This window comes from Solea senegalensis, linkage group LG3 (genome assembly GCF_019176455.1).
Source record: "Solea senegalensis isolate Sse05_10M linkage group LG3, IFAPA_SoseM_1, whole genome shotgun sequence".
NCBI lineage: Eukaryota > Metazoa > Chordata > Actinopteri > Pleuronectiformes > Soleidae > Solea > Solea senegalensis.
In genome coordinates, this window is record NC_058023.1 from 17,332,236 (window position 1) to 17,404,324 (window position 72,089).

Genomic DNA, 72,089 nt, shown 5'->3' on the forward strand with positions numbered 1-72,089 from the left:
AGGAAGTCTGGAGTGGCAGAGAAGTATGTTAGACTGGTGCAGGACATGTATGCCAACTGTGAGACAGCAGTGAGGTGTGCTGTAGGTGTGACAGAGAGGTTCAAGGTGGAGGTGGGACTACATCAAGGTTCGGCTCTGAGTCCCTTTTTGTTTGAGGTGGTGATGGACAGACTGACAGAAGAGGTTAGACAGGAATCTTCATGGATTATGATGTTTGCAGATGACATTGTGATCTGTGGTGAGAGCAGAGACCAGGTGGAGGAAATGCTCGAGAGGTGGAGATATGCTCTAAAAAGGAGAGGAATGAAGGTTAGTCGCAGCAAGACAGAATATATGTGTGGGAATGAGAGGAACCCAAGTGGAACCATGAGGCTACAGGGAGTGGAGATAAAGAAGGTGGAGGATTTTAAGTATTTAGGGTCAACAGTCCAGAGCAGTGGAGATTGTGGAACAGAGGTGAACAAACGTGTTCAAGCTGGTTGGAATGGGTGGAGAAAAGTGTCAGGGGGTAATGTGTGATAAAAGAGTATCAGCCAGAATGAAAGGAAAGATATACAAGACAGTGGTGAGACCAGCGATGCTGTATGGTCTAGAGACAGTGGCACTGAGGAAAAGACAGGAAGGATGCTGGGGTTGGAAGGGCCAGGCAGGAGGTCTAGGGGAAGACTAAAGAGAAGGTTTATGGATGTAGTGAAAGAGGACATGAAGTTAGTTTGTGTGAGAGAGGGGGATACAGAGAACAGGGTTAGATGGAGGAGGTAGATTCGCTGTGGCGACCCCTGAAGGGAGCAGCCGAAAGGAAAAGAAGAAGAAGAAGATGAACACCACGCAAACCTGATGTGGTAAAAGCTTTTTTTTAAAGACAACTTTATTTATTAACAACAGAACATACAGATTATTTTTAATTTGAAACAAATTACAGACCTTAAAAATTGATGAGCCGATACGATAACTCAGTATGACTATTGGTCCAATAGTGGTCAAAATCACTGGATCAGATATCACACAGATAAAGATGTAAATTCCAATACAATCCAAAAATCCTATGTATTACATGCTTCACTATGCACAGACTGTAAAAATGTAAATAAAAACCAGCAATAGTATTTTAGCTGAGTCATAGTTTGGTATCAGATACAAAAAAGTGGTATCGTGCCATCCCTACTTAGAATAAATTAATAAATTATGCAACAATTTATTCTCAGTAGAGCTTAAATTTTTGGAGGCAGCAGTTTCTCAGTGTGATAGATGTGGCTGGGATTATAGGGACATCCTAGTTAATGCTGTCAATCATACTCTGAAACTGTTGATATAGATATTGACATATCCAAACCTATTTCACTTGAGTCTGGTTTTGGTTCTCCATATCCTTGATCAATTTGAATTTTACAAGTTGAATAACGGAACAAGTTAACACTTGTGTTTGTCTTCAGGTGATGGAAAAACAATGCAGGCAAATGTATTTTAGCATAGCACTAGATTTTGAATATACAACATGATCAACTGCAAGTGAAATATACTTAATGGATGGACCAATAATTAGTTATTATTTAATTATTACTTTTGAATGCCTTTGTGTAAACTTACCAATTATTCATGATGATTTAATAATGATTTCACTGGACACTAATAGTGCAATCTGGTCAACTATTAAAATCTAATCTTGATTGAATGGTTGCTTTTGTGAAAAATGGTGACCTTCATGCTGTGAGGCAACAATGCTAGCCACTATCCCACCGTGTGATCCAAAACCCCAAACACTTAACCCAAAAATGTTTTGTTCTTCTTGTGGTCTTCTCTGGTGGTCTTGTACTGTGGCATGCTGTTATAGTGCTGATCTGGTGAAATATCGATTCTTCTAACATTCAGCTCTGCTGCAAATCCTCTGGCCTTCTGGTAAAAGAAGAGGGACAGCTCTCGGTCTATGAGGAAATTGTGGTAGATGGTGGCGAGGCGTGTGCACAGCTGAAGCTGAGAGCGTTTGTTGCCCAGATCCATGGCTGCAGCAAGAGCCAGATGGTAGTAGCCTGCTGCATCAAATGGGTCCTGCAGAGACACCAACATTTGGACACTATTAAATATGTAATTATTAACCCCTATATTTTGAAGTTTTATGTAATAATATTTAATCATGTAGTACACATGAGGTTGATCATACACATTTCAATAAATAATACAAAAGCCAACAACAAGCAACTTTTATTGGCTTTTCAGTGCCACTGTAATCCCATTTTAAAATGAATTTCCAGATGGGAAGGTAACATCTTACTGTCATTTGTCAGCATCTTAAAATAATCTTTGTTTTCAAGTCACCAGTTAACATGCAACAAGCTCCCAACACGCTTGACCATGACAGTTCATGTGTGGTGAGTTTGATGTTGTTTGATAAGAAACCAAAAGATATTGGTATATAAATGTGACAGATGTATCAGTAAAAAAGCCTCTCCAGAACTCCAGAACAGCCTCTCCATCATTATTTGTCACTACCAACCAATCACTACAACCAATACCAATACCGATATATATACAGGCTTTTTCCTCACAAAACAAATTTTAGGTCACGTCACGTATCTCCTATTGGCGCTAAGTGCTTAAGCCTAATTACCGCCACCTACAGAGTATTGATAAATGAAAATACTTTTAATACATGCATATATATTTATTGTTATTATTATTTTCACATTTTAAATGTTAACTTAATTTATTAATTTCCTTTTTATTAAAATGTGAATATTTAGAATATCTGACTGTTAAATGCAGGCCCATTTATCTCCCAAGGGAATTCACTGTGATCTTGATAACGGCTGTTTACATTTCACCGGATGCTAATTCCAGCTCAGCTATCGGACTTTTGCATGCTAGCACTGCCAATACACATGGCACGTATCCTGACGCCATGAATTATCATAGCATTCCACCAGCATATTAAGTGTGCGACAAGGGGAGATAAAACCTTGGACAAGGTATACTCGAACATCAAACAGGGCTACAAGTCTGACCACTTTTATCTCCGCATATGCCCCCCTCACGGAAACTGCTCCCGCCATCACAAAGACTGTTGCCACATAGCTAGAGGGTGCCTCCCAGCAGCCACAGGACTGCTCTGAAAGGAACAACTGGGGGGTCTGTGAACATCAGGATCTGAAAGTGTTCACAGATAGTGTTCTGTGCTACATTAAGAACTGCATAGACACTGTCACAGTCGGCAAACACATCTGGGTCTACCCCATCCAGAACTCTGGATGACACGGAGGGTCCAGCAGCTGCAAAAAGAGAGGAACACCGCCTGGAAGTCCGGCAACAAAGATCTCTACAGCACAGCTGATCACATTGTCACTTTAGATGACATCACCATGGCTTCCAGTTCCACTGTGAGGAACATTGGAGTTACTTTTGACCAGGAAATGTCATTTGATTCACACATAAAACTAATTTCCAGAACAGCCTTCTTCCACCTGCGGAACATTATAAAAATTAGAAACATTCTGTCTTTACAGGATGCTGAAAAACTAGTTCATGCTTTTGTTACATCTAGATTAGATTACTGTAACTCCTTATTATCAGGATGTTCTAACAAGTCTGTTAGAATCCTTCAGTTAATTCAAAATGCTGCAGCACGAGTTCTGACAGGAACAAGAAAGAGAGACCACATAACTCCAGTGTTAGCTTCTCTACACTGGCTCCCCGTACAGTTTAGAATTAAATTTAAAATCCTCCTCCTCACGTACAAAGCACTTAATGGTCAGGCCCCTCCATACCTGAAAGACCTAGTCTTACTCTATCACCCTAATAGACCACTTAGGTCACAAAATACAGGTTTACTTGTGGTTCCCAGAGTCTGTAAGAGCAGAATGGGAGGCAGAGTCTTCAGTTACCAGGCTCCTCTCCTGTGGAACCAGCTTCCAATGACAGTTCAGGAGGCGGAGCCTCTCTCTGTATATAAAGTTAGACTTAAAACTTTCCTTTTTGATAAAGCTTATAGTTAGAGCTGGTTAACTACATGAGAAAACAAAAAATATTGTTGAGGGCCAGGCCAAATTTGAATTAATTTTAATTAAATGTTATCTCTTTATCTAAAAAAGCAGTTAATTATATTGTTTTGGTGTAACCGGTCAAGGCAGATGACCGCACATCTCTGAGCCTGGTTCTGTCAGAGATTTCTTCCCGGGAGTTTTTTCTCTGCACTGATGCTCATTGTGTGAACTGTTGGGGTTCTCTGCTCTCCTTGATGTTGTCTATGTACAGTGCCTTGAGATAATGTATGTTATGATTTGGCGCTATACAAATAAAATTGAATTGAATTGACAGAACCCGGTGAGAACTCTACTCTGCTGCTACTGCTACTGCTAAGAATATAAGCAGGTTGCAGCGCATCATCCACTCCACCGAGAAGGTGATTGGCTGCAATCTCCCCTCCCTGCAAGTCTGGGAGTCATGTGAAATCAAACCTAAAAATCCTAAAATTCAACTCACACTGAAGTGATAACTAGTGCTATAGGCATGTTGTAGCATCAGACATGCAACCTTATTCAGTGGTGAAAGCCTGGATTTAAGCATTTAATTAGTTAGTGTACTGGAACCATTCTACCAAATGCCAAGCAGGTTGTATTTTACTACAAAGGTGTTGTCTTCCATGTATGATATTGTTATTGGAGGTCTAATCAGATTTAGTGGCCTTAACAAGAGATCGCTGGATTTTCAGTGCAACACAGAGCTACATGACTATGACTTCTCTTCTTTTTACAGTTAGTTTACAATTGATTAGTTATTGTTACATTCATATTGCTAATAAGTTGTTGAAATTTGACAATAAGGCCTTAGTGTGATACATTGCAAACAAATGATGGACAGGATATAAGTCATGACACCATGCAGACAATCAAAATGGGAATTAAAAAGTTAAATCAGTTATCATGACATAAAACCAATGATCCTGGACTAAAAATAATAATAAAAAAAAAATGGCAGACCCATCTGCGCTAAATGAGAGAAATCAAGTATTGAATCAAATCGTGACCTTAAAATCAAATCAAGGATTTTGAAAATCGTGACATCGTTTTAAAATTTACCACTGCTTAAATCTATAACACAGGAGCTGCTGGTTTGTGTCGCATGTGTAAATCAGAATACAGAATTCCAAAGTGCAAGGATCCTAGTATTGTCTTCTTCTGTTGTTTTTTACCCATCCCCTCTTACCCTTCCTGTTATTAGTCTCCCTGTCTGTCAGTTCCTGCTGCTGCAACCAACCATCACATCAGCTGATTTTCTGCATTGTTATTGGTGCAAGAAGTGAGCAGTTTATCGAGCAACACAAACCTTCATTTCCACTCAGAAACATGGCAAAAACATTCAACTTCGACAAATGAGAAGTTTTATTAGGTGAGCCATTTATATGTGGCTACAAACTGAACTGAATTTATACGACCAGGAAATCATTTTATGAAGTAGTCCCTTACCTTCAGGTCATAGAATATGATGTCCCCTAGGGCTTGGTAGACTCTGACATAGTAGAGTGTTTCCTCATCAAACTGCAGAGGTGTTGGACAGTGGCTCAGGGTCTTTAAGTAGAAGTGTTCAGCGAGTTCATACTGCTCTAGACAGTGGTACAGAGATGCCAGACGGTGGTAGGCCACTCGTTCATTCAGATGATCACCTGGATGTAAGACAAAACACAAAAGCAAAAGAAGGCAGTTCATAATATAAGCGGAGCAAGGAATCTAACCTACCACCCACCCCACAAGCAATGTAGGTTAAAATGTCTTCACCAAAGACAGTTCAGCATGTAAATGTGTCGGAAATCTTCTATTTCTTTTTAATGCATTGATTTATTTATCAATTTAGGTTAGGTATCAATAGGTTGACAATGTGTTACGAAAGTAAAGAACATCATGGTCTGCACCAGGAAATGTTTCATGATATTGTTTGTGAAAGGGAAGATGAGGAAAGAATGTGCGCTAATCTTATGTTAAAATGTACTTCTAAATGGACTAATGATTGTATTTGCCTGCATTTTTCTCTATGAAAACAGCTCACATCACATAATTACATAAACACTTAATTACTTTAATTATCCTCTTCTTCAAGAATATTCACTACACAGAGTAGAGGAGCTGGGGATAGAACCACCAACAACCTCCATTTCCAGCCAGAATAAAATCACATTTAATTCTGATGTTAATGTTTCTTAGAGCAGGATTTCCCAACCCTGGTCCTCAGGGAACAATGCCCTGCATGTTTTAGATGTTACCCTGCTCCATCACACCTGATTAAGATGCTTGTTGACGAGCTGACCATCTGAATAAGGTATGTTGGAGCAGGGCAACATCTAAAACATGCAGGGCAGTGTTCCCTGAGGACCAGGGTTGGGAAACACTGTCTTAGAGGACGGCCAGAGGACTTAATATTTGTCTCAGAATCTCTGTAGATTGCCATTCAATCAGGGGCTGATTCTTTGTGTTTATATTATAATAATTAGAACTTTTATTTGTTAAAATAATAAAAAAAAGTTTTTGAAGACTAAAAATCTCGTCACCACTAACCAACAAAATGGAAATGATTCAGCAGTATTGTCTGCACTGGAAGAGCTGAATACACACATACTGACCTATATAAGCCAGCAAATGTTGCTATTCCTCAGTGTTTGCACAAAATATTAAACTCAAATAGGACAAAAGTCAGTGCTGACTATGTGTCAGTAGCTCATACAACTACTCTTCAAAAAACATATTCCCTTCACTGTAATGTCCTTACTGAATAAAATCAAATGATGTTACTATTGCTGGCCATATGCTACATGCTAAATGCTACTGTCCAGATTGAATATTATCCTGAGATTTTGTGTATATATGTATATATATATATATATATATATATATATATACAGTATATATATATATATATATATATATATATATATATATATAATATATACACACATATACATATACATATATATTATAAATACCAAAAACATACAGTAAATGTGATATTCTTTGTGTGGATTTTTATTTTTCTTACCTTGAGTGATGCTGATGTCCAGTGCCATATGTCCAAACTCAACAGCTTCTCCGTACAACTTGAGACTGAACATCACCTCAGTCAGCTTATTACACAATCTGAGCCTGGTCTGAAGACAGCTGCTCTTCATTGACATGGGCAGAGCAAGGTCCTGTGGATCACACACAAACATGCAGCACATTATATGCACAGCCTTAAAGGACATCTAGTAGTTACATTTATTAGAGACTTGTGGTTTTGTTTGGTTTCAGGTAATCTTTAGCTGCATAGGAAGATGTCCACTGAAGATGATATTACAAGGCCTTGGGTTGATAACAACCACCAGTAGCAATAAATGGATTCAAACTGTAAATGTTAATGAGTGGCTTGATTCAGACCCTGTAGAAGGTGATCGCCTTGTCTCTGTCCAGGCAGCTGTTGAAGAAAATATCTCCTGCAGCTTCCACAAACTTCAGGATGAAAGCGACATCTCCTGTTTTTCGGGCGACATCCTGAGCTACCTGACAAAAGACACAATGAAACAGAAATTCAATATCTAGAAGAAAGTATTTTCTTTGCTCTTTAGGTGTGTGAACAACAGCAGGTCATTAGGAAAATAAAAAATGTTTGTGCCACATGTGTAAAAGTCTTGTGTATAAAGGCTATGCACATAGATGTACATGTTTGTTCTTATTTTTCCTTTTATTAATTTTTAAAGGAAACCTGGCGCAGCCAGTGACACCCAGGAACAGGCTGGGAGCCAACCAGGAACAGACTGGGATCTACTGGAGAGACAGTTGACAGCTCGGAAAGACGGCGCCCGCGGCAAGAAGGGGTAGCATCCCATCGGTGTGGAAGAGGCTAAGACCAGTAGACCCAACTTCACCATGAACCGAAGGGCAGAGAAAAGACAGCTACTGGGACAGAAGTGCAGTGGCTGTCTTGACTGCTCTAAGGAAGAAGTAAACCACTTCCCGCACAACAACCTGAGCAACCCTGATAGAGAACAGGAGCTAGGACCCCTCAGAGGCCTATTGGACATTCCAGCTCCCATTACCGACTTCAACACCCATGAGCCCACCTGGCCCATGAGACCACCCCAGAGCCAAATCAGCCCCAGGACCAAGTGGAGTACCCTACAAGGTGAACAAGCGCTGCCCAGAGGTCCTAAGAACCCTCGTACACTCTAAAAACTAAGTCAGGGGACCTTTAGTCATTACTTAAATATATATATTGTTGTGAAGTAAAAAATCAACTTCTGAGATACTGTTAGACTTTTTACTTTTAATTATTATTTTATTGAGTTTGGATGACACACAAATTATGCATATTCGTTCAATATACTATCATGACTTGTCAGAGTTTAAAATTTTAAATTAATCAACAAGTCATTTAATTTTAAGTTCTGTTAATGTAAAATACAATTTGATGACGCGTAACGGCCCACAGTTTCCCTCTCCTGCATGCGCGCACGGGCATGTTCAAGGCGAGACGAGTGACCACAGCTGAAACTCATCAAAGCGTCGTGGTGAATGGTAAGTAATTTTATGTTAATTAACATATTTGCATTCTGTTGGTGATAGCCTGCTGTAACTGAATACCGAAACCTAAGTCCTTTCTCTTGAAGTAACTCGGGAGTAATAGGTGGCCAGATAGCAACGGAAACGTATTGGCAAGCTAACTTAATATGGGATTACCTATTAGCCACTGCTCCGGTTAGCATGTACGCTAGCTACGTTTATAAACTACAAGTATACACCTCATTTACTTTCACTGGCTGACTAACAAACTAGTGCACAAATAGGTTGTGTGTGCGAGTTATCTTTCGTAGTTCTTCTCATCTGAATCATAGTCTAATCATGTCTAGCTTACGTTAGCTGGACGTTACCGGAGTCCGTTAGCATTAGGCTAACTAGTTCCGGTAATACTCACTGCTTTCTAAGAGGCTAGGCCACCATTTTGGCTTGTTGATTCGATTTTTTTCCGTTTTATTTTTTTGGAGTTCCATTTTTTACCTTTTACTCGTATTTTACCACAAAAGTGTGTGTTTTTAATGTTTATAATTATAATGTAACGTTACAAAAAAATTCAATAAAAATGATACCAGGCACATGGTGTTCCATATACTGTATATTGTGTATTGTTTATAAGCCCATATGTAAAATAAGTAAAAACGAGACTTTGTTCACTTTATTAAAAAAAAACCTATATATTTGGCAGATGTAAAGCATTCATATGTATGTTTTTGTGTTAGTCTATTGTTATTGTTTTTTTTTAATTATTAGTTTAACAGCTCAGGGATGTTTAAGGAGCAACCTATTTATGCACTTTCTGAAGATTTTGCACTGTGAATTTGCACTGTCAGTTCTGTTTTGAGTAAGTGTTGCAAATGAATGATTTTTTAATCCAATTTATCAATTAATTAAAGAAATAATCGACAGATTAATTAATAATTAAAACAATTATTAGTTGCAGCCCTAAAGTACACAGTCTAATTTCTATTAAAATTATGCCTTTGTTGTATTAGAAATGACAGTAATGGTAATATAGTTCATTTAAATGTTTTGACAGGGAAATATATTAAAAGAGTGTTACATGTATGTTTAAAAGATAAATGTATTACAATTTAAAAAGGGTGGTAAAAAGATAAATGCTGATTGGAAAGCTGTTTAAAAATATACATAATTCCTAATAAAAGCAAGTAATTTAATTTGTATTATTTAAAATACAGATTGTGAATTCATGAGGTGTAATTGTTTTGTTTGCACTAAAATATCCATACTCCCTGAAATGTTCTTGTTATAATTTATCTTACTTACCAGCATCACATGGCTTGCTTTAAGATTGGCCCCTGTCACAAAAAACACACTTGGCCTCTGGTGGGCCACCCTGCCACTGGGCATTACAAATTTCAAATAATTTTACCTAATTTATCTCCCTACTCAGGTCTTCAGTCACTTTGCCGTGTGCCTTGCAAGGACAAAAAACTCTTCATCTACTCCAGGTATCCTGGTTTCGTGGACCAAGGGGTTCAATTTGAGACGTGGTCAGCCTCTCAGGACAAACGAGATATCACCTTCTCCTTCCCCTGAGGTGAGGAGCAGTCTGAGCCAATCTATAATTAGTGGTGATGACATAGGTGTAACTTAAGTCAATGCATTGAAGAATCACAAGTCAAATTGAAAATACTATTGTGTGTGTGCAGGCATTTCTGCCTGCTGTCGTTGAACGAGGGGTTCAATTTAAAACGTGATCAACCTCCTGAAAAAAGCCTTGAAGAAGTACAGGGTAAGACAGAAACATCCAATATGGATTGGCCTTGCAAAATGTGTACAAATGTCTTACATCTTTGGTGGAACAAGCATTATGACTCTTAAGCGCAGCATTTATGTTCCATAGATGGTGCCCATATTTTGTGGAGATTATCAGATGAAATGATACAAACTCTCATATTGCAGTCTTCCCACAGTGCAGTGTTCAGACTTGGCATATACAGTGATGTGTTCCTGATTTCCATACCTGGAGGTAAAATATAATATGCACTTAACATTATTCACCATTTACTTGTTACTAAAAATAACTGCAACATGTGAAACAGTTTGTGTACAGGTGCCAGATGCCACAACCGGCTCAACTCCGAGTGATCATTGCAGATCATGATGTCCGTAAAGTTGTACTACCATCTGGAATCCCTGAGACATTGGATGACCTTCACTCAGTCATTCGTGATACATTTTCCATTGCCAAAGACTTCAGTCTTCACTACAAAGATGTGGATTTTGATGAGTTTTTCACCCTTTTATCTACAACTGACCTCAAGGATAAGGACACAATCAAGGTTGTGTTTCTCCCAAACCAGGAGCCTCCAATCATTTTAACCTTAACTGATGTGACCAACATGAATAATCAGCCTTGTGAGGAGCCCGATGTTGACGACACCGCATCTGTGTCAACCGATGACACACTAATTCTCTCATCTGAAGATAGTCCAGGCCACCGTTCCCAGCGCTGGCCCGCTCAGTTTTCAATTCCCAGCTTTTCTGGCTTAACAGAGATCCAAATTCAGTCAGGAAATGAGCGCTTCAATAAATATGGGACTCTTCTCACTACCAAAGATTTAATTCCGCTACTCCCAGACATCCTTGGAAAACTAGCGGAGGCTATTTATGAGTACACTGCTTATCCATCTAGTCTGCAGATCAGTGAGGTTGCAGAGGCCCTCACTCAAAAGCATCCCTGCCTCAAAGAACCAGGCTCATTTAATGGGTCCTATGGATGGGCGCAGCGCCTAAAATATAAGATGAACAATTTCAGAAGCAAACTACGAGGTCTCGGCTGCCCTGAAGTTGAAGTGAACTCACTCAAGAGAAAACAAACACATGACCAGTATCCGGCAAAGAATCTGAAAAAACCAAAGAAGGCGGAGGTGAACTACCTACCCCCTCATGCTCAAGGTGAAACTACTGCAAGTTTGGAAAAAGAGAGAGTGGAGCTCCTAAGTGAAATGATGAAAAGGGACAACTCCAAGGTGGTAGCTCAGAAAATGGCCAAGACATTCAGCCTTCGTCGGGAGGAAATAGTGAAAGAGGCCCCTGCAATCAGTGAATGCATGAAGCGCTGGCCTGCGCTTTTTAGTGAAGCACAGGTGAGATTATAAAATGTTTATTAAACCAATATTTTTGTACTGTGGATTGATACAATGTGGATATAATTTATAAAATAAATAAATAATGCTATAAAAATGTAAAAATTCAGAAATAACCTTTTTCATTTCCAAAATGTACTTTCTGCATTTATTTATACTTGTGTCACATCCTTCATACTGGTGTGCCCTGTAGATAAGTGAAGAATTCAAGAGGATAACAACAGTTAACCTACAATCGACCTTTCTGGCCAAGCTTGACCAGTGCACCCCGAAATTGATGGCCTTGACCCAATCAAAAGGAGGAGCTGCAGGCCTGAAGATAAGGAACATTAAGGACATGCTTCTTGAGGTAAAATGATTTACTTTATTATGAATAGACCTTTATTTTAAATGTATGTTTCTGCCTCACTGTTTCATGTTAATTCTTGCATCTAACTTTATTGAACACCTGATCTATTTTTTCCATGAATCAGGACAACACAGTTGAAAGGCAGAGAGAAATTGCCATTCGCTGCCTCATGGTCTATCTTGGAGAGAAGGAGGAGGACCTTTTCAAACAGTACCGGGTAAGTAATTGAGTACGCTTTGAATTTTTTCTCTGTAGCCTTTCCATGTGGAGATATATCTGTTTCAATCCTGTGCACCAGCTTCCTGTGGGCTAGGCATTGAAGTACATACCTGCATTCCCGTATGCATGACACACTGATGAGCTTGAGACATGTATTTTATACATCCTAACACCTTTTAATTTCTTCTGTAAGGATGTAGAGGAGCTTGACGCAGACCTTGCGATGCAAGTGATGAAGATTGCCATCATCGGTGATGGGTGTGCAACCATCGTAGTCGAGGGAACCAAGATCCTGCAGGGGATTGATGTCGCCAGATCCTGTGCTTTGCTGATGGGAGTAATCTATGCTCTTAACCTAAGGTACCCCAAGCAGTTGAAATTTACCTTTGAGGCATTCCAGAAGCTATGTCTTGAGCTTGATGGACAAAAAGCCAGCTCTAAAGTAATGAATCTCAAGTATGGTATTTTTTAGCGTGAGGAAAAAGCTCACATCTCACGCGTGCGTGCGCGCGCACACACACACATCCATCCTTGTTCTTTTGTTTCTTTGATTGGATGAATATCTACTGAGTGAAGGTATCAGCTTAGAAAAGGATGACCTCTGTTCTCTGAGGGTGTTTGTCTTTGTTGAACTTTATATGCAGTGCCTCCTTTTGCTGGAGTTAGGAGTTTGAGCAGTCTGATGTGATCAGAGATGATAATGTTGAAATTAGTGCTTTTAATGTACAGCCATCTGTCTTTTTTTTTGTATAATTTTCATGTGTACAAGTCAAATGATGGTGATTCATGCACAGGGTTTTAGTTGGTTTTATAACAATGTTCCTCCTCATAAAGCATCTGAGTGCATGGTGCTGTTTGCACTTTAAAGGATTTAGTGCTACTGTGAATTTTAATAAATGTTTCTAGTTAATTTGAATACTAATGTCTGAATTTCTGTCTGCATTGTCACAAAACCATCCAATCCAAGGTTGGAGTTTTGAGCAACTTGGCCTCCTGGGAAACACTTAACTTAAATAATTCATGTTGACAATTTTTAAGTCCATGTTACTTAGAAATGGATTTTATTGTGGTCTAAAAGCTAGTTCACTATACTTAAAACATTATGTTGGATCAACTTAAATACTTGCGTTCATATTGACAATTTTTAAGTTCTTGTTACTTAGAAATGCATTTTATTGTGGTCTAAAAGCTAATTCACTATACTTAAAATATTACGTTGGATCAACTTAAATACTTGCATTCATGTTGACAATTATTAAGTTCATGTTACTTAGAAATGTGTTTTATTGTGGCCAAAAAGCTACTTCCCCATACTCAAAATATTGCTTTGAATTAATGTAATTCTGCCAGCAGTTGGCTTAACTTAAAAATTCTAGTGGAAAAAGTTAACACATGTTTTTGTGTTGACCCAATGTTTTATTTTTTAGAGTGTAGGGGATCTGGATACCCAAGGAAGAAAATTCCACCAAGCTGGAGCAGTTACCATTTCGCTTCTCAGCGTCGAGGGGAAGATCTTCTTCAGCATCCTATCCAGAAGGTTAACAGGCTTCTTCCTGCAGTACACCTATTTTGACACATCAGTCCAAAAAGGAGCTATCCCGGGTGTACCAAGATGCCTAGAACACACTGGAGTAGTGACCCAGCTGATCAGGGAGGCACGTGAAGGGAAAGGAGTCCTTGTTGTGCTTTGGCTCGACCTTGCCAATACATATGGCTCCATGGCCCACAAGCTGGTTGAGACTATCCTGGACCGACACCATGTACCCAGGAAGATCAAGGACCTCATCCTGAATTACTATGGGAACTTCAGGCTCAGACTCAGACCCTTGCCATGAACATGGTAGTCAAGGCTAGAGATGTTACAATACCATTTTTTCCCTCCCGATACCGATTCCGATACTTGTGCTGTGGGTATCGGCCAATACAGAGTACCAATACCGACACCAGTGTGTTATAAAAAAATATATATCATACTACACCTGAATGACTGTGATATGATTATCATCATCAAATCCTTTACCGTATCAGTCACGGGTGTCAGACAGTGGAATAATCTGGATGAGGAGATGAAAAAATCAGCAAAACAGAGTGTATTTAAAAATAAAGTATGTAGAGATGACCATTAATCGATACAGAAGGACCCAGGAGGAAAGTATGACAAAAGTCAGAGACAGAAATCTGTAGACACCGTGTGGAGACGGCAGTGGAAGCATATGTAACCAAACAACAGCTGACATACATGGAGTCTGATTGACTGTCTAGAGCTAGACTGCATCTCTGATGCTACCTGATGCTGAAACATTTCGGTTATGTGTATTGTGTAAACTACACTAAGATGATGAGAGATTTAAATCTAAATAAATAAACAAATAAATCATTGGTGGTAAGGTTTGGCTCAGGTTAAACCCTCTGTAAAACATGAACGAATACAGCAAATGGAAACCATTTATTTTTACCAGTGATATGTTATTTCGTTTTTCAGCTTGTACGTTTGTTTTGACTCTGGTCCAAACAACGCAGCACTGGCAGAGCTTCATGTTTCCATGACGACTGACTGGGAAAGGAAGCGCGTGACATAATTTTTACATGACTCCAGATTGTTAAAATGAGTCTCTGAAGTAACGCTAAACGCTAAAAACGGAGGCATACATATGCAGGACACAGGTACGCTGGTTAGTTGTCGCACTGCTCTTTTTGTTTAATAAACGGATCAGAGCTAATGGAGCTCTAATTAATTACGTGGTATCGGATCAGTGCATGGACTCCAGTACTCGCCGATACCGATGCCCACATTTTCTGCAGTATCGGAGGCATTTCCGATACCGGTATCAGAATTGGAACAACTCTAGTCAAGGCGGGAGGTGGATACTCCAGGGCCTGGAAAAGCTCATTTCCTGGGCAAGAATGAGCTTCAAAGCAGCTAATCCAGGGCCATGGTGCTGAAGAAGGGAAAGGTGACTGGCGAGGTAATCCCATCTATCATCAAGAAACCGGTCAAGAGCACATCCTCATGAGCTGCCCAAAAGCACTGGGGTCATGCTACTATCACTGGCGGCATGACCAAGTGTTGAAGGCAGCGGCTGGAACCACCCTATATCTACACCAACAAGCACCAGCGAGGCAAGAGAAATCTTTGGCAAATGACCTTTGTCAAGGCTGGACAGCAGCATCAACCACAACTCAAACCAGCGGCCAGCCGACTGACCAAAGCTTCGGACTGGGAGCTGAGAGTAGACTTGGGCAAGCAACTGAAGTTCCCGGACCACTTCATAACAACAACTTTGAGGCCAGACATTGTGCTTTCCACTGTCTCTGCAAGGCAAGTGCTATTGATAGAACTGACAGTTCCATGGGAGGACTGCATTGAGGAGGCAAACGAGCGAAATCGGGCTAAGTACCAGGAGCTGGTGGAGCAATGCCAATGAAGAGGCTGGAAGGAATGCTGCGAACCTATTGAAGTGCTGGCCGCTGCAAAGTTTATACCATGCTAGTCATCACAGGAGCAAAGAGGAAAGCCATAAAGAACACCATGGAGACAAGCCAGGGTTGATCAGACACAAGTCAGGGTTACCTGAGTGAGAGCGTCTGATGTTGAAAGATCCAAAACATCCAATGATCTGTCTAAGATGCTGACTCTACAGAGAAGTGGTTAAATGATGGGTAATAACACTGCAAAAATAGTATTTCTAGTCAACAGGTACTTACAGGGTTAGTGTTAGAAACACTTGAAGCACAACTTACTGACAATGAGTTAATTGTATGTTACTTATCAATTGAAATGTCAATAATTAACTATCAAAATAAAGTGTTACTCATAGATGCAGATGACATGAAAACTTAACGCCTTGGGCCATGAAAACAGTTGTCTATTAAGATTCATATTTGTCATTCAGTATTGGAGAATTTACAGTACTAGAAAACTCCATAATTTACCTGATGAGTAAAAAGCCATAGCATTAAGAAATATGCTGTCTACACAGTTGTTATCAGACCTGAACATAAAGGTCCACCAGTTCATTTTGGCCCAGCAGGTGATAAATCTTCCCAGCTTGCAGCCAACCATATGCCTCCTTCTCTCTGTGGCCCAGGTCGATGAAGACACCTAGACTGCTCTTAGTATAGTCAAGAGCTGTGCGGTATGCCCTGAACAAAACAAAACAAAAACCAATAAAAAACGTTTATGTGCCATGTTGCTGTTCACTTAAAATATAGGTCCAGTGTTTAACATCAGGAGGGTTTACTGGCAAATATGAGATAAAATATTAGAGATAAAATATCATCTCATATATAATCTCAAACATAAATATGAGATAAAATATACTATTTCAATGTTAATTTTTAATAATAAAAAAAGGGATGAATTCAAGGCACATGAAACAAGTCAACTAACTTCTGATAAGTTATAAATGAGAGTAAATTTAAATAAAGCACAAAAAAGTGACTAGATGCCGATAAAACAATTAGTTAATGTCTAGTAATTATACATTTGCAGACTACAAAAAAACTCAAGAACATATACAAAATATACAAAACCACTCTAGGAGCTAACAGGTCGACTGCACGAGCAGCAACCCGGAAGTCGTTATGATTCTCTTCACATCAAGATGGCCATCAATTGATGAAAAAAAGAAAACAATATGGTGTAGTAGGGGTCTAGAAAAGATTACATTGGAGGCTACACTGCAACTGATACACCTGATGCATCTTACTCCTGTCTGCTCTCCTGACAAAGCTTCGCCCTGAATACATTACGTCTGAATCAGATCTATAACAAAACGTAACATCATCACAATAAACTGCACAGGTCTGAATTAAATGATAGGTCATGTTTATTGTGAGGTTTAAAGCAACTTTATTCATAAATAGCTATAAGGACATTAGGAGGACTTCAACAAATAAGATAAATAGTGTCTCTATAACAAATTACAGACTCAAGTATTCAAAAAACCCTGAAATACAAATTGTATTTCAGGGTTTTTTTAAACTACAAATTAAAGTGGAACACACACACACACACACACCAGTGGTGGTTAGTAGTAGTGGCATAACAGGGGAAGCTCATTTCAGGCCCAGTTATTTATACATAAATTCTGCCCTCCGCTTTGTGATAAAAGATCTTTGATAAACAGCTGATTCTGAATATGCATTTTAGCACACTTTTAGTAATGAAATGTAAATACAGTTCACAGTTCATATTTTACCATTTATTTTATGACAATTTAGAGGAAGCAGAGCTTCCCTTGCTGTCCTAGAGCAATAGGCTCTGACACACACACATACATACCTTGCTGTTCCCAGAGTGAGGTAGAGCTGACTAATGGCCTCCAGTGCTTCTCCTTCCTGTCCTCTGTCTCCTGTGCATTTCAATAACTGGACCTGGTGTTCCCTGTAGATGATACACTGAACCTGGTCTGGGATCTCACATTCATACAGATGGCACATACTTCTGGTTGCAGAGAGTTGGCCTGTCATTTAAAGGAGCACAAATGAAAAAAGAGGCCAGAATGAAAAGTATAACCTTTGTAAAGGACATGGTAACTCACTCACTTACAGTCTAGAATGTTGGCATTGATTGCCAGCAACAGAGCCCACTCATAACATCCTTTCCCATAGTCCAGCTGCTGCTGCTTCACATAGTGCTGTCCCAGCTCAAGCAGCACAGTGATGAAGTTTGCCTCATGACCTTCTTCATCCAGCTCTGAGAAGAGCTGCACGGCCTCAGTCAGGTACCTTTCTGCCAGTGCTTTAGCTCCAGCTTTCAGACACAACAGCCCTTAATGAGGATGAAGAACAATGTCATCTCACACAGCTGAAGACCATTAGAAGAACCGTCTGTCATTATATCTATACAACCTCACCGAGGTTAGCCTGAGCTACAGCCCACTTTGGCAGGTCCTCATACTCTTCACAGATTTCAACAGCAGCCTGGTAGCTCTCGACTGCTCTCTGGAAATTGCCCATACATCCAAGTGCCACACCGCGCATGTTAAGGACCACACCTTCAAGTGCAATTAAACACATTTTCACCTTACAAGCATATATCAATATTAGAGCGGTGCAATTACATTAGGAAATTAAAAACTAATAAATATTTATATTGACACCAAACTTAGAGCAGCTGAAACTTAGACCATACATACTCAGAATCACAGTTTCTCCCTGAAATTACATTTCACAAACACATTTACAATATGCTACACTTCTACAAGTGCTGAGACAAATTTAGATTTTAGGAAACAAATTTAGAAAAATTGAAACATAATTATGGGATTTGCAAATTTGTTTTGTAACGTGTAAATTTGTTTTCTAAAATGTAAATTTGTTTTCTAAATGTTAAATTTGTTTTCTAAAAAGTCAATTTGTTTTCTAAAAGTTAAATTTGTTTTCTGAAATGTCAATTTGTTTTGCAAAGTGTAAACTTGTTTTCTAAAATGTCAATTTGTTTTCTAAAATGTCAATTTGTTTCCTAAATGTTAAATTTGTTTTCTAAAAAGTCAATTTGTTTTCTAAAAGTTAAATTTGTTTTCTAAAAGTTACATTTGTTTTCTAAAATGTCAATTTGTTTTGCAAAGTGTACATTTGTTTTCTAAAATGTTAATTTGTTTTCTAAAAGATAAAGGCAAAGGTACAACAGGTCTATGTTGCTGCTTCATAAACCTGTACGGAATCTATATGTTATCAGACCTGAACATAATGTGCACAATGCTCAGAAAAAAGGGGGGGGGGAAAACAGGATGCATTTTGTGCACATGCACATTTCATTAAAGCATGTGTTGTTAAAACACCCCTTAAACAACTAGAAAATTTCTGTTGTAATCAAATATCTTACCAACTTAAAACTGTGAACAACGAGCTTGCTATAACTCTGAAAACAATATATGGGAACTTGTGCTAGAAAATATGGATGGCTGGTTTATATCTGACAGCTGAATAATATTAATCAAACATTTTAATTGACAATCACATGTAACCATGTAAACTGACCTTCTTGAGGGGTCGTGCAGTGTTCTGGCATGGAAGACAGGACTATGTCTAATATCTCTAACGCAACACTGGGCTGCTTGTTGTCAATATGAAGCCATGCCAGCCAGATGAGGGCATTGTTTCTTTCTGGTACAGAGATGGGGGCTTGCTGTGATGGTGGACTGTTGTTGATGAGGTTATGCATTTGGTGGATGGCTGGTTCAACCATTTTGTGCTTGTAAAGGAGTTGGCAGAGACAAACTGTAAATTGATGTCTCAGAACATCGTACTGGCTTCCTCCTTCTTGGACCATGGTGGTAAAAGAGAGAGCTTGGTGTAAAAATGGCGCCACTTGAGGTGGGATTGAGGCTTTCTGTTGTGTGATCCCATACGGTTTGTTGAAATTGTCCAGGATGAGGAGCATACTGTTGAGACAGTCACTCAGTTTGGCAGATGGCTGTAGAGAGGCTGTCCTTGCTGAACTGACACTGAGGTAGGGAAGGCAGAGTTCCCTGTAAAGCTGTGCCAAGGTCAAGTATCCATGGCTGGGAGAGAACCTCCATGTTTTTTGGGCTTCAGCAGCAAGAACAAGTACTCTCTCAATGTATGGAACGGCATTCACCTTCTCAGCACATGTCCAGTGGTGCTTTGCTAATAGATATGAAGCCCGGGCCTCAGCTGTGTTGTTATGAGACAGCACTGCTTTCTTGAGAATGTATTTAAGAACTAAATCATCCTCTAATATTTCTAGGCACTCTGGGATTCCTAATAGCAAGGCACCAAACCGCTCCATCACAGTACAGAAACTTTGGGTATTTTTTTGCAAAAGATATATGGCAGCTAGGTTGGAGTAGATGCTGGCCAACAGCTTGAAGTCCCTAAAGCATTCTTGTGGAACACTGAGTGCCTCCTCAAAGTAAACCCTAGCCTGGCTGAACTTTGACCTGCCAGCACAGAGTTTTCCCAACAGGAAGCACAAACGAGTCCGTGACCAAAACAGTTGCTTCTTCCTAGCTGTTTCCCTGGCAACACCCAGAAAGGCAATCAGCTCTTCCTCGTCGGAGTGACCACAAAAAGTAGAGGAAGTGAGGACGTCTGAACTCTGTCCATACAACACACCAAACTCCACTTTGCTGTCTTGTCCCTCCAAAAAATTGAAGAGAGGAATGAAGTTCTCAGTGTTGTTCTTGTTTCCCTCTACAGTTGGATGAACAGTGAAACATGGAGGGAGTGTGTCTTTTGCCTGTGTGGGCAGGACTAACTCCTCAAGATTTCCATTCATGGTTTCATTCATGAAATCCGATGATGAGTCTTTTCTTTGATCAAGAATCCGGTGAATATTTTGTTTTAGGTCTGTCTGCTGAGTATAATCTTCACTTGAAGAGCTGACTGCAAAAGAAAAATTGAATGAAATTGCACTAAAATTAAGAGGACACACAAAATAAACAAGGCTTTTTGTGACATTTGGATAAAAATACTTACATGATGCTTTCTGTTCAAAGTCTTGGTGACTGATGATATCTGAGATTGAAGAAGAAAAGGTATGAGATAACAGCCAACAACAACAATGAATAGTTAAAGCTCCATTAAATTAGGGCTACAGCAGAATCAGAATCTGGTTCATTGCCAGGTAAAGTTTACACAATACTAGGAATTTGTTCTGGTTACTGGTGCGGGATTGTGGCTAGCACTCTTGCCTTATGGCAAAAAGACCTGGGTTTGCAACCTGGTCCGACCAAGGGCCTTTCTATATGGCGTTTACATGTTACCCCTGTGTGTGAGTGTTTTCCTTTTCAAGATTGTTGTTCCATAGGTTTCTGTGGTCTTGTAGAGCTAAATCAGCCAGTCATCCCTCAGACACGTCTATACAGCACAGCAGACGTGTAGTTATTCAGTGGTGCCCAACTAAGTGGTGCAGCTATAGAAACTATAATGTATGACAAATAATCCGCAATGAGGGCAATTTTAGCGTGCATATGGGCTGATGGTGGATGCATTGTCTTTCAACTGGAAGGTTGACTGTTGGATTCACAGCTCCAATAGTCTACATATTGGAAAATTAGGTCAAATAACATTTCTGAACAGATTTTAATCAAATGTAATCAATCTGTGCAATGGTGCCAAGTATGAGGAAAACTTGAATTACACTCAGTCTCAGACTGTTTTGCTCAACTAAATAATTTAATTTTAATTTAAAAGGTAAAAAACACATTTTCAAGTTATGAGAGAGCTGCGGTAATATCAACCTGTGACTTCTGACCACGGTCTACAAGCTGAGCAGGAACGCTAACACAAGCTAAGGTCTTGTTGCACTTCAAAGATTATTATCAGCATTAGTGAAACATGACCATGACCTCTGAACTTAACTTTATCAACTGTGCCTCTGTGTGAGGCTACTGCCACTGAACAGGCAGTGGGTGTTAGCACAGATAGAGACAGACACAGATCTCGGCAGGATTCGGCAGACATCTGTCAAACTATATTCAACATAACAGAGGTGGAGTTTTTTTTTAGGAACCAGTCTTTTTAGGAAATGTTTTCATTTTCAGCCATAGCTTCTTGCTACAATCTAACAGAATTCCATGACACTGTCCATAGTTCGCAATTATTGGTCAATCGCTGTTTCTCTAGGGTGGGCATGGAGCAAATAGCGTGATTTTGCTTAGGAAAAAACTGATGTGTCTGTGTAAGAGCATGGAACAGCAATAGATCGAATGTACCCTTTAGAACAATAGTAATATCTCTCTGCTTTGGGAAATCGTCAGCAAGTTTTACTCCTTCACATTCTAATATCGTCATATCGCCCACCCCTAGTGTCAATTGAGGTAAACTAACATAAAGCAACTCCTCAGTTGGTCCTGTGACTTTAAGTATAATAGCTATTTAAGTGGACATGTTTGTTATTCTTTTTTCAGCAACATTTTTGGTTTTACGTGACATGAACATTGCAACATAGCTGTCTTTCTTACCCAGTTTATAGTTACAAGATGTCTTCTTGAATAAGGCAATTGCATCATTTATTAATTTGTCCTCTTGCAAACTGAGGAACAACCCTTCCTCTTCTTCCAAAAACACATCTGTTGAGCTGCAACAGTGGAAGAGAAAATTATGGTGATGGGATCATTCTGTAGATTTTAACATTATAAATATTGTGTATACTGTATAATGCACTTACTTATTAATGTCAGTGGACGGTTTCACTAGGCTTGTCTTAACCAGACCCACTTCTCCTGTGGCCTCTTTTTTCCCTGTGAACCAGTCAAAACAAGACACCAGCAGTCCCACAATGATGATGCGATCACCAGGTGCAATGCTCAACTCATCAGGGACATCAGCAACATACTCTTCTGTGGCTCGACAGGTTCCTCTGGCTGGATAGAAGAAACATTGAGTGAATATATTCAGCTTTATAGTGGGGATGAGCAAGTTTTGTTTTATTACAAAAAGCTGATCAGTTTAATAGGACTATTTGTAATTTTATTAAAAAGATATAAAACTGAAAAAAAATTTCATCAGTAGCTATCTTTAAATGTCTTCATTCCGAAAGAATTAGTTCAGATTGGAATTTACAATGCGTGCAAACAATTCTGCCTGCTCCCTTCCTGACTTCTGCCTGCTTGTTCCTGTGGCGGAACAGCTCTGCACTGGACCTGTCGTCTCCCTTGTAAAAGACTGTCGCTGAACATTGGGTTAAATAAACGTCATTACCAACTGTCTGCCTGCCTCCACGTACTGCATTTGGGCCCCTGACTCTTTACAGTACAATCTGGCTAGACATGGACCCAGCACACGTCCCCGAGCCGATGACCCACCTAAGGCAGGTGGAGGCCCAGCTCCAGCACCACGAGGCTGTTCTCGCTTCCATCTCGACAGATGTCAGACAAGCAGCAGCTCGTCAGGAACAGGCGATAGCTACGCTTACCTCCCAGGTGCAGCAGCTCACCACAGCTCTCGCTCAGTCCATCGCTCGACCTGCTCCTCTGCTTCTGCCGCCACCAGCACTGGTTCCCCCCGGTCCCGTTCCAGAGCCTCGAGTGGGGGTCCCCGAATGCTACGCCGGGGACACAGAGGGCTGCAACCCGTTTATCACCAACTGCTCCATCCTCTTTGCTCTGCAGCCCCACACTTTTGCATCGGAGGAAGCCAGAGTGGCATTCGCCATCAATCAACTGACGGGCTGCGCTCGACTGTGGGGGACAGCTGAGTGGGAGCGACACACACCAGCCTGCTCCTCCTTCCACGCCTTCGCCGCCGAGCTCCGCATGGTGTTTGGCGTGGCATCCCGGAACGAGGCAGCCCAGTGTGATGCTTTTCTGTTGGGGCTTGCCGAGTATGTGAAAGATGAGATGGTGTGACATGACCTGCTCACCTCGTTCAACAGCGTTATCGAGCTGGCGTCCAGCCTTGATCGGCACATCCTGGCTAGGCAGAGTGAGAGACGGCGAGTGGAACGCCGCCCATTCACCATCTTCCAGGCACACCCAGGCCGTCATCTTCCCCCGGTTAGCCAACCTCTGAGAGACTCTGAGCCAATCCTGGTGAGCTCTACCACTAAACCCTGCTCCAACCTGCGTGGCTGCTGTTGTCCCAGGTTTCCCAGACCCTAGCCATCCTCATAGACTAGCACATCAGCTAGGTGTTGGTCGAGTTCTCCTGCCTATTCCGGTACCCGCCAACGCCCAGGATGGTCGCCCCCTGGGAACGTCACGCATCAGACAGTGCCCATCCACATACCGCTATCCGGCAACCATCACGTAACCGCACAGTTTCACATCCTGCATTCTCCTCGTCATCCTCTTCTTCTGGGCTTCCCCTGGCTCCGACGTCACCTGCACCTTGACTGGTCCACAGGGGCTATACTGGGTTGGAGTTCATCATGCCACCAGGTCTGCCTGAGGCAAGCCTCCAATACTGAATCACCCATTAACTCTAGCCCATTACCAGACGTTGTGGGGGTTCCTCTTGACTACATGGACTTTTGGGAGGTCTTGAGCAAGGCCAAAGCGACCTCCCTTCTCCCACACAGGTCCTATGACTGCGCCATTGACCTCCAGCCCAGTGCCACCCCTCCCAGAGGTCGTCTGTAAGTTTGTTTTGTTTATTTGGACGATATCCTCATCTTCTCCCAGTACAGAGATAAGCATGTTCACCAGGTCCAGGCTGTACTGCAGCATCTCCTTGTAAATTCACTCTTTTCCAAGCAGAGAAGTGTGAGTTTCACACCTCATCTGTATTATTGTATCAGCAAATTTCAGAATATCTCTGTTCTCATATTTACTTTGACACATATTTGTGTAAAGGATAAAAAGTAAAGTCAAGAGAACACAGCCTTGAGATGAGGTGGTTGAAGATCACAATGATTCAGATAAAAAGCCATTTACTTCCACCCTACCAAGTTGTGGCTCAGCTGAAAGTGCTTGATGAGTCTAGTCGCTAAAATGTCGGGTTGACATTTTAGCGACACAAGTTGACTTCATTAAAAGAGAAGTGAGGGACACTGGCCGAAAATCCGTAAGGCCTTTAGGTCTGCTTACTTTAGGAATCAGAATAATCATTGCCTGCTTCCACACATTGGGTACAGTTTGTTCCTTTAAAGACATATTAAAAATGTAGTGGAAAATGGAAGTAAAATGGCGCTAATTTTGTTGGGGCCAAGAGTTTAATTTATTTTGAAAGAGAGAAAATACTTTTCCACTTCACTCTACTCTATGATAAAGTGCTGGTCATCTTTCAGTTCACGCCTCAGACTCTCAACTTCCTCTCTGAAGTCAATCCAATCGAACCTCAAGTAGAAGTTATTGAGAGCATTAGCAAATTCATCATCTGACCTAAAGCCATCCATGGTGATACTGGCATTTCTGCTTTGCTGAATGCCTGCAACAGTTTTCATGCCAGACCAGGCAGAGGAAAGGTTCCTCTCTGCCAGTTTGCTCTCTACTCTATTTATACTTCTGTTTAGTCCTTAAGATTTCCCATGACCATGACAAAGATCCAGAGTCTTGTCTTTCCTGGACATGTGACATATTGATAAAAGTTTTTTAAGAAGTTTTTTTAAGGGCACATGATTGAAGTCTCCCATTATAAAGTTCCAAATCCATCTATTGCCAGACCACTGTCCGAGTCTATCTCGGTAACCTACGTCTCTGTAAAAGCCATGACACAGTGTTCCTGTAATCCTGGAGGAAGTGGACATTTCCCTGCAATTCATCCAGTTTATTTTGCAGGGACTGGACAAGGATCAGAAAAGGCAGGGGGAAGCTAGAGGGCTGTCTCTTCCTTAATCGCAGCCCGACACCTCCTCTTTTCCCCCGTTTCCTTTTTTTAATCCCCCTTAGATTATCACTGATCAATTTCACATCAAAAATCAAATCCTATCAGCTCAGGTATGTCAGACAACTGGAAGACTGGTGTTGCCCCAGATATATTGTTCTGAATGTTCAATTGCAGCTGGAGATCCCAAGCGTATTATATCCACGGACCAGGAAGTATACCTCCACTGCAGACCACAATTAAATAGAGCACAGTCCACAACATAGTCCACAATTGTTCCATCACTGCAGAAAATGTCTAGAAGCACTTAATCATGACGATCGCAGACAGTCAGGCATAAAAACATGCACAAACTCACTAAAAAACTTAAAACACAGGACACTGTAAAACCCTCTGCCAGTCTCAGCCTACTCATGTGCCCCCCAGTCCCGGTTGGCGTCGGAGTGGGGAGCTAAGTTAGCTGGTGTGCTAACAGTAGCAGAGAAGGTGCTGGTGTGTTTATGCTCGACACCTGAGGATAGAAAGCCGAGGTGCAAAATAGGTCCAAGCCGAGGTGGGGTGAGGATAGAACACCAAGTCCGTCAGCTAGCGCCCAGCAACAGAAGCTAGATTATGGTCCGTTTACTACTATTTGTAGTAAATGGCAGTATGTGCGGGTGAGCAGAGGAATGGCCACTTTTGAAGCCAGATTGGTTAGGGTCAAGGAGTAATTTTGGGAGAAGAATTGAACACTTCACCTTTAGGACGATGTTTACAGCAGTCGCTTTACAGCTTTTACGTCGTTACAGTCTCTTTCCCTCATTCTGCTGAGTGAGGCCAAAACGAACAGAAGTGAAGTTGCCGAGTCTATTTGTAGTTCGTAGGTATGTGAAATCTAAAATAGGTTTGCTTTATAAATATGTAGATTATATGATTTCCTGGGAAAAGCATTTTATAAGGAAATGCTGAGATGTGTGTAAAGTTGATTAATCTGTTTTTTTGTGTGCTGCGATTGTGACAAAATGGCACTGCGGTAAACTCATGTTATCCAGAGGTTTATTTTTGGCTCCAGTCCATTTGGGTTGACTGTAATAATTTTCTATTGTGTGAATACAATTCATATTATTTTTTTGATGTGTAAAAAAAGGTTAAAATGTTATTAAAAAGTGTATTTATGTTACAAAATGTTAAAAGCACTTTAAAAGCTAAATTTTAAGGCTGTAAGCTCATGCACTTTATACCCATATAAGATTAGTGGCAGAATCCTAGGTAAGCAAGTAAGTAGTAGAGGTTATACGAGGAAACCTGCAAATGTAACACTAATTGTTTTATTCAAGGTTATAGGATGCAACCTTGAATTGTAGCAGATATTGCTATTGTTTTCTATATTGGTTTAATGAATGTACAACATACACTTTCATTGTTATGCAGATGACACACAGCTATATTTATCAATGAGGCCGGATGAAATAAATCAGGTTGTTCAACTCCAGGAATGTCTCAGAGACATTAAGTCATGGATGACCTGTAACTTTCTACTTTTAAACACAGAAAATACTGAGGTCATTATACTCGGCCCTAAACACCTCAGAGAAAAACTTTCCAACCACATTGCCACTTTAGATGACATTACCATGGCTTCCAGTTCCAGTTCAGGAACCTTGGAGTTATTTTTGACCAGGACATGTCATTTGATTCACACATAAAACTAATTTCCACAACAGCCTTCTTCCACCTGCGGAACATTATGAAAATTCTGTCCTTAAACGAGGACAAAAAACTAGTTCATGCTTTTGTTACATCTAGATTAGATTACTGTAACTCCTTATTATCATGAGACAACAAGTCTGTTGAAACCCTTTAGTTAATTCAAAATGCTGCAGCACGAGTTCTGACAAGAACTAGAAAGAGAGACCACATAACTCCAGTGTTAGCTTCTCTACACTGGCTCCCCGTACAGTTTAGAATTCAATTTAAAATCCTCCTCCTCACGTACAAAGCACTTAATGATCAGGCCCCTTCATACCTGAAATAATTAATTTCACCTAACAGATCACCAGAGCCTTAAGTTACTAGTCTCCTCTCCTGTGGAACCAGCTCCCAATGACAGTTCGGGTGGCGGACACTCTCTCTGTGTAGAGCGGGACTTGTGTAGACTTGTCCTGTATACATTTATAACTTGATACAATTGTTGTGTATCTGCTTCTGTCTCTACCTCATCTCCCTCTTATCCTTTCTCTCCCCCCTTTCTGTCCCCCATCTCTCCTCTGTCCCCCATTTTTCCATTCACCCCAACCACTCGAAGCAGATGGCTGCACATATTTGAGTCTGTGAGAGATTTCTTCCTGTTAATGCCCCACTGATGCCTATAATGTTTGCTCATTGTGTGAATTGTTGGGTTTCTCTGCTCTCCATGTTGTCTATGTACGACATAGGTACAACAAAGAATTTCATTAATATATCTATAATATATATAATATATATCATATATCTGCTTTCATTTTGGGGTGTTTGCTACAGCAAAATAAAATGGAGTGGCAATAGTATTGCTAAAGTAGTTTCTGTTTATGTTGAGGCCCTCAGTTATGTCCATCAGTTATGTCAATTCATCTGTCTTTACTCACCAAACTGCAGAGGAAAGTCACAGGTAGGTTTCCCACATCCGACTAAAATGCTCTCAGCACAGGATTTGAGAAACCATCTGAAGAAAGACAGATCGGAAGACCAAACAGAGAAAGTACATTTACTACCCACTCTATTTTCTAAGAATAATGAAGAATAATGAAAGGGTTACTTATGTATTTGAGACAATATTTTCCAAGAGTGTGCAAAGGTGACTCACTGATGAAAAGGAATAACAGGCTCCAGAGAAGGTTTGGGTGCAGTGCCTCTAGCTCCATCATTGAGGCAGAGGACAGTCCAACCTGAGCTCAGGAAGGGAGGCTCAAACTGTGCAATGTCTCCCTGCTCCAGGTACAGGTCTCTTCCAGAGGTAGAGCTGTCGAACATTTGGTTGGCACTACAATAAGCAAACAGCGAGCCTGCAAATAGAGTTTTAAGTCATAATGCTTTTAAAATCTTTATAAATGAATGCTATTGATTTTAAAATCTTTTCTGCTGTAATCATTTTTGCTCCTGTATATATGCACATTTATGAGGGAACCCTAATTCTCATCTTGAAAAACCAAATGTCATACCTTCTTGCATGAGGAGGCCTTTGTGCATCAGACTAAGTGTTTCCTCCTGAATGGAAACCTCAATAGCGACATTCTCCTCCAAAGGCTTCAGCCAGAATTTGTCATCAAACAAAAGATTTTCCAAACACTGACCGAGGAAACCTGGAAATCAGGGGAAATCAGAAAAGTGACATTCAAATGTATGTGATGCATTTAAGCATCACTACATTAAAATGCACTATATTGCTTAATTTAATTTGAAACATACCTACTGTGTAATATGTTGTAAACCTCCATAATTCTTCAAAGGTTTTGAATCTTACAAAAATAATTTTGTCTTCACTGTTGATGGCGGTGACATGAGCAGACAACTCCTGTAGACACAAAAACTGTGATTTTTTTTAAATTCATGACCCCATTGCATTGTGGATGATATATTTTTGAACTGAAATGTATCAGTTTCATTAAGAAGCTGTGATTTCATTTCATTTGTGAAGCAATGAACAACTTGGTCTAAATGACCGATACCTAATCACAGATATGGGACAAAAAAACAATCATAAGTAAGAGTAAAGAGATAGTTATATCTTGATAACCAATCACTGATTAATAACTTTAAGCTCCTAAATTCACAGCTCACAGATTAAAAACCTGACATTTAAGCATTAATCAAGCAATTAAAATAATAATACCCATCCATACATCATTAAAGGTTAGATGTGAATGAAGTGAGGGTCAGGGTTGAGTGTGACACATTTATGAAGAACTATGTATTATTTTGGGTTTTTCCGCTGCCAAATAGGATGTGAAAATATATCAAATAGGCAATAAGGGGTGACTCGGCTGGTTGAATGGAAGAATATGGAGAAATGAGCTAATGGTGTCAATCGCTAGTTTCAGCTCTTCTTAATAGCATATGAATTTTATATATCATGTTCTCATTTAGAGGAAAATAGACAATGAAGTACAGCACAGATTGTGGACAATCTGAGTGGACAAGTGTAATTGACAGCTGGTATCCAATAGGAGCCTGGAGTTGCAGGTGAACAAATAATAATAATAATCTGTAAAAAGTACTGAAGAGATTGATATCTGATAGTGTACCAGTAAACCAGTTGTACTTTACAATGTTTGAAAAAAATTGAAATTAAAAGACCAGATTTGCTGTTTTAATACGAAATTATTATCAACTTTGAGAATAATAGCATTCTTTGCTACGCCCAGAGCTTGATATGGCAGTATGCATTTCGAGCATTACAGTTTGAATGTGAAGTTAAAACCTGTCACATCACATTCGTAATAATAATAATATTGTACATAATACATACAAAAAGTGACAGCCCTAATTTGTGTTTGTGTGTGTTAAATATGAGCTGTACCGTAAACAGAGCGTTGACCTCAGCGCTGTCAACCTGCAGAATGCGGAGTTTCCCTCGCAACGATTCCTGTAAGTCTTCATCTGCAGGACGACACTCAGGACCCTGCACCACATCCAGCACCAGCGGCAGAGCTGCAGTTAGTTGGATCACAGCAGGACTTTAGTTTTTGATGTGTATTAAGAAATTGATTCTCACACTTCATTCCCGAAGCAGAATTTACCACCACGAGCAGACTCAGGAACAGTTTCTATCCAAGAGCTGTGACCTACACCTGAGTTCCATTAAAAACTTATATAGAAGGGTCAGTGTGAGAGTGTCACACTGTCACACTGACCTTTCTTGCATGGTTTAGCACTACTTTGTCTTTTGGTGTGTATCCACTAGTGTGACTGTACTCGCCTTGGCACAGCACAGTTATTTTGCTTTTACATTAGCGATAGCACCTAGTACATGGTACTTTTTTTAGTTCCTTCTCAGATGAGGTTACAAGCGAGCAGAGCCAATACTATACGTGATGTTGTCAGACTGCCATGCACTGATTGGTCAGAGTGCCGTCACAGAGAGAGGCACAAGAATCAAACTGTGGAATGAGCTCCTACTCTTCAGGCAGGCCCCCACACTTCTTGTTTTTACATCTCATTTAAAAACACATTTATTTTCTTTGGCCTTTAACCCAGTGTGCTCTGTTTTATGTGTGTGTTTTAGCTTAGTTTCATTCTGAATATGTCTTTTATTGTCTTTTATATGTAACTGATGGATTGTTGTTTTTTTAGTCCTCTTATTTTTGTATCATGTGTACTGCACTTATGTCCACCTTATGGTTTTAAAATGTGCTTTATAAATACAAGTGGATTGGATTGGACTCAGTGTTACTTTAAACAATAAGACAAACGTACATGATAAAACTACAACCTACTACCTGTGCAGTAAATCCATGCAGTAATCAAACATTCAGAATGTTTGACTGAGTCAGATTAATAAGTGACTTCTGGAGACATCACAGGTTCAAGGTATAAACCACATGATTTTCTTCCTAGGTCACCTTTCTTTTACAGGTTATGTTTTCCCTGAATTGGCAACAATAATACTTGATGTTAACTTAGCTTTGTCATTTCTCATTTCACACTCTATTGAGCAGGAGTTAAGTGAAAATACTTCCTTGCTCTACAGGAGATTTCTGACGAATTAGGTGCTTGACTTTTACCTAAAGTTGTCTAACTTTATTACCTGAATCAACAATAGCTGCCTGGTTTCTTTCCATGGAACCAAAGTGACAAGCTGCAATTATGTGTGTCATGTGTTTTTCTTTTTTTTTTGGCATAAAATCCATTGCAGGCCGGTCTATGGCTGATGGTGACGGTTTTCTATGGCTGATGCTGATTTTTAAAAATGTTAGAAGGCCTTTGACCGCGTTCCAAGAAAGGTACTGTGGTGGGCACTGAGAATCCTTGGTGTTGAGGAGTGCGCTGTGAAGGTGATCCAGGCCATGTATGCAAATGCCAAGAGCCGTGTGCACATCAACGGACAATCCTAGAAGCTCTGTCCCGTAAATTCCGCACTGTGGTACCCTGGGAGCTCCTTTACGGACTCCTTAAAAGCATCAACACCATGACCAAATTGCAGTGGTTAGGAAACAGAGATCGTGGTAGAGCGAGGAAAACCTGGATGGAGTGTGTCAAGAGGGACATCAAAGTGTGTGGCCTCACCAGCATTGACCCACTGGACAAAACCTTTCTGGAAACGTGGTGTGAAGACTAGCCGACTGCTGCCTACCCCTGTGGCAGGAACCCCCGCAGCAGTATAATCTAATATGGGATACTATTATACTATTTTCTATTATAAAAAAAACCATACTGTATTCTCCACACTAAAGAGCGCACTTAAAAGCCTTTAATTTTCTCCATCTGACAATGGATCGTGGATGCCTGGGCTCAGGTATTAGTCTCAACTGTGGTCAGAGCTTTCACGAAGGCTGGAATCATCACTGAACTTCCAGGTAACAGCAACGACACTGACTCGGATAATGACGAGAGGGATCCGGGCATGTTTCATAAAGTTTGACTGACTGACTTATCTGACTGTTTTGTTTTGCTTAATGTGCCTTATAGTCCAGTGTGCCCTATAATGTGGAAAATACGGTGTGATGTGATGTGAATGAAAAAATAAAGTTTCAGTGACATATGGTGTATTTCCACCGGCTCTACTCGCCTCAGCACGACACAGCGCGATTAGGTGTGATGCTGCTCGCGATCGCCGGCGCTGTCCCTAAATACACCAGACTCTTCGTTAAATATAGAGATTTCCCTATAGTTGTTGGAGATTAACCCACGTTTTTAGGATTGTTAAATAGTTTTAAGTGTAGATCACTTAAAATTTGTGTGTGGGAGGTCTCTTCCTGTGACGGCACTCTGGCCAGTCAGTCTGACCAATCATCGCATAGTACCTACTCAGCACACTTTTGGAACCTCGTCTGAGCAGGTACTAAAAATAGTACCTGGTACTAGCATCTTTTTTTCTTTTCTATTCAGCTTCGACATAAGAGCTTTTTTTTTTTTCAAGCGTGGCACAGGCGGTTCCTATTATAAATAGATGGAGTAAAGATCTATTGATATTGAGATTGAGATTCTACCAGGAATATTACATAAAACTCCTGTCACAATAATCTTAGTATAAAACACAAATACTACTATTTCATACTATTTTAGCAGCTGTAATATTATATCAGGTCAAGGGCAGATTCTCCCTCTTTTCCCCAGGAGGCCTTGGGCACTGCTACCCAAACAGTTAAGCCTGAGCTGTAACCAAAAGAGCACATGGAGAGCTGTGCTCCCCAGAGTGAATGTAAAAGTTATTGGGAAGGATTGCAAAAGTATTGCAAGGGAACTCAAAAAATATTGCTGAAGGGGATACAGAAGGGGATAAAGAAAATTGGTCTAAAACTATTTCATTACTGGGGGATGGAGTGGCTCAGTGGTTAAGACCGATACCCTGTATACAAAAGATTTTGTGGTGGCAAGTTCAACTCCACCCCTGGCAGGTTGTATTCAATTCCCTTGTAAGTTGCTCTGGATAAAAGCATCTGCTAAATGACATGTAATGCATTTTCCCACCATGACCCTAGATGGGCTCTGTACATTTCTACAGCATTTATGCCTTCAATCAAAAGAATAAAACAACCCAGGATAAAAACTAAATTATAATTATAAAATGATGCTTGTATAGTGAGACAAGGCCAGTCCACTAGTCCACTTGAATGATGCAGTTGAGCTACAAACTTAACTGTGTGGAAAACCTATTCCAACTAGACAATTAAATTTATAAACTCTTACTCCCTCGCCAAAGTCCATAGAGAAAATCTGTGTTTATAGCCTTATTCTGTGCGTTTGTGTCACTGAGGTCAATCTGGATACTAAATTATAATAACAAAGAAACATTAACATTCATAATCAAGAAGACACTAAGGGGAGTTTCTGAATTTTCCTCATTAGCTCACAGCTGTCCACATTTATAAAGATTTACTGACTGATTCACATGAAAACCATAATTTAATTTCCTTTAAATTATTTATGTGTGACCTATTTACTTTTATTGTTTTATTTATTTACTATTTTCTTTCCATTTGACCACATGCTTAATCCTCTTCTGATACTTACTGCCATACTAGTTATTTAATACCTGCACACTTACCTATACCTAATTGTTATTATCACTTTGTTTTTTTATATATATATACAGTACATATACACATATAGTATGTGTATTTGAATATCTACATTACTCTCTTATTGCAAGAATGAACATTGATATAACTGTTTATATTCTATGGAATTATTGTTCAATAAACAAATTTGAAACATCAATATTTCACATCACCTGTGAAATATTCTTTAAAAACAAAATCAAACAATCACAGCTGGTCTCCCTGTAGTTACCTGTTGGGTAGTTTCCCTCACATGTTGATTGACGAGTTCCCTTCCCTTCACTGACAGCATCTGTGAAGAAAATACATAATTAAAATATGTCATGATGTATGAATTTAACAATGCTTTACATGGGTGAAATTCCTATAGTGACCTGGAAGATTAAGAATCTTATTCAACTTTTCTATCTGTGCTTCTGATGTAACAAATATCTTCTAACAGTGTTTCCCAAATGTTCGAGATGAGACCACCTTTTAAAGACAGCAACTCAAATCACAATATAAATTGTGACAAGAGCAAATTTGTGCATAATGTAGCGACTCATTTACAGCCATAGTTATACCACCTAATATAATTTTTGAAACAAATATATTAGGTAAATTAACAACAACTTAATTTTCTAATTTGTTATATAAAACAAACACACATAAATATTAACAAAGATTTTGGTAAAAAAATAAAAATAAATCAAAAGCAAATTTGACACCTGTATTAAGAGGGGAAAGTAAAAGCATCATTGCTGCTACACTGCTGCTCACATCACATACTGTGTCTGTCGAATTCTGTGATCATTGGCATTTGGATTAGAATGTTGTGACTGAAAGTTGGTCTTAAATATATTAGCTAACTGTCACTGAGTTAAACTCATACAATTGTGCATGTTACTACTTAAGCATTTCTTAAATAAACCTGGTGTTATAGACCTTTTTCACAGCAGATGTGTTTTGACATGAAATAGTAGGACAAACACAGGTTTTACCAGTAACATTAATTAGGGTTCCACTCCAGTGCTATTTTTCAAGTGTAAGAAAAGGCCACAATTTCTGATTTTGAAATTCCTGCATTTTCTGTTCTGTGGTTGTTAAAACATTGCTAAAACAACAAATCTAATGGTGGTCTAAGACTTTAAAGTGACACCTTCAAATAATGTCTCCAAGGGTACACATTCATACAACAGTGAATGGTGCCTCTGTCAAAGCCTGAGCAGGTAAGAGGCTGGACAAGAAAGTATGCTGTTCCAGTTTTAAAGGACTTTCGTGCACATGCCGCACATCAGGGTCCTGTAGTATCTGACTTCACTATCAGGTGGCGGTACAAGTTCCTACCAAAGAATAAGAGAATAATGCTTCATCTCCCTCTGACACGTCTGGTTCGAGTGGCTCAGCTGAAAAGTCTGTTGGCGACTACCTCTTCTGTTGTGTTATGTGTGAGTTATGTTTGGCGCATGCCCAGTCCACGCACATGAGCATGATGAGCGCTGTGTGCAGAAGTATACCAGGGCCTTAACTCACTGGCGTTTACTTTGCTCTGCTAGTGGAGGGATACTTGATCAAAGGCAACCTGGTCCTATTACTGTTGGACTAATAAGTGTAAATAGTTTGCTTGTCATTCATATCAAGAGTGTTTGAACTTGCCGTGTGTCAGGCCATGAAGTCATCTCCGATAAATAAAGTGATTCAATCAATGTGCAATACATTGTATTTTCATTTTTGATAATCATGTAATCATATTTGTATATAATGGTATTACATAGTCATCTGTACCTGGTCTGAAGACATGGTTGTTTGATCATTAGAAGTCCTGCTTCAGAGTTCACTGGTATTATTGGCTTGTATTTTACGACAGTTGTAACAAACAATAACACTTAACAACTGTAGTGGGGCCCTGAGAGCAAATCTTTTATCATCTTTAATAATTAAGGTATTAATTCAGATACAAATTTCACCTTAAATAAATGCTCATGTAAAGCTTATAAATGTAATATTTTAAATTTTCATCAATGCACAGTAAATCTACCAAAAGAGAAAATGTCATTATTTTATTATTTATCATTATTTGGAAAATACAAACACTATTGCATTGTGTTGATTTAATGTGATAGTAATATGCAGTAAAGCAGTGTTGAAATAACCCTAAAAGAGTCTGTTTAACTCTTTCTATTTAAGTCTTCATGTTATGGCAACACTAACAGAGTCAAATTTAACACAAAACCTGATTGTATCCTGTCCTTGGGGATTGATGCTGAATTGACAAATTGTGGGCGCTGTCACAGTACCTGTGCCTTTAACACAGGCCAACATGTAATGAGTGTCCCATTTCAAGTTCTTTCATCTGATTTCATATATTTAAAAATAGAAATGCACCCACAGTGTAATGTTTGGTATTTTACTAAATGTATCAGAAAATATGACCAATGATCATATATATGATACTACATTTCTTTAATCAGACATGCCATCATTCACACTTTTAAAAAAAGAAAATCAATGACAATGAAATATGAAATCATATCCTAAACGTCTCATTCTGTTTACACAACTTAGTTAAAGTTTACTGATAAATAATGAAAGCCCCTGGTAGAATTAAAACGTGACACAGACAAAACAGAAACAGTCAGAAGTTCTCATTAATCTATAATCGGAATTAACAGCGATGAACAGATTAATACCCATGTTGCTGTGATCGGGTGAGTTGATTTCGTCTCTCGCGTTGCTCAGTTCTCCGTCTTCAGATGAGGCTTCTCTCAGACTGACGGACGCTAATGTGGAGGACAACCACTGACGCCGGAAGCGGCAACTGTCTCGGTATTTCTTTTCAAAATAAAATCCACTTTGAGCAAAATAAAATAGAACAGATAAAATAAAACAAAAAAAAAGACAGAATGCAATATTTTAAAAGGCTATATGTTAAATTATCAGTTTATACAGTACACAAATAAATTGTAGTGTATATAGTGTACTTTTATAAATGCTTGGTAATCTAATAAAACATGCATGTAATGATTGTATCAAATGTGCTAATAGTAGTTGCTGTTGTGGTTGCTGTTATAGTTTAATTCGAAGGATTGGCTTTTGTGAAGCTACCTTGGATTTACTTTATTTGTTTGTTCATTTTATTTAGCCTACCCAATTTCTTTTCACTCCAGGTTCCCCGGCTTCCCCCCACAGTCCAAAAACATGTCCAGAATGTACAAATGTATACTTGTATAAATATATAAATATTACTAATAATATTCGGATTCATTCAAATAATCACTATAAATATCAGAAGGAAATCCGTCGACAAATGAGAGTAGTGCAATAGCGTAATTTACACTTTACACTGAAGTTACACTTGCATGGTTTCCTGTAATAGTTTGGTTAACTTGACTTGAATACTTTTGTGACATTTTAGTAATCATTGTTTGAATTTGACTAACATTTGCATCTATTCATCTTCATACTACTGATTGTAGACAGTCTGCTTATCTAGATATTGATTTAAACTGTGGATGTTTTGTGACATAATTGTGAAACTTTTCCTACAGTATTTCTTCAAAAATCAAGGACACAGTTTTCAGGTTAATAATTACTCACTAAACAAATAAAGTTTCTCCCAATACCAAATCCCTAAATGTGATTAGGATGGGGGTTGGGGGTTAGATTGTAAAATACATAAATATTACACAGTTCTTAGATATGAATAAAGACTGTTTTTAGGATATACTATTACACAACTTTGTTCTGAACTTTGCCTCCACAGTTTCCTCTCTGTCTCAATGTGTGTGGGTTGTTAGCTCAATGTGTGTTTTCAAACATCCCAGGAACAGACTCAGCATTTCCTCTCCTCCACTCAGTTCCTCTGTCAACTCAGAGTCATTGCTCTGTAAAGACTTTGGATTTTACAACAGCAGAGAACAAGGGGGGAATCACATGTTCAGCACTAAAGCAATACACATTCTGCAAGGTGTGTGGAAACGATAGTGTCATAAAATACTTCTCAGTATACTTTTTTAAATAAGATTAGGTGGTTGATGTATGAGTTAGTGATGGAAAGTAATATTCTTCACGGGATGTAAGTTCCATTTATTCAAATGTTGCCCTGAAAATCACACTGTGAAGAATTTAACTGTCACTTCATAGAATGACACAATAACAATAAATTCAGTCACAACATCTTTAAAATCATTACAAAGTGAATCACAACGGAGGGGAAATAAGGTTCCAACGATAAACTGTGACGCTATAACATGAAAGGTATATTGTTTTACAAAACACATATATTGTTAGAACAATAAACCATTGTGTTATAATGTGAAACAACAATAAACAATAAACTTATCACGTTATAACGTGAAATGGACCTGTTTTTTATTTGCTGATGTGGCAGAAATACTCTTCCATACTACAGTACCCTGCAGTGCTTTAAAAGTAAAGAGCAATACTTTAAAATCAAAGCTAAAACACAGATTTAGGCTGTTCATCACGGAAAGAAGGTATCACAGTTTAACTAGTCACAAGTTGGCATGAATCATGAGATAATAAATTGAAGAAGTTTATTTTATTGAAGCACATGTGCTGGCCTTAAAAAAAGATTTACCAACTCTGTGAACATAGAATCCTCAAGACTGACATGAATGTTGTGTTATCATAAACATGAGACCAAATGAATATTATGTTTTAAATTGCTTGAACCAAATAAGTTTTACATACAGTGAAAAAAGAAATACATATTTGACAGGTAACTTTTTGCAAATCTGTTGTGATAATGAATTGCTACATACCAAATGTAAAAGGTCTAATTTTTAATAATTTTACTGGCTCTTGTTTTTTATTTATTTTCTATTTAGTGGAGCAAGACATAAAATAAATAAAATATCTGAATAAATATGAATATGGTGGATTACATGTAAAAGTTGTTGATGTAGTATAAAGACAGACAATTGGCAAACAAAATGAAACACAAAATAAAATAATAAACCCTAAAACAAAATATGTATTGTTCAATTATTAGCCATTATAAAGATGGTTAATATTCATAATGGAAAAATAATTTATAATTATTGAAAAAAAATATTAAAAGGAAAATGTTTGAACACAATTGATTAAAATTACTCGAAATTGCATTCATATAATATCTAAATATTTAAATTAACTAATACATTAACATAATACAACAATTCATGAATTACTTTTTATGTTTTAATGTGGACTCGTTTCCATATTACTTTGTAATCAAACAATAAAAGTCAATAACAGTAAGACTGGAAAATAAAAATAAAAATGGGATTAGAATGAATAATACGACACAATGAAAGCACGAATATTAAAACATAAGATAAATATTTACATTGTATTATTCATAGTTTTACCCTTAGGGTTCTGGATTTAGAGTGGAACAATAATGGTAACAGTTTGAGCTGTAAACTTCAGGGGGCGCTACTTGAGAAAACTGTGGAACATTGATCTACCCAGTTCAGTTCTGTCTCATACGCTCTCTGCTTTACTGAACAGCGCTTCCTTTCCATGATTTCAAAACAAATTCCAATTGACGAATCTAATTGTATGCAGATGTACGACGCTATGGTGCTTTTATTTTGACAGGTCCCAGTTCCATCCGGTGCAAGACATGCTAACATTAACAAAGCTAACTTGTCTTTCATCATCACCCAAACATTAGCTTGTTGGGAGACCTTTCTTAGCTAAAGTCTCCACAAATTAGCCGAAGCGAATCTATGAGTCGCAAAAGACATCATAGTTTCACAGAAACGAACCCGTCTCCTCAACTACACGGTGCCTTCATGGAGCCTTCCGGGCCAGCTAACCGAGACGACGGCGATTTCTTGGACCTGGACCACGACGAGGAGCTGCTGTGTTCGGTCAGCGACATCACGGAGCACCTCGGCAGAAACATCACCCTTGTGCTGGAAACAGCGCTGTCCGAGATCCGCAAGATGGTCAGTATCAGGATACGAGTCCTAAAAATGGAGCTCCGAGAGAAAACTGAGGAGATCGAGGTGTTGAAGGAGAGACTGGACACGGTGCAGAGGGATGGCAGGGAGAATTTTCCCGGCGTCGCAACTACAGAGGCGGCTACAGAGGTGGGCTACAAGAGAGCAGACTGCACCTCCGGAACCAAGCAGATGAACACCGATCCCAGGAAAGCCAAGGGTGTCATGTCCGGCGTGAAGAAAGAGAATATCGATGCTATATGTGACTATCTGATGAAAGATAAGAACTCGAGAGGTGAAATAGATGGAGACCAGAGTGGTCAGTGCAGCGGAGAGAGGGAAGCTCGTCATGAGCATGAGCCTCACTCCCTGCACCTGTGGCCTGACAGCGGAATGACTGGCCCCGGGTCTGGACATGGAGACTCCGAGTCCACCACAGATGACCTCTTCAGTATGCTTCCCTCTGGCAGCAAACGCGTGTATGACTACGAGTGGATTACACCTATGGAATATTCGTCGGAGGTTAAAGGTAAGGTGTGCACTGCGCCGACATGGCATTACATCTAGAGTGAATGGAGAGTTAGCAATAATAATTAAAAGGAAAATACTGTCACCAGCTTAAATGGCCCGGTGTCTTAAATGTAGATGCAAATGTATTAGAATATCAGAAATCGATTGTTCTACTCACAATTATGTTTATATATTTGTGTAACAGTTTCAAGGTAAAATATTGTTGTTTTCATATCCATAATATATATCTTGTATCTATAAATCAGCAAGTACCAGGCTTTATGCAGGCCACCATGTTTCTACAAAGCAGATTTTGCCTTTTGAAGTGCCATGCTTCCTGGTATGGGAACGGTACAATAGTTCCCTGACATGCATGGGAAAAAATAAATGAAGTCTCATCATTAGATGTCACTGTGTTTTACTTCTTTACCTATTCAAAGTGGAGAAAACTGTCTAAAAATAAAAATTGTGGTTATGTCAACAAAATTGTGATGTCTGCAAATGGTCCAATGGAGTCAGTGACATTTAATGATGAGACTGCAGATTTCACCAAGATGAGGGAACTAATGATGTGTTTCATTTGTAGTAGAGACTCTGGGCCACGGGGCATTCCTGTGCAAAGAAGGCCCCCTGAACTCGGATTTCTCAGTCATAGCAACCTCACACACCCCAAGTTAGAAGGTGGTGAACTCAAGGGTGACGTCACTCAGAAGTAGGCACTGGGAGTGATGTCACCCTCAAATTCACCGCCTTCCAGTTGAGAAGTCAGAAACGCAAATGCACCTCAGGTTAGTCATTGTTGGCAAAACCATTAGACAGCGATTGTCTACATGGTAGTATCTGTCTACAAACAACTTAGTATGTGTATGACTTGATTTACTGTGAAACAAATACAACAAAAGTGCTATTAATCGTAAGAGAAGAAATGTTTGCATGAAGGCAGTCATCTTGGAATCCTAACTTGGGGTATGTGAGGTTGCGTCGACTGAGAAATCTGTGTGCTGAGAAATCAGCACATGGCGGCCTTGCATACAGAAGAGATGTAAACACTCTTTTACAGCTCTCTCCAATCATCTTCTTCATTGTTCATACTGTACATCATGTGTATGTGGGCGGAGCCATACTAAGCTCCTGCTTCAAAATGTGAAATGCACACTCTGGCTGTTTCGTCCATTTGGGCTGCTGAAGAAACATGGTGGCCTAAGATGGCGGTCTCCATAAAGAAATTACTTTTCCTAAAGTATATAACAAAGACTGATTCTACGGCTACAAAAAAACATGTTTTTATTTCAAAACAGATTGTATAAACATACTTAATGGTAGTATTTTCAATCCACTCACTAAATGTCAACATCACTGCTTATAACGGGGGTAAGTAAATTAGAGGCCACTGCAAAAGCACACTCTGACACTGATCTCTGCTGAAGACTTAACTTCTCTAAAATATACATGTACTTACATGTTATTATATTTCATTCCATATATATTGTGTGGCAGAATGTTGCATATTGAACCTTTAAATATTTACTGATGGCAATATCAGGTCAATACAGTTGTGTTACACTCGTGTTACACTTTTCAAACCAAATTGGTTATCTACACATTTTGTTCTAATGCATGTACTGAACAGTCAGTTGTGTCTAAAACATAAGCCTCTAACTGTGTAACACATACTTCCATAATAAAAGAAGGAATCCATCACCACAACATGACTCATTTAAAGATGAAATGGAGAGAACTTGAGTGAACGACAGGCTGTAACATCAGAGTTATTTTGATATTAAATCTGCAATCAAGGATCCTGTCTACTATAGCTAAAAATGTATAGTGTGTAAAATTTTGCACATTGCAGCTGAACGTCCCTCATGTCATCCTTACCTTATAAGTGTGTTGGAGAACCCATGTAGCCTTCAGTTAGCATCCAGATTCAAAAGATGTTTGGTTTGTTTATTGTGGGCTATTGTAAAAACATGGTGGTCAAAAATGGAGGCCTCTGCAAAGCTGACCTGGTACCTGGTATAAATATAAAAGCCTCAAATCTAGGGTAATTACAAACTATATCTACAGTCATTGTACACCTGTATAAAGAATAAGTATAATGATTTAATCTTCAATGTCTGACAAATCAAAATGATTTAATCTAAATTTTTACACACTGGACTTAAAACAGCCCTTCTGTTTCCTTTCTTTAAAATAATAAAAAAAAAACATTCAATCTACAGAGCTGACAGAGCTTACTACAGTGTTACAGTTATGTGCAGCCCTAACTCGCATGGCAATGTCATGTTTACAGCATGTCACCTGCGCTTATTCAGTCTTTTAGGTGATATTGGATTACACTTTCTTATTCTAATGTCATCAGCTATTGCTTCAGCTAAATCTTAATATGTCGAAATAAAGAGATGGCCTGTTTATCTATTGTTAAGAACATCATTTGGGCAATTGCATCTTTAATCCTTGCATTCTATAAGCCACAGCTATAGCTCCATTATGACACACCTGTGATAGCACTTATAGATAAATGTGTAAATTCTAGTCAATATGTTGTTTTTTTTCCAAATATGTATTCTTGTACAAGTAACCTTCACAAATCATGCACATCTGATGTAACTGTATTTTCTTTAGTGATGAAGGAGTCTGAATGTGAGAACACTTTGACTGGTGACACAGATAATGATGATGAAGATGAGTCGTTGAGGAGGGAGGGTGATGGACTAGACCAGGCCCAGGTTCCACTCTCACTTGTCCAGCCCCCTGAGTTCTCCATGGATCCACAGAGCTCTTCAGGGGAGGAAGGCAGTTCCCTGGAGGGACACACAGACAGGCCTGAAACAGGTCAGTAAGACTTGAAAAAAACAGTGTAGTAAACTCAAAAGTTGGATTGATTAACTGATTCTGGATCAGGTCAGAAGAAGTTTAAAGTGAACTCATCTCAAGTAATTTGATGAAGGGTGCTAATTACTACTACTAATTTTTCTATTTATTGTCATTAATCGCAGAAGCTCAATATGTATTTGCCCATTTTATCACATTTAAAATGGTTTAGATTTGCAATTCAAAGTTGATATTTACAATGCAAAGCAACCCTTTGCCAGTGTATCTTGATTGGGAATCAAATGAATGCAAAGAAAGTTACTTAATGAAGTTGAGTCAGATTTATTGGTTTATTTAAATGTCCTGAATATTTACGATCATTGCGTTAATACTGACAGCTACTGACTTATATTCACTATCAAAATATCACTATCACTATCTTTTGCTGAAAGGCCATTCTTTGTAAGAATTTTAAATGTTCTTTCTGTTAGTGCTGTTTCATTTTTAAGTTATGGTGTTGGATGCTAAATAAAATTAGGGATGCGCCGAAATGAAAATTGTGAAACACTTGGCTGAAAACTGAAGTCGAAACCCCGAAAGAAATCATTATTCCAATTCTGTACAATTGTTTTTTTTTTTTAAATCTAATTTTGTTGTTATGGCTGGGACTGTGTGTACTTACCTCACTAAAGTCAAGGCATTGCAATTGGGCTGGGGTGGCTCAGTGGTATAGACCGATACCCCTGTGTGCAGAGACATCGTGGTCACAAGTTCAACTCCACCCCGGGAGGTTGTACTCAATTTCCTTGTAAGTCGCTTTGGATAAAAGCATCTGCTAAATGACATGTAATGTTATTTATACATATACATGTATAGATTAATATTAATACTTGAAATAATGAATCAATTAAGAATCTATGAAAATATTAAGGAGGATCTCATCGGACAACAAGGGTGCATGCCGCTCATCTGGTGCAGACAGACACAGCACACCACTCCTGCACTGTGCACTTCTCCAAGTGGGCTCTTTATATCATATCTCGACACGCTGCTTTATCCCCACATCCAAATAATGATCTTTATGACGAGGATCAAGTACAGTTGCGAGGAAGTGCAGGGGATCCGAGGGAATGTCACGGGGAGTTCATAATCTGCACTGTTTGCAGCCAAGTTTCACTTTTGCAAGAGACTTTCCGGCATTTCGTGCTGTTCTCACACCTTGTTGGAACGGTTTTATTGATGTTCCAAACTGATCTTGGACAAACTCTAAGTGGTAATAGACATGCGCATGCTGGCAGTTTTTCCATGCGTCATCACAACATCCTGTTTCAGTGTTAAAAGTCTTTTGGCCGAAAACCGAAAATGCCTTTTTTTTGACAATTTTCAGCCGATATGTTTCGGTGGCTGAATTTCTGAATATCTGAATCTGAATAATAAAATGTTTTATTTACATTTTTACTGGAAGACACTGCAAATGCTGTGAAGGTTTCTGCCATCTGTAGAAAATGCTGAAATCAAAGTTAAAAATAGGTTAAATACTGAGTAGATTTAATTCAGAATTCACCCAGAGCAGCTTTTAAATCCCTGTTAAATATCTCTATTTTCTCTAAGCTCTCACTAATTTAGTGATTGGTGTTTGCTCACTGATGGTTTGATACTGATAGAGTTTCTCAGAGAAATGTCAAAAAAAATGTAGACATCACAGATGGCACAGAGAGGTCAATGTGATTTTAATAACACAATTCTGACTTTTGTCAGAACTTTTGGGATTTTGTTTTTATAAATTTTGTTTCCTAAAAGAATTTCACATGTGGCCCAAATCCTCTTCTCCAAGAATGAAAAGTAAAATTACAACATTAAAATCTTTAGAGATCACAGACAGCACTCAAGCTGGACTAAAGTCAGGTTTACAATTCTGCTTCATACATTGTTCTTCCCCGTGTCACCTTTGTTGTGTCTTTTTTTTTTTGTTTGGACCACATGTCGTGGCACATCAACATGGCTCACTTTAGTCTTATGGAATCATAGAACAACGATTGCAATAACAGACCACACACAGGACAGCATGTAGTGTGGATTATATAGAGATGGAGACCAAAGCAGAGAAAGCTGTGGCATTCACAGCTATTTAAAATCACGGAGCTAAATACTTGTGTGTTTACTTTGTCATTGTACTCTGGTGTGAGTTGTATTTACTTTACACAACCCTCCACTCTGATTTCAGGTCAGCAGTTCTCAAGTCACCCCTACATCTGCTCTCTGTGTGGGACCTTCTGCCCTGACTCTCTGTTCCTGGAAGAACATATTAAACTGATCCACTCAGACTCTGCTGGTGCTCAGGCTCTACAGGCCCTGCAGTCAACCTCCTCCTCCTCCTCTGCAGTAGCAGCAGCACCAACACCCTCCATGGGGAACAGCAGCAGTGACTGCAGGAGAGGAGAACGAGTGGAGAACGAGGATGGGTGTGGTTTTAGCATCAGTCGGGGAGGAGGGCTTGTCAAGAAGGAGATAAAAATGGAAGGGGGATATGAGTGTGGGGATTGCGGCCGCCATTTTAACTACCTTGGTAACCTGCGACAACACCAGCGCATCCATACCGGGGAGAAGCCCTTTATATGTCCAGATTGTGGAGAGAGATTCCGCCATGCAGCGCGGTTAAAGAGCCACAGGCTGATCCACAGCGGAGCCCAGAGCCCATTCCCCTGCCCCCAGTGTGGCAAAGGTTTCTCAGTGCTGTCTGGACTCAAGAGACACCAAAGAGTTCACACTGGTGAGAGCCCATATGCATGTCCTCAGTGTGGCAGGCGCTTTAAGGAGCTTGGTAACCTTTACACCCACCAGAGGATCCACAGTGGGGCCACACCTTACTGCTGCCAGCAATGTGGACGTAGCTTTCGCCACCTGGGAACCTTCAAAAGCCACCGCTGCACCGCAGCACAGTAACCAGCTCAACTACTCCGCCCTCTAGAGCTCATGCCATGACATTTAAAAGACACAGTGGTGGCTCTCAGGAAGTGCTGGTCAGTTTTAGTCTCAAGTCACTCTTGTTGCAAAGTTTGTAGAGTTTGCTTGGTTTGATCATCTCCAGCTCTGTGGTTTGCATGTTTCAGCCAACTTTCAGTCATTTGAATAAAGCTCCACACTTAATACAATTTAGATTTAGTTTGTGTATAATTTCTGTCTGTTATGATAACGTCCCCACCAAGGTAATAGCTGTGATCTGCTGCTTCATTACAGTGACGTTAAACGTGATAATTTGCCAGCATGTCGGACCAAAACAAACAAACAAATTTCCTAATGTTCATGCCAATGCAGAAGACGCACAGAGGCATGTAGGGTAGTGACTGAGATGAGTTTTGGGATGGACGGACGTATAAATCGGCCAACCCCTCACAAAAAAGCTACCCTCTCAAAGCAGCATGGGTTGCAGGCCACCAGTGCAATTGCCCAACAAACCCTGCATACATGACACATTTTATTGTATTTATCTACTTTTGTCATGAAAATGACCAATGTTTCCACCTGTTATTTGCTAAATGAAATTGCTTGGGTGCAACTTATGTCATTGCAAGTTTTGCTCGAAAACAAATAATTAGGCTTGAAATTAAAGACGTGTTACTAAGTGAAATTTTCAAATATAATTTTGTCGATTCCATGTATTTTTTACCAACATATATATAGTATTTAATTCATATTATTTAGTGTGTTTTACAAATTTCCATCCATCCATTTTCTACCGTTTGTCCTACACACGAGGGTTGCGGGGGAGGGCGTGGTTGGGTGTGCCAATCTCAGCTGACATAGGGCGATAGGTGGGTCACACCCTGGACAGTACTTCACAAATGTATACAGCTGCCAAAACGAAGGACTGTGAAATGACAACTATATATTAAGAAAAGGCAATATTTGTTTTTCTTATACCTTTTGAAGATGAATGTTGCATATGTAACGTTTCAAGAAAGCCAAAAACTACAAACTACAGGGAATAAACAATACCACTTTATTTAAAGGACAAACTCAGAGCAGCACCTGAGATACATTTTCTTTCTGTTAGTGAGTTGACTTTCTCATTTAGTTTTAAACATTAAATCTAAGAATGATTCATTATGATTTACCATTAACGTGTTGTACTTAGCCCGTCTATATGTAGAGAGCAGACATCTTACTTTTAAGGATCACCTGGTACCTTCTCTCTTTGAGTTGGTGCCTGCAGTCAACCAGATAAGTCATGTTTAAGTCAAACTTATTTTTGACTAAGTATGTATTAATTTACTTCTTTCTTTACCCTTCAAAAAAAGCAAACATTATGACCTTATTAACTTGATTTTAATACTGGCAACATGGCACATTCATTTTAATCTCAATTAATCAATTGATTTTATTATTGTTGTTGTTATTTAACTTTTGGTGTCCAACCATCATTGCAGTATATCTGCACTCTGATTTATGACGTGTTATCATAACTGGCAGAACTAATGTCGAGAATGACAATAAATAAAACCCTGAAATATATTTGAGCTGATGGCAGTTTTTCAAGTCAGTGATCTGTTCTGGATGGAAGATGTTATGCAGAAAAAAGGAAGAAAGAAAAAGCACTTGACAGTGACATGGTTGAAGAATAACTGATTTGCTTATGCGATAAATAAGTGACATTCACTTTTAACAGGTGAATAAACAAGAGACTGAAATTCTCCACTGCAGCCTGTCATGACCTCACTGTGGAGTTGACTGGCTCTATTTACATAGTCATGGAACACCAGTACCCTCATGTGGATAACTTGTGTAACTGCAAATTTGTTGGTACTGTTGACTGTTTTTTTGTTTTTTAATCATGATACTGTTTGGTGCTACGTGTAGAACAGAGTGGGGTTTTAACCAGTGTAATTTAATGTAACAGACTATATATTGGTTATTTGATATGTTTGTTTTTATGACTACAAACTATATGATTATTGATAAAACAAAATCCCAATTCTCTGGTGGTTTTAGAAATGACTGAAAAGGGAGTTTCTTACCACTGTGTGACTTTAACAGACTACAAGTAAGAGAACAACTTTTCCAAACCTGTGCAAGTTACAAGCCAATCACTGACAATCTGCTATTTATTAAACATCTTAAAGTCATAAAGAAGTGTTGTGTACATGGAGTCATTATGTTGGAATGTAAGTGGGACTGAGTCACTATAGTTTTATGGGCTGCCACATTCCATTATCTCCCTCACTTTACCTCCTAGGAGACTTATCAACATTCATTCTTGATAGAACAAACCATAGACATACACACATGTGTATATGTATACATGTGTGTGTACGTACATATGTACCGTACATAATCGTGTGTGTGCCTGCGTGTAAAAGTTGGGCCTCAAAACCACTCATATTAATGCAATAAAATAAATGTAATTGCAAGTAAGTCATTTTATATCCCATTTCCTCTGAGTACAAATGTCAACAGCCCTTCCAACACAGGTAGACACCTATCCACATACACATGAAGCAAAACAAAAGCAGAAGTGTTTTTATTATTTATTCTGTAAAAGCATTTTCATGAATGTCTGTGACTGGAGGACTCTCTTTATTTTGAATATGAAGAAAGTAGCATTATTTGAGGTACAGGTCATTTTCAGGTGATGAAGATAAACTAATTAATTATAATAATTATGTATTATTAACACAGAAAAACAAGGAAACATTGTTATTTCATGATTTAACAACAAGATGAATACTCTAAATACAACTGCTAAATACACAGTTTAAACCAGTATACATCATCTCAAAATTTTCAAAAAAACATTTATCATGATTAGATAAAATTATGAAATAAAGCTATGTATGTAACAAGTACAGTTACATATGTAAATGAAAATTACTATTCATTATTTTGGACAATATATTATAATAATAAAACAGCTAAAAAAAATAATGCAAAATTTGTAAGATTGGTTGGTGATGATGTATTATCAAATATCTGAAGCCTTAATTTACAACAGAAAAACTAAAACATAAAAACAAAAATATATCATTCATTATGTAAATGTTCACAATTTGTTTTTGACATATTGCTTGGAGTTCTGGAAAAGCACGTTTCACAGTGCATTTCAGAAACTTACCAAAAACTAGGCAAATCTTACAGAAGGATCCTAGAAGTCCATTATCAAATCAAAATATGCCAAAGTCCTCTATGCATTACAAAAAATGACCTCACTAATGGAACACCTTAAGTTATTGTCATTTTTTGTTGTTGTACTCTCCCGGGTGCCCGACTCCTGCTTGGCAGTCTGGGTGGGGACAGCTGTGGTGGCCAGTGGCATAGCTGTGGCCCATCATGATGCACCTCTCTGAAGATGTGATGGTGGGCGGCATGTTGCTTGCCGGTTAGGGGTCAATGATGGGCATCAGCACTCCTGGATGCTTGGTGGGGCCCCCTTGCCGGGGCACCGCAGGGTCAGACGTGGCGAGTCCTTGGACCTCTGGCCCTGCTTTTGCTTGGGGAATCTACCCTGGACTGGCTCGGGGGTCCGCCTGTCCCTCCTTGGGATGGGGCGTGAGGTTGGTCTCTGGTGGGGGTGGGGGTGGCTATGGCGGAATCTGGCTTGCCTCCTCAGTGGGCGGTCTGGGGGGGATCTAATGTTGTTTATGTTTTATATAATTTTAATTGTTTAATGTTACTAACCTATACACTGGCATTGATATTGTTGTCCCCCTCTCTCTCTCAGTCAACCATATTACATGTTCTAGGTAGTGGGCAGGACAGGTTTGAAAAAAACGGGGATGACATGAATGAGTAGTTATATATTGTATATAGAATATAAGTATATAAACCACCTTTACAACCTCAGCTGTTTCTAATCATCTCAACAACTGCAATAATAGTAACATAAAGAAAAGGTTTTGATCAAATACGAATATCAGTCTTCATGGAATCTTATAAGACTAATCAGAATTAAAATAATATTTAACCACATGTAATTACTGTGATATTTTAATGAAGGTTGATTGAGCACCAGGATTAACATATTCTGGTCCGGACCGCAAATAATAAATTGCCGTGCATAACTTATGCGCCATTGCCTTCATGCAACCAACTCATGGGTAAATTCAGCCAAGATAAGTAACATAGTGTGGTTTAATCCCTTATCTTAGTTTCGTGCAACGGGCCCCAGCTCAGAAAAAGGGACGCATAAAAACGCATAAAACACACACACACACACACACACATAAGTGTGGAGTATGATGGGACAGTACAGGCTGGAACCACATGGTGTGGTCAGCCTACATTGTGGCTGTGTGGGGATCCAAGGCAGACCCTTTGTTTCCCTTGCTTTATTCATTTATTTACTGAATTATTTATCCTTCTTATTATTAATAATATTATTATTATGCTTATTATGTATATTGTGGTGTGAGCATGTTGTATACTTATAACATGCTTATATATATGTATACTTGTATACATATATATTACATATGCACTAATGGTCACTAATTATTGTTCCGTCATGTCATGTGTCCATTTTTTTAATATGTGTCCATGTCCTTTTTTATATATATGTAAAAACTGCCATTCTAACTCAAAAATATGTAGCATGGTTCAGTCCCACTGAACAAGTTCAGATGTGTATATCTCGGTAACATCTTAACAGATGAGGATGAGGATTTTGTCATGCTTATGTAAGATGGTAATAGCTAAAAGAAGGCAAGTTCTACACAGATCCAGAAAATCTAAATGTAAAAATTGTAAAATGCAGTTGACAAATGAATGTGATGAAGTGATTAAGACTTGGTGAAGGTTTGCCCTCTTCTGAGTGTTCTTTCTTAAAAAAATATTAATTAATTCACAATACAATTGGTGAGGGCCACACGGTGTTGTAGTGGTTAGCACTCTCGCCTTGCAGCGAGAAGACCCGGGTTCGAGCCCCGGTTGGAACAAGGGCCTTTCTGCATGGAGTTTGCATGTTCTCCCTGTGTGTGCGTGGGTTCTCTCCGGGTTCTCCGGCTTCCTCCCACAGTCCAAAAACATGCAATGTGGGTATTAGGTAAATTGTACACTCTAAATTGACCGTAGGAGTGAGTGTGAATAGGTCAGAGGGAAGAGAAGGAGAAAGAAAGTGAGCGAGAGAGAGAGAGAGAGAGAGAGAGAGAGAGAGAGAGAGACCCCCTCTGAGAGCCATTTAGAGCCACAACCTGGTTTTGATCAGCACATTCCTTTAGTCAATACAACCACAATGCTTCCTTATACAGCACTCAGGATCTGCTGTCTGTGAAAACTCTCTACATGGGCTCCACTGAGGTAGGAATGAAGAGTATCCTCATTGTCACATGGCCACTACATGGCTTTTAAAATAATTTGCTGCTTAAAAAAAGCAGGATACACTTCAAAGGGGAGTGATGTCATCATAAATATAATTACATAAACATAAACCACAGCCATAACAGCATATACATTAAATATAGCTAATACACATAACAAAAGTTGTTCAAGCTGGCCTAATCCATCCTTGTTCTTCCTTTCTTTCTTTCTTTCTTTCAATAAAAACACTCCCACAGAATCCCAGTCATACCTTTTATTCACAATTTTGTAACAGAAAAAAGACCTCTGGCGCAATCACATTTCACAGTCTGTTAATAAAATAAACATGTGTTCCATATTCATTTCCAATAAGTAGATTTTCTCCCATTTTATTAAGAACTGTGTAACCTTGACATTGTTAACCGGTCACTGTCTTTGCAGCAAGGAGTTCAGGGCTGGTTTAAAATATGATCTCCTAAAGGCTGTCTTAATAAATTAAGGTTAAGAAGGAAAATTGATACCAATCTATGAAAAATTTCTAAACTCTATCAGCTACCAGCCCCAACCACATTCCTTGTGCAAAGTGAACATCTGTGCTTTAACTTATTTCAAATGTCTGGGAAAGCAGTGCTGTTAAACCAGGCATCAGAGAGGAAAAATATTTCCATGTGTGGACAGTCATTCTCCTGCATATCTCTAGGTTTATGAGGTTCATAAATAGTGTCGTTCAGTTATTACAATAGTTACGTTTCCTTTTTTATTTTCATGGCTGGCAACAAGTATAAAACAAACATAAATATAATAGAACTGCAATATACAAAAATATGGGTTTGGTCGTCATGTCATGTGTATTCTCGCTTAAAGTGATATTTGCTGAGTTTGCCTTTTTCCCTACTGATGTGACCTAACATGCATCAAAAGCCCTTGTTAACTAAATAAAATTGTTACACTTGGATAATGAATGACAGCTGACATGCTTTTCCCATTAAATGTACAGTGGGCAGGATTCTTTTCATCATTGATTCCAAAATAACCATTCTGCATATTTTAAACAAAGTAATTTCAAAGGGAACAACACTTCTATACATTCTCTGAAGTCAGTTTACTGCCTCAGACAAAAAGCTGTAGCCTCGTGAGAGGCTTTGACCAACAGAATTTTTAATTCTGATCTGATCTAATCTGAACTGGCTCCAGCAAAGGAATGCTCAAATGAATATATGTCAACACACATTATCCTTGAATATGGCCACATTTTCATTTTCAACTTGGTACTTAATAATATAGTCTTGTGCAATCATGATCAAATCAATGTATGAAACCTGTGAAAGTTGACACCACATATTAACTGTGTCCAAAAAAGTCAGTGTGTTTTCAAAGTCTCTCAATCACATCTATCAACTTTGAACAGTGATATCCAAATGTGTTCAAAGTGGGCAGTTCCAAAAACACAGAGGGTAAAACACTTGGCTGCTTACCTCAGTAAGAGTCCATTTATTTAACTGTCACTTTCTCTCCTCTGTGTTTAAACATGGGTCTTGGCCCCTGCTGAGGGGTTAGGAGCTCCCTGTGTATCATGAGCTCCCAAGATCCAGTGGTAGCAATCACTGACATTCTTACTGTGTGGCTGAGGAGAACCGTGGGTGCAATAGAAAATGCCGAATGCCAGCATCACAAAAATAAAGATGCAGACGGGCACAAGGACTCCCACCAGGAGCCAAGTGCTGCTCTGTGTCTGCCCACTGTCTTTCCGGTTAGAATCCTGGATGTCTCCGCTCTGTCCACCCTCACTTAAGGGTGGAGTGGAAGGAGTAGCCTCAGTTGGAGCAGTCGGATATGGGACGTGTGTTATCTCCACAAAGTAATTTCCCTCCTCCCCCATCTCCTCCTCTGGGAACAAAGAACTCAGAGAGGGGAACTCTTCTTCATCTCTCTCATTGCTAAAATCCGTAGGCGTAACAGAATTTTCCAAACCTTCTGGTTTATGGCTGGTGAGTCTGGCCCACCAATTCCATGCTCCCTCGGAGATTGTAGAGGTCAAATTGAAGGGAAAAGTTGTGGTGGTCTCCTTTTCATCTTCATGCAAGTCTGGTAGATTGTTAGAGCTGGCAGTGGGTGGAGGTGTGGTATAGAAGGTGTTTGGAAAAACTTCCAGCTCCGACTGAAATCCCTGCCCCCCATTTAATATGTGTTCCTCCTTCTCAGACTCCTGCGTCGAAGAATACACTGATGGATAAAAGGGCAATTTCTCCTGTGGAGCACTTGTGACCCAAATTACATCAGAATTCAAAATGCTGGGTGGATCAGTCAGCCAGTCGAGAGGTTGGTCCTCCTCTGGAGGCCAGTCAGTATGGCTCTGCTGTAGATTCCAGCCATAGTCCAAAGGGTCCCATACAGGACCAGGTTGGTGGGTGACCCCAATGGCAGATGGGTCAACACCTACCCTTCTCTTACGACATGAGTAGTGATCAGACATAAGTTCGAAGCCTTCCTCACAGTAGCACTCAAAGCTTCCCTCATAATTCACACACATCTGCTCACAAGTCCCGGGGATCTGGCACTCATCAATGTCTTGACAGTGGCTTGGGTCCTCAGGTATTGGGGAAAAACCCAGATGGCAGTGGCAGATATGAGAGCCGAGAGTGTTCTCACATGCATGCTCACATGGGTCATCTATACACTCATCTACATCCTCACATCCACCCTCATCATCTGTGTGGTAACCATCCCGACACCGACAATCAAATGTGCCAGGAGCGTTTTCACAGATTTGTTCACAGGGACTCTGGAGGCACTCATCTTCGTCCAGACATCCACGTTCATCTGGTGCAAGCATGTATCCCTCTGGACAGTCACAGCGATACCCATCTGAAAGAGGCAGGCACTCAAACTCGCAGGGGGCCCCTTCACAAAAATCAAAGAGCTCACAGCTCTGTCCATCTTCTCCTAGTTGATACCCATCATCACACTCACAGTGGAAGTGAGCACCAGCTGGCTTGCAAAAATGCTCACATCCACCATTGTTTTGATTACACCAACTGTGTGATGCAAGAGGATCAGAGCAAAGAGGGGGATTTTTTGACCATCCCACTGAGCCATCCTCTTTTAACATACACCAAACTGACTGTTCCTTCTTGATGCCTATAGGGCATGGCATGGTAGCAACAGACCCAAAGGGTACATAGGTAAGCAATGTGCTCTGAAGGTTAAATGGTGTGGTATAAAGAACATTGCCTCCCCCTTCACTCCAGAAGGCAGGACACATTCCGTTGTAGCCATAATGGCAAAGATAGCCATTGACAGGGACCGAGCATGAAACATCCAGCCATTTTAAATTGTCACTCTGCTCTTGAATGCTGTAGCCCATGACCACACAGCGTGGCACCATGCACATATCGGGGGAGTCCTCTTTAAACCAGTTTGTATACTCCGTGTCCAGGTCTCCAGTAGTCCAGGAGAAACCTCTGAGTGGGTGTGTAGTGGTACACTGGCGAGGCTGGCGCTGCAGACCAATCCAAACCTGGACCTTTGTACGAGAATGGCGCAAGTCCAGAGTTGAGAAAAGTGTGGCAATACTGGTGGCATCCTCCTTGCGTTTGATCGTAGCTAAGTTGCCACCTTTCTCTTTGCAGAACCTCCATGATTCCAGGAATGTTTTCCTTTGGAAATAGACCACAAAGCAGCCATCCTCATTACACAGTACATCCTTCTCTCTCAGGTCTTGGCCAATGACTGAATGAACTCCAAAGAGCAAAGCCAGAATGCAAGATAAGAAAAGAGCAGCAGCATTGCTCACCAGTGAGCCCATTCTTTTTGAGTAGAGACTCTCCACTACTCTTTAATCTTAACTTTCTCTAAACTTTTATGTCCTTTCTTTTGAATTTTTTTTTTTTAACTGTGGCTCTCTCTCTCTCACTGTGTTGTAATTTCTCCCTTCATTTGAATCCTGATTTTTTTTTTTCCCCACACTGTCCCTCTGTGTTCTTCACCCTGTGTGGCTAAAGCTGATCTGAACTAGAGTTGAGTGCATGCAGATTGTTTCAAGATTTCAGAAAGCAGGGAGGGAGGGGAGAAATGGGACAGGGGTAGAGGGAGTGATACAGAGCAAGTAGGAGGGAGGGCAAAAGGGGAAAGAGGGAGGGAGTTGAGGAAAATAACTGTATGTTTTTGGAAGGGGAGGGGGTGGGGTGTAGATGTGTGGGTCAGAATGGGGGGAGGTGCAGCATTTTTGCCTCATTGTCATATGGTTTTCATAAGTCACGTAATGGACACAGTTTGGTACGCTGCCATTTATCTGTGCTGACACATATACACTCAGTCATATTCTGTAGGTCTACATCAAATGATGGGACTTTTAACATATCCAACAAGGTAATATAAATGATCACTTGAACAGCAGCAATTTTCCTTTGTCTCTTAAAATCTAAACTCCTCTTATGAAAACATTTCTCATCTAATGACTTGAGCAAAGTTTTGAACCTTTACATCTCCCACCTCCTACTATTAGAGGCACATCTGGAGTTCAATAACTTTGACAGTATGCACTCAGGATGTATTTGTATGGGATTAAATTAGGGTCAGAAAGATTAAGCTTGTGAATTAATGTCTATGAGTATCAAAGTACAATATGTTGTGTATCCATCTTTGTAAAAAAAATTCATTATTCTTGGGCTGTCATTGTCCAGTCAGACTCAGTACACAGATGTTTACAAGAAACTGTGTTTTCCAGACCATGGCCAAAAACTCACAGGGGACGCAAAAAAGGATGCCGTGATAGCCATGGTGGTTAAGGAGCACCTTATCCTGAGAGGCGCTGCCTCTAAATGTGTTGGTAACAGTGACATGCATTCAGGGGAGGCGGGGGAGACAGAGCCTCACCTGTCAATCTTGTAAAGAAAAAGAGAAGTTGATTCTAAAATATAATACATTTTAATATTTGTCACCTGGTGTGTATTACAAATCCCTTTTCCGTATGAATCCAGTAATAAAAAAATCTTTTCAATTAAGAATGTTAAAATTTCTGCATGTCCCGTTCAAATACAGGGAGAAGACACGTCATGAGGCAGCACCTTGCTGTGCCGCTCGGGGAATAAATAATATTAAAAAAATAGAATATGACCTCATATTAATAAATATTCTTAATTTTTTCTTGCTATAGTATTGTTCAGTATTGAACAGTATGGAATTGATTAAAGCATAATTAAAAGCTTTTAAAACTACTACATGTTTCAATTAAGGTCAAAATTGAAATATAAGCTTCTATTTTAGGTTCATATATTTGAACATCCGATGAGTGACTCCCCAGTCATGAACCTTACTGCACGTCACTGGTTGGAAATATACTTTAATTCGGGACATTGCTGGCAGAATAGATGATAGTCATGTTTGGTATTGTCTCTGTGCTCCTCGTATTTGAGAAAGATTGAAAGATTCAAGATTCCGAAAGATTCAAGATTCAAAGTGTTTATTGTCATATGCACAGTAAAGAAACATGTTTATATTTACATATATATACACATACAGTATATATGTGCATACAATTTATGTAAATATATGCAGAGAAAGGTAAGCTGTACATTAAGGGAAACTATGCCTGAGTGGGAAACTGATATGTACTGTGTCTAACTGTATTAATTAGTGCAAAGATGCTGTGCTCAAGTAAGAGAATTAAAGTGACAGTAATGTAAACAGATGACTTTAAGGCAAGTATATAAGGTGTCTAAAGTGTCTTTAGTGTAGTCTGTTCAGCTATTGAGGATTCTGATGGCAGTGGGGTAGAAATTCTTTAAACGTGTTGTCCTGCATTCACACTCCTCTACCTATGTCCTGAGGGCAGGAGTGTAAACAGTCTATGTTGTGGGTGGGTGTCCTTTATGATGGTGGCCGCTCTCCTAGTGTGCTGCTAGCACAGGACATCGCGTGCATCGGAAGGACATAGACTTAACTACGAAAGCAACTCCGATAATGCAGGCAACTCTTCTGTTCTCAAAATTCCACTCGTGTTAAAGCAATAACTAGCGCTATAGGCGTGTTTGTTGGGTGGTGGAAAACCCTGGATTTAAGCATTTAATTAGCATACTACTACCACGATACGAAATACCACGCAGCTTGCATCTTCATATGCCAATGAAGATTGGCTCCGCATGTGTCTCAGACATTGGACTCTACTTTGGATTTGGAATTTGGACACAGTCTCTGTTTAGGCTTGAGTGAATAGATTAGTGCTGTGAAGAGATTGAGCGATTAATTAATTATGATCTGTAATGGATCTATTTAATATCTTTTTTTATCGCACCTACAAATTACTGAGAAAAGCCCTCAACTTGAGGCATTTTCATTTAAATTCATTATTACATTATTGTGGCAGATCAAAAGATTGATATATATATAAAAAAAAGTGGCTTTATAAAGTCATTTATTGTTTTAACAAACAGCCATTTACATTCTGCTGTGTTCTTATTTTAGAAAATACAAATAAAATAAGTGACTGGGTGCTTTATAAAGTGATAGAATTAGACGCTGGGTGGGGAAATATTGGATATTGGATAATATTACTGCAAGATATATATTTTTTGGTCTGTTGGTAAACAATACCGTTTACCAACTGTGGGGAAGTCAGAGAGCAAATCCTACATTGTGTTACTTTAACATTATTGCTGTATTTCTCATTACAGTGTTCCAGATCAGTGGAAATTAAAGTTTTTTGATAGGAATACTACAGAGATAATAACTTTCCTTTATGTGCATCTATTTCAGTGCCAGTGCATTTGTTAATGAATCCCCACTTTGAATCTTCAATAGGTCAAAAAGATGCATCCATGTGATTCCTCCCCTCCGTATGCTAATGAATTTCAAAGTGGGGGTAAAGGGAAGTAGAGAAAGTTGTTGAGGTGAAGAGGGCCTCTGACTTAGCTATGAAAACAAATTCAAGCTGATGAAATGGAGCCTTATGTTTATAAACACAGTATGTTTGAGGGAAGAGGATCTGGATGTGTGTGTCTAGGAGAGGAGGTTGAGGAATAGAGGATAGATGGAGAGGGGCGGTGCAGTAGCATGAGTCCAGTGAGTGTGCAATAAATCCAACTGTTGTTTGAGTCCATAGTGTGCAGTATGTAAGTCACAGTTGCTGTCTTTAAAGGTGAAAAGCTTGACTGAAATGGACATTGTATTTAGATTTTTTAGTTTATTTTTTTATTGAACCTTTATTTAACCAGGAAAATACCACTGAGATTAGGAACCTCTTTCTCAAGCGTGTCCTGGTCAAGATCGGCAGCCGCAAATATGACACACTCCACAGTTACACATTTAAAATAGAAAACAAATCAAACTTCAGATCAGTTTGGATTTGAAAGCACGCAATGAAATTAACTCAGGTAGTTTCGAGTCTTTCTGCATGCAAAAGGTGCAGAATGGACAAAAGCCTTTTTACCCAGTTCCATATGAAACAGAAAGCAACAATTGATCTTGTGAATGGAAAAAGTATGGATCAAAAGGTCTGAATACATGACTGACATGCTGACCCCATACGAGTCTGTTCGCAGCCTTAGATCCGTGGGCGGGTCTCTCTTAACTGTTCCGAGGCTGAGGCTAAAAAACAGGGGTGACTGTGCTTACTCCGTCAGAGCGCCTCGTCTTTGGAGCGTTCTGCCTGCAGAGATAAGGCTTGCAAACTCAGCGTCATCTTTAAATCTCTTCTTAAAACTCATTTTTATAGACGTCTTTTTATCTTTTTATCTAGAGTGTTAACCGGTGTTTATCCTTTCATCTCATTGCTTTCCTTCTTTTCTGTGTATTTTATTATGTATGTGAAAGCACTGCTGTTTTTAAAGATGCTATACAAATAAAGCTTTACTTACTTACTTACTGCATTGATTAGATATCCAACCAACTCAAGTGGCATGGAGAGTGTAGTCTCGGTATTAGCATGGATGTATTATAAGAACTGGATAGAGCACCGCCCCCCTGGTTCCATTCATTCCTATGGAGTTGCTCACTCATATGGCATATGCCAGAAAAGTTTCTGACTTCCACGTTTATTTCCAGGTTGTGTAGAGCATGAGCTTGCGCAGTAGTGTTACTCCCATAATGCCTCTCGGCTATGTGAACGAGCCATCCGCGTTCTCGACTTGCTCGGCACATCCATAAACAGCGAAAGGCATGATGGGAGTACATTAGTGACGTGTGCAAGCAGATTTCATGAATACTGATTGCAAGTTAGCTTCGGTCTTTAAACCATGGATTCGTAAATGAATGTCAAAAGCAACGATAGTGAATACAGTAAATATATAATAGTATAATGACGTCATTACAGGTTAAAATGATCAATTTAATGGTTCATTTAATTGACTGTGGCTATTAGTTTATATGTGTTGTTACAGGAATTATGTTGCTTTTTTTGGACGCTTTTTGCATGATTTTCCATTCACTGATATACTGTATGCTAATCATCAAAAATGTTGTACAATACAAAATGTTACTGTCACAGAACTCAGGGATTTTATATATTATTGTCCAAGAAAATAATGACAATATTAAGTACTTTTATGATGATTTAAAAATAAACAATTCCATTGAATATTAACCATGAATATGATTGTGGTCTCATTGCTATGCTTTGTATTTTGGTTTAAATTTCAAAGTTCAAATTTCTAACAGTTTTTGTATAGGTGGCTTACAAATGAAACTAACTTATCGTTAGCTTCACACAGAAAAAGTACTGACTCAAGGTAGGCGGAGTCACCACTGCACGGCTGCGTGAAACTGCTTTTTTAAAGAACTGAAGAAGAAGAAAATGTATTTCTTCTTTTATATGGAATAAATCAATCCCGAGGATTAGAAAATTGTACCTGGAGTGAAAAAAAGGCAGATGGGGGTTTTGGCACTGCCTCATTTTTTACATTATTATTGGGCCTCTAATATCCTCAAGGCAATTCATTGGGTATCTCATTTTTACTACAACAATGGACCGGTGTGGGTTGAGATTGAACAGGCTTCATGCAGTCCAGTATCTTTAACATCTATGCTCTGCACATCTTTATCTCTCGAAAAAGAAGAATCTGACAAACCCCATTGTGACAAACTAATATGGACTCAGTTTAGGTCTCATTTTAAGTATAACCAGGCGCTGTCTTCACTTCCTATTACAGCAAATACTCTATTCCCACCATCTCTGCTCGACTCTGCCTTTCAGCTGTGATTCAGGAGTTGTTTCAAATCTGTAAGGGATCTTTATAAAGACAATAATTTTATCCCTTTTGAAAGAATGACACAACAGTATGACATTCCAAACTCCCATTTCTACAGATACCTACAGGTGCGCAATTTTGTTTACGTCCTTCCCATCTCCACCTACACAGGGTTGGATAGAGGACTTTCTAGACTGGGACCCTCTACAGTGAGGCCTGATTTCCAAACTATGTAGTTTAATTCAACAAAGGGTCTCCCCGTCTTTGACTTACCTTAGAGAGCGGTGGGCAAAAGACTTTGGGACAGAAGTATCTGATGAGGTATGGCAGTTTCAAGAATTCATTCCACTTCCAAATTTGTAACAAGGAGACACAACCGGAACCGGGGATCGCACTATTTTGAGTAGCACCTGGAAGGCTGGCTCTCACAGGTGTGTGATGGCACTTCTCAAACTAGAAAAGCTCAAATTCTCTACAAGGGGCTTTGTGCAAAAATTCTTTGGTGTCTGGAAGCTCTTCCTGTCTTACTTTGAACAAAACTTGGCACCCAGACATTAAACATAGGCTACTGCCTGGACTATGCAACCCTGGCTGATTCTATTCAAGGTAATGATCAAAAATGCACTGAGTTGTATTGTGCCATACAGGTTCATGCAGTTATGCAAAGTACACCAACATACGGTATACTTAGTCAGTCAGTCATCACCGCTTTATCCTCCACCAGAGGGTCGCGGGGGTTGCTGTGCCAATCTCAGCTACATCGGGCGATAGGCGGGGTACACCCTGGACAGTTCGCCAGTCCATCGCAGGGCCACACACAGCTAGAGACAAACAACCATTCACTCTCACACTCACTCCTATGGTCAATTTAGAGTGTCCAATTTACCTAATCCCCACATTGCATGTTTTGGACTGTGGGAGGAAGCTGGAGAACCCGGAGAGAACCCACGCACACACGGGGAGAACATGCAAACTCCATGCAGAAAGGCCCTTGTTCCAACCGGGGCTCGAACCCGGGTCTTCTCGCTGCAATGCGAGAGTGCTAACCACTACACCACTGTGTGGCCCACGGTATACTTAGTATATATATAAATAAATATATGTTTATAGTAGATCATTTTGACTCATTTTGGTAATTTTAAAAGTAGCTCACAAGCTGAAAAAGTTTGGGTACAGAAGAGAGAGACCAGGAGCAGTAAGTTCAGTTGGTTGTGATATTTCTTTTTCTACAGCTGCTAGTTCAAAGTTGACCCATTTGTGCTGATATGCTTCCCATCCTCTGGAGAAGAGAGGGCCTAGAACACGAATGTTTCAGATTCCAACCAGGACCCAGTGGGACTTTTATAGATTCCCACACAAGGTCCCAATGAGTCATGTTTTTAGAGCGTAAATTATGATGAAAAAGTATGATTTAAGAGTTTTGACAATGTCTGTTTCAAAAATGATGATTATTTAATGGTTTATTATACAACATGGTTTATTCTTTGTATATTATATGAAGCATATGAAGTGGTTATGGAGCTGCTCTATAGACTCAGGAGATTGATTGTTATTTCACTTGATTACGCCCCATGTTTCCCCAACCAACCAGGAAACTCTAGGCCATAGAGGGAGGTCTAAATAGTTTTCCACCACAGAACTTCTCTATGATAAGTACAAGAACACAGAAAACATGGCCTAACAAGATAAGAGAGTAGGCAGAACGGGAGAGAGATTCAAATAATGATCTTATTCTTGGCAAACAACATTAGGAAATTTGAACTTAACAAAAGTTACATCCTCCATTAATTCATTTTCTACTGCTTTATCATCCACTTGAGGGTTGCCGGGGGAGCTGGAGACAAACAGCAATTCACTCTCATGTCGATGACATCATTAACGCTGGGTATGAAAGATGTGTGATAAAAAATGCGTTGCACATAAATGCTCTGTATGAATGATTGAGTGAATGAGTGTGAATGGCAAGAAAAGACTAGAAAAGTGCAACATAAATACAGACCATTTACCATTCTCAATTTCATTTCATGTGTATAATATTGCAGTGCTTTAGCCATGGCTGGTTCTTCTGAGAGAAACAAGGGTCGTGAAAACCATTCGCTGCTAATAACTGTGGTTAGATTTAAGAACATAATCTCCAAACTCTTGTGAAGCAAGACATGGCATTTCCCAGCTGTGGTGGTCTGCTATTTGACAGACACCATAAAAACACACCAGAACGTCTTGTGTAGAAGACATCTCTGTAAAACACATTACATCCTAATAATCTGCAATAATTCTTCCTCCGTTTAGTCTCTAATTGTAGTCTGCTGCTTTTCAATTTCTAATTGTACACATTTCAAGAATGTCAGAAAGATTTTTAACAACTTATGAATTAATATTTTTAGATCTTTGTGTGACAGTTTCCCTAAAGAAGACCGAAGAAGCACAAAAACTGAAGAGGGTTAAGGAGAGTGATAGAGAAAGAGGCTGGACAAGGGAGACTATTGGTCTGGCTGTCACTTACTTTGAGGTTGTTGTGTGTTAGGCCTCATCTTCTTGTTCACAAGAGATTCAAACAATGTGCATATATTGAGTGGTAGGTTATACCAGGTTGAAAACAGTAGCTATGAACAGTGCAGTCAGCGTTGAACTATCCTCTTAATAAAACTTGTCTCTTGCTCAAGTTCAGTGCCAAAAAAATAAATCTGGAAGGAACAAGACTGGATTTGATTCTTTCTCTCTCAGCTATTTGCTGGTTAGTGCACAATACATACCATTTTAATGACAGGGATTATATAAACACTGTTTACAGGCTGTTTTAGTTGTTTGTATTTCGTGTCCAGAGGGTTTGTTTGGGATCATGAGATGATTTTTGCTCCTCTTCCCACTCCCTTCCACAATCTATCACCTCCAGCTCCCACAGTAGGAGCTAAGTTTGATGGGTGTGAGAGTGTGGAGTCGAAGGCTAACACTATAGCTGTTGTCTATCCAACAACACCTAGCCTTGTATCAGTGCCCTCAGAGCTGTTTCTGCTGTCCCGGTGAGACACAATAAGCTGTGGCTGAAGCTCTCATGTCAGATTATAAGTATTCAGCATATATCTGATAAGGGATCATACCAAGGTGAACATCTGCTCTATATTGTTTCAGTTTACACAACCACTACAATAATGACAGGCACAATTATTTCTATTTCTATATTTATGACAGCGTCTGTTGACTCCAAATAGTTTGCCTTAGTTAACATGTGACATGGAAAGGTCAGCAGCTCATGTTGTTTACAAGACACTTTCTGATTTACACTTTTTTTCATTCAGCTTCTCCCTCTCCAGAGGTCACCACAGGGGATCACATGCTTTTTCAGTGATCCGCATATTTGATTTGGCACCGATTTATTTCATGTTTTACCCTTCCTGATGCTACCCTCCCATTTATTCAGGCTTGGGACCAGCAGTACATTATATACATGCAGCAAAAAGACCCAGGTTCATATCCAGGTCTGATTGAGGGTCTTTCTGCATAGAGTTAATGCATGTTCTGTGCGTGGCTTATCTGGTTTCCTCTCACAGTCCCAAAACATGCAGAGGTTAATGGGACACTTTAAATTGACTGTAGTATGTCAACCGGATTTATATTCATATTGATTTATGGTTACATGAAGAAGATTATGTTAGTTTAAATGAGTAAGCCCCACCCACTCATGCTAACACCCTTATTCCCAGAAGCTCAGGCCGAGGAGGAGTCGCAGCCATTTACCAGTTTAATACCAGTCTATTAATCAATCCCAAGCCCAAATATTTATCTTTTCAAAGCCTTATTCTCAGTCTTTCTCATCCTAGTTGGAAAACACAGAATCCAGTTCTGAAAGTCTTATTCAGAGTTTCTATCAGAGTGCTCTGAATTCTTATCTGAGTTAGTGCTTAAGACAGATAAAATCATTATTCTAGGGTATTTCAACATCCATGTAAATGTTGACGGTGATAGTTCTAGTTCTGCATTTAATTTGCTGTTAGAATCTGTTGGGAAGAGGTCTCACAATCGCTGTCTGCTGGACCTCAAATGCGACAGGTACAGTCTGAGGTAGTGGCTTGGGCTTGGGCTTCAGGGCCCCTTGACCTCGGTCGGCTCATTCAGTAATCAATCCTTGTTCACATAGAATTCTGGCCCTTGGTAGACCCCTGTATTAATATAGTCGTTATTTACACCAAACCAGACACCTTTTACCTTAGAGGGCCCTTAGATCACAGTTTATTTTTAAACTTTCATGAACAAATATGAACAAATAAAACAGCAGTTGTACAACATGACAGCACCAAGCGGCGGCCGCTTGCAGTTGCCCTCTCAGCTGTGTTTTCACTCTAAACTAAAGTCTCAACTTAAATTTATTACGTTTGGCTGCTTTTTTTCAAGGACACTGATAGGACTGTGTCATCACTCACATGCAAAAAAAATGTGTTGTTCTTGGGGGCCCCCCTGGTGGTGACGGGGCCCTAAGCAGTTGTTTAGTTCGCTTACACCTTGGGCCGGCTCTGAGAGCAACATACACTGAACAAATAAGATCAAAGAACTAAAAACTAAAGTTCTCTTGAACATCACACAAATGTAAATGAGAACTTATGACAGGAACTAAATGTTGTGTGATGAAGGTGATTTAAGGACAAACTCAAACCTAAATAAAGTTCCAGTGTGTAAAAACTAGTGACATCTAAGACTGCAGATTGTAACAAATAACTTTTGAGCTTTACAATTAAAACTCACATTTTAAAGGTTTGTAAAAATGTGTTTGTTGTTGTTAAAGTTAATGTTGATTATGTCACTATTTGTCGTGCAAACCTTATAACATAGTGAGTCCTGTTGAGAGAAAGAGAGAAAGAGCCACTGGAGAACAACAAAGAAAGAAAATACAAACTGCAGGAAAAGCTACAAGCAAAATAGTTCAGACTCAACCAGCCTGACATCAAACATCTACTCTTACCAGCTTCTTAAATATGAGTTTGTGTGGCCCACAGATGAGTCTGCAAATATTGAATTGATTTTTTTTTTCCAGTCTTTTCCTTAAGATCTATTTGTTAATCCAAGCTTAAAATGAAAATGTGAGTAATTTATCAAACATATAGCTTGACAGTTTGTGTGATTAAGGTGTCCTTTTTAGAGAGAGGGAAGATGGTGGTGTGAAGAGTGGAGGTAGTGTAACAAGCTCCCATACAAAATCCTAACTTGTCCCATGTTACCTAAATATAGAAACGACTCAGCAATATACTAACAGCGAGGAGGGAAGACAAGACTAGTGCCTGCACAGCTAACACAGCTAACACTAGCTCATCCAATGGAAACACAGAGAAGCCGTCAGCCTTCGTGAAGAAATGGATAAAGGGTTCGACAAAATTCAATCCATGTTGGACCATAAACTGAACTCCCCAACTTTTCTACTGGGCTGCCCAATTAAGAGCCATCTGGATTTGGCAGACAGAGATGAACAACTCTCCTGCTTGGAGGCAAATAGAACAGTTCCACGCAGCAGATGTGCCGCTACAACCCATTTATAAATCATACATCCAAGCTATTGTCAGTTATACAAACGCGTCTTGTGTCAGAACAAACAGTTCAGCCACTGCAGAGAAAATAGGGTTTTATTGTCTTCCTGGGCTCTGCGAAGCGGATCGGCACTTCCTTAATTTGATGTCGTCATCAGAAATCCTCACCACTCCTCTCACCACTGTAGCGCCTCCTGGTGCGGCACTAGTCCGGACATATCCGGTTGCATATATTCAACTGCAGAAGAAGAAGTACTACTCTCGTTGTAGCTGCTGAGATGCAGAGCATCCACCGTGCCAGAGGGGGAGCTGTGTATCTGAGAGCTGGCCTATCTATTACGTCACTTCCAGGTACCTGGCCAATCACAGGACAGTGAGAGAGCGTCAGTGAGGAGATATTTTGATCGGCTCGTTTGCAGCGACTAGTAGGTTTTTAACCATGAAAACAATTTAATATATGTAAGTAAGTAGACCTCCATAACTAACATATATGTGCGATACAAGCATTTGATGTCATCTTTAACTACCTACAGGTTAGGCATTATATTAGCACACAACAAGGCGGCCATTTAGATTCTGCTTTAACTGATGAGATCTTTAAAAACATTTGGAGGGCCGTACCCCACCAGAGGGCGTTGCTGTGCAGTGGAGGATTTTAAGCTTTTATGTTTTCCTGTGTCAAAAATGTCGTGGAGCACAAGTTAATAATAAATTCAACGTTGTCCCCAATGAAATGTCTGCAGTTTTCATTTGATGAACGCAATTTCCACTGTAGACACATCGTGTAGTTGTATGTGAATAGTTGGTTGTGCCGGATGCTGCGCGTCATCTGTTTATGGTTGGTGGGGCCCGGCAGAGATATCCTCCCAGCGCCTGCAGTGTTGTGTATTGCTGTACTGAAACTTATATACGCTTCAGTTTCAGCAGTGGGGCCATACGTTCAGGGACCCAGAGCGCTTCTCATTGGTTGATTTGAAGCAAGGGTGGCACAGGTTTATGCACATAGGACCGCAGAGCGTCATTCCTCTTCAAGAAGTGAGCGGTCAGTCTTATTTATTTTTATTCTAACTTGTAATTGATAATGTGGTTTACATATTGTTTAAATTATAGTGGAATTTTCGTAATGCGTAACTGGCGATACGTATGTGTGTGTGTGCCGCTCATGCCATGAGTCGTGCATTGTTGTTATTGTTGTCATGTTGTTGTTTCAATCTTGAGTATTTGATATTGTGAGATTTTGAACACTGCCATTTGGTGGTGCTATTGATATGATAATATATGTCATCAGATTGGCATTGTTTGTGTGATGGCATTATTCAGCTGCCATTGAGGTGCTGTGGTCCCCTCTCTCACTTGTTACTGTGTTTTTGTTGTGAGGGTATGAGAGTAATATGTGGTATTTCTGGATTGCATTATAAGATTTTCCTGCATGGCCCCACCAGTATATCCAGACTAAAATCGCCACTGTTGGTATTACAATCACATCCGTGGGATGATGCCCACTCCGCTCTACATCAGCAAAACTGCTGCCCCCTCACTGAGAGGATCACAGAGGCCAAACTCACGACTGTGAGCCGGCTGTCTTGGCTCCCAAATAGTGGAACAAGCTACCCATCAACATCCGGACAGCAGAAAGCCTCCACATCTTCCGCCACCAACTAAAAACACATCTCTTTCGACTCTACCTCGACTAAGACCCCGACGACAAAAACCAAAAAAACAAAAAAAAAACAAAACACTAACTTGTACATTGCACTTATGACTAGCACTTTATAGTTTGGCTTACTTGAAGCAATTACTTACTTATAGGTCTTGTTTGTACCCAAATGTTGAAATGCACTTATTGTAAGTCGCTTTGGATAAAACTGCCTGCTAAATGACATGTAATGTAATGTAATGGATCGTTATTGAGAAAATTTGTGTTTTGCGATTTGACTGGAAAAGCTACACTGGAAAGTCTGTCTTGTCTCGACTACACTGTCATGAAATGTTGTTTTGAGTCTTGTTTTCAGATTTGTCCAAATCCACTGTAAGACAACATTTCACTTCTGTGGTAGTGAGATAAGTTTAGAAGATAATCTAGTTTGCTGCTGCTTCTGCTCTGGATGTTTCACCCATAATCATTGCTCCAGTAGCTTAGGTTTTTATTTTTCATTTCTGTACATTTATATTATTATATATCAATATTTTTATATCTAAATAAACCACCATGGCCACACATAGTGTAGTGTCTAGCTCTGTTGCCTCGGGGCAAGAAGGTTAGCGGTTCAGCTGTGCGGAGTTTGCATGATCTACCTGTTAGGTCTTTAGTTGACCGACTGTTGTTAGACTAGTTTATGTAGCACAGAAGGGCAGTGTTAGAGGGTAGGTGTGGCAACTCTGGTTCCTGGAAAGACAGGCTAATCAGGAGAGTGAGATCACCTGAGGAAGCTTTAATTAGGAGGAGCTCTTGGACAGATGAGAGTCAAGCTGGTATATTGTAAGTTTAATAACAATTAGGATATGCAGGTCTGTGCAGTTAAATTTTATGGCATCTTGTCAGTCTGGGGATGATTGTTCATTTAACTTGGCTTTTCATGTGGATTATGTCTGTGAGGTGATGTCTGTGAGTGCTGGTGCTATTATACATTTACAGAGTATGGGTTTATCTGTAAGTGTGTCCTTTACTTAGCAACTTCCTGTTTACACTTTTTGACATATCAATCTGAATGTTTTAATGTGTAGGTGATCACCCAACTATGTTCCCATTCAAGGGTGAGCTAATTCTGTTCACCTTATGGGGGCTTTTCTTCTTTGTATAAAAAATGCAAGTCCCCACTTTTTCTGTTAATGGATTATACAGTATGGTAATGTTTTTGTTGTCACTGTATATTTACAGTTAATTTTCATCCTTTCAAATACATTATATAGCAGTTTTTTTGTCTTACCTTATTCTGTATTTTCAAATACATCTCAAAACAAAAACACTCATGACTGTTTAATGCATTCGACCATTTTACAATATATTTGAGCATGAAGAACAAAACTCAATATGAAGAACAACTGCACAATGTATTTTGCATTTATTCTTTTTGGCAACATAATGTTTTCTTCAAAATAAAATAAAACCGCTAATAATCAACATCATTCAATCAGGTCTTGGGAAAAAGGAGAAATTAGTTATACTACAACTATTCTATAAGTTTACAATTTGAAGTCATTTTACCCTTATTGTAAAGTTACTTTAATTGTAAAGTTACTTTAATATATCAAATTGTGTTCACAAATTTCTCATTATCGGGAATAAATGCCAGGCTTTATATCCTTGCCTCAGGGAAAAGCTTGCAACTAAAATAGTTGGTTAATGTGTGTATGTTGCTTTAAATACCACTGGGTCAACACAGCCACCACTGAGAGCATTCTCACGCTCCAACTGAGCATTCCCCAAAAATAAAACAGGAAGTCAGGGTTAGAGCAAAATGAGAGGGGTCAGGCTGAGAAGGAGGTGGCTTAATAAGTAAACCAGAAAAACATTGATGTACAAGAACATACTGTGGCTTTCATTGCCATGAATGTCCTTGTTTCTGCGGATTTATCTCAGTCCATGGGGGAAGTGCTTGTTCTCACTGTTGCTGTATTTTTAGCTTTTTTCTGGCTCCAGCTTCCGGAGTTGTATGGAAAGTTTGATAAATACTAATAAAATCCAAAAGGGATATTGGACGTGATTACTGGTAGAGAAACACACTGCCAGTGAGTTAGCTTTAGGTCACTAGTCTACTCTTTACAGCTCTCAAAATCTTAAAATGCCACTAATAAACATAAACCACATACTACTTTTATTTAACAGTAAAACTAGTTAAATGAACAACTTTGCATTTGGGGAAATTTACTTGAATACAATCTAACAGTGTTGAATTTTTTACCTGTTGGTCAAAAATGGAGCAGTTGACCGGTGATTTCAGTAGTATTCCAAAAGGAAACACAAAAAAATATGTACCATACCGTTCGACTCGCTGGAAAAATGGCTTTACAGAGTGGGAGGACAACATAAGGAAGTAGCCTCATATAAAGTATGAGGATATTTCAATCATTTGGTGTGGACACAATAATGAAATTAAATAATTAATAAATAAAAGTTGCAGACATAACCCAGGTTTAATTAGACAACTATATTACCTTATTTGTGACGTCAACTCAGATCACGAACAACACTTAATCATAATTAGCTGTGCGTTTACCTGTGGCTGCTGACATCCCCTTGTAAGTTTTACTGGAGTTTCATAGAATGGACACTTCTCTGGTACTGGATTATATTCTGTAGGTTTATTTTAAATAAAATTAAATTAACAGACACTGGGAGGCTTCAGTGGCTTCAAATTAGTGCGTTTCCTTATTGGAGGAGGAAAAATGTTTACCGTGCTTTGTATCCACATTCCTACGACCTGGCGCCCAAATGCGTGGACATGTCATTTTGGGATGTCTATACTATAAAACTTAATTCATTTTAAAATGGGCCCGATGTCCACTTACGTGGCCAATTAGACTGCCATCTAGTGGTGTCAGAAGAGTAAAACACTCTACAGGTGAAATTCAAGATGGCTGGGAAAACACCGGAAGCAGGGCCGGCTCTTGGCATAGGCGATATAGGCGGTCGCCTAGAAAATTTTTTTTTTTTTTCAATGAAAACAAATTTTCATTGTTGAAATTAGCTTGAGCTAATTGTATGTCTGTATTTTAGTCCTATGGTGTTTGGGTGTGATGATGTCATGGTGAAACGTGTTGGCAAGCTGAAGAATGCAAGAATGCAGCTGTTTGAAGACGACAAGTGCGACATTAAACATCTGTGAAAAGAACCGAGTCTTGCGTGTATCAATGGACGTTACAATGGATGCAATATTCTTGACAAGATGTTTCTCTACTTGGGACGAGGACACTTTCCCTGGTCTCTAGTTTGTAAAGTTTGACAGTGCTGGGTGTGCATCTCAATAGTTCTTAATACAACTTCAGGATTATCTTCACAGAACAGTTTGAAAACAAGTTTTCTCAAGGAGACAGAAACGACAGCAATAGCGAGCACTAAATGATTCCACGCAGCCAAACAGACCATGCAAACCCAAATTATTCCCAGTGACCTGGACAATGGTACCATGAATAACACTTTCAGACATGGAAATGTGAAGTCCCTCCGTCTCAAGTACTTTTATATCATTCACCAGTGGTTCAAGTATCAGATTAAAACCATAACGTTTGATGTCCTGTGCGTGGAAAAGAGCACATAAATGAATATTAATCAAAGCCGAATTAAAGATTGGGGGAAAATTTCTCAGAGTAAAATATATAGCCCCTAATTTATGGATACCCTTTTTAGAGCCCAAGGGATTTGCTGTCTCAAAGTCGTCATAAAACAGTTGAATCTGCAATGCATCGTTCTCTTTAGAAAATAAGAGATTTTCTTTAAAATAGTTGGCATCTTTTATGTCTTTATAAACACCTTCTTTGGGAATGTGCCTGGGCTTGAACATGTTGGTCAGTTCTAGGTTATCAAAAATGTTCTTAAGCGTTTCTAGGATGGGAACATATGAAAACTTATCTGTTATAATGACCTGGTCATATGTCCGAGTAGATTTGTTTCTTCTGCTGTCAAATCTTGTGCCGAGCACCTTTTCAACAGGTTCAGCGTTTCCCCATTTCTCTTTGAAGTGTTTGTTTCGTTTGGTTTCTGTATTCAAGCATTTGAAGGGATTTCCATTTTCCAACTGTTTGAAGGATTCCTCTATTTTATTCTTATTTTCAGTGTCCTGAGGAGATAAGCACTGTAAAGCTGCATCTTTAGCCTGACTATGAATCTCAAAAAACACTTCTTCCATTGATGAGACAAAACTGTTTACAGTAGACTGACTTAATCCAGCTGCCTTGAGTTGTGCAACAGCAGAAGCACACTTATCAAGAGTGCTCTTCTCGGAATTTCTAGAAGGTTCAGATGATGTTGGCGTCTCATCTACATTACTTGCCACAACCTCTCCTGCACCGTTTAAAGTAACATCAGTTTCAGCCTGCTGGTCTAAATACTCTGTGTGCTTGGTGTTTAAATGCTTCCTAAAACCAGAAAAAGTACCGAACACAGATCCACATCCAGTCTGAAGACTTTTAAGGCGAAGGTTTCTTCCAGGCAAGTAACCATGAACTAAACGTAAGT

The 72,089-nt window shown here is 39.4% G+C and overlaps 5 protein-coding genes across 20 annotated transcripts in view; 2 read left to right on the forward strand and 3 right to left on the reverse strand.

The window, feature by feature from the left end:
- Positions 1-1,134: 1,134 nt before the first annotated feature.
- Positions 1,135-36,440, reverse strand: LOC122766849 (SH3 domain and tetratricopeptide repeat-containing protein 1). Of its 2 annotated transcripts, XM_044022048.1 has the most exons (19): positions 36,346-36,440; positions 33,909-33,968; positions 29,977-30,107; positions 28,866-28,971; positions 28,619-28,759; positions 28,264-28,462; positions 28,046-28,122; positions 22,348-22,543; positions 22,142-22,257; positions 20,655-20,693; positions 19,194-20,561; positions 18,068-18,208; positions 17,761-17,982; positions 17,494-17,674; positions 16,202-16,352; positions 7,395-7,517; positions 7,018-7,168; positions 5,457-5,653; positions 1,135-2,046 (listed from the first exon to the last, which is right to left on the reverse strand). In XM_044022048.1, exons 1-19 carry the CDS (start codon positions 36,347-36,349, stop codon positions 1,762-1,764), a joined length of 3,888 nt encoding a protein of 1,295 aa, XP_043877983.1. In that variant the 5' UTR covers positions 36,350-36,440; the 3' UTR covers positions 1,135-1,761. The 2 variants fall into 2 exon arrangements, with proteins under 2 accessions (XP_043877983.1, XP_043877984.1); XM_044022049.1 differs by lacking the exons at positions 29,977-30,107; positions 33,909-33,968; positions 36,346-36,440 and having other exon boundaries at positions 28,870-28,963.
- On the forward strand, positions 10,010-13,125 carry LOC122766850 (sterile alpha motif domain-containing protein 3-like). Of its 3 annotated transcripts, none has more exons than XM_044022050.1 (7): positions 10,010-10,089; positions 10,202-10,284; positions 10,455-10,521; positions 10,595-11,641; positions 11,835-11,990; positions 12,115-12,207; positions 12,403-13,125. In XM_044022050.1, exons 4-7 carry the CDS (start codon positions 10,613-10,615, stop codon positions 12,679-12,681), a joined length of 1,557 nt encoding a protein of 518 aa, XP_043877985.1. In that variant the 5' UTR covers positions 10,010-10,089; positions 10,202-10,284; positions 10,455-10,521; positions 10,595-10,612; the 3' UTR covers positions 12,682-13,125. The 3 variants fall into 3 exon arrangements, with proteins under 3 accessions (XP_043877985.1, XP_043877987.1, XP_043877988.1); XM_044022052.1 differs by having other exon boundaries at positions 10,466-10,521; XM_044022053.1 differs by lacking the exon at positions 10,455-10,521.
- Positions 36,441-39,218: 2,778 nt separating the features above from the next.
- On the forward strand, positions 39,219-46,082 carry znf16l (zinc finger protein 16 like). Its single transcript, XM_044022643.1, has 3 exons — positions 39,219-40,135; positions 42,742-42,951; positions 45,155-46,082. The coding sequence occupies exons 1-3, from the start codon at positions 39,391-39,393 to the stop codon at positions 45,871-45,873; spliced, it is 1,674 nt and encodes a 557-aa protein (XP_043878578.1). The 5' UTR covers positions 39,219-39,390; the 3' UTR covers positions 45,874-46,082.
- Positions 46,083-51,478: 5,396 nt separating this feature from the next.
- On the reverse strand, positions 51,479-55,243 carry LOC122765764 (endosialin-like). The gene has a single exon (XM_044020171.1). It carries the CDS (start codon positions 55,022-55,024, stop codon positions 52,742-52,744), a length of 2,283 nt encoding a protein of 760 aa, XP_043876106.1. The 5' UTR covers positions 55,025-55,243; the 3' UTR covers positions 51,479-52,741.
- A 13,748-nt stretch (positions 55,244-68,991) lies between these two features.
- Positions 68,992-72,089, reverse strand: part of LOC122766935 — a 15,367-nt gene continuing 12,269 nt past the window's right edge. For all 13 annotated transcript variants that reach the window (XR_006360130.1, XR_006360136.1, XR_006360141.1 and 10 more), the window contains one exon: positions 68,992-72,089. This exon is cut by the window's right edge. The gene's annotated coding sequence lies outside the window, so the exon portion shown is untranslated.

Bases quoted from the DNA above. Each gene is read 5' to 3' on its own strand.
- LOC122766849 (XM_044022048.1), bottom strand. The intron at 22,544-28,045 runs GTGAGTAAAGAC...TCTTCTATCCAG, and splicing joins TGACTTTCCTCTGCAGTTTG to CCAGAGGAACCTGTCGAGCC. The intron at 18,209-19,193 runs GTCAGTTTACAT...TTGCACTTGAAG, and splicing joins CTGCACGACCCCTCAAGAAG to GTGTGGTCCTTAACATGCGC.
- znf16l (XM_044022643.1), top strand. From the start codon at position 39,391: ATGAGTCGCAAAAGACATCATAGTTTCACAGAAACGAACCCGTCTCCT. The intron at 40,136-42,741 runs GTAAGGTGTGCA...TATTTTCTTTAG, and splicing joins ATATTCGTCGGAGGTTAAAG to TGATGAAGGAGTCTGAATGT. The intron at 42,952-45,154 runs GTCAGTAAGACT...CTCTGATTTCAG, and splicing joins CACAGACAGGCCTGAAACAG to GTCAGCAGTTCTCAAGTCAC.
- LOC122765764 (XM_044020171.1), bottom strand. From the start codon at position 55,024: ATGGGCTCACTGGTGAGCAATGCTGCTGCTCTTTTCTTATCTTGCATT.
- LOC122766850 (XM_044022050.1), top strand. From the start codon at position 10,613: ATGCCACAACCGGCTCAACTCCGAGTGATCATTGCAGATCATGATGTC. The intron at 11,991-12,114 runs GTAAAATGATTT...TCCATGAATCAG, and splicing joins TTAAGGACATGCTTCTTGAG to GACAACACAGTTGAAAGGCA. The intron at 12,208-12,402 runs GTAAGTAATTGA...TTCTTCTGTAAG, and splicing joins ACCTTTTCAAACAGTACCGG to GATGTAGAGGAGCTTGACGC.